The sequence below is a fragment of the Vicia villosa genome, unplaced genomic scaffold (assembly GCF_029867415.1).
Source record: "Vicia villosa cultivar HV-30 ecotype Madison, WI unplaced genomic scaffold, Vvil1.0 ctg.002496F_1_1, whole genome shotgun sequence".
In the NCBI taxonomy this organism is placed as follows: Eukaryota; Viridiplantae; Streptophyta; class Magnoliopsida; order Fabales; family Fabaceae; genus Vicia; species Vicia villosa.
The window spans coordinates 4,400-76,488 of NW_026705948.1; the positions used below are offsets into that span (position 1 = coordinate 4,400).

The following is a 72,089-nucleotide window of genomic DNA, read 5'->3' on the forward strand; positions in this document are numbered from 1 at the left end:
CAGATATTTATCTTTGAAGTTAGTGATCTGACGGTTCAGTTTTATCTTTGACATACACGCAGTTTATATGGGTGCTGGAAATTAAAATGCGGAAATGTAAAGTGCAGAAAGTAAATCTACGCTATTACATCGATTGTGCGGGAAATGTAAACTAGCCTATTTACATGAATTTGACATCCTATACATTTATCTAGGAATTTTAAATTGCAAGAAATAAAAGGCATATTTTTGTATTTTTGTGATTTATTTTAAATATTATTAATGCATTATTAATTAATTTAAAATAAAGAAAAGATGGAAATATGATTAAACCTAGCAAATAAGTTTAAAAATATGTACAAAAGGTTTGTTAATTGATTTTAGAACAAAACTAATTTTTTTGGAATTTTTGAAATTTGTTTTTGGATATTTTAAGTTAATCAAAACATAATTATGCAAATAATTACACAAATAATTAAAACTTAAAGAGAAAATTATCCTAAATATGTACAAAATTAGTTTATGATATATAAACAATATTTAACACAAAGAACAATTTTTTTTATGATTTTTTTTGACTAATTAAAATAATTAATAAGCAAATATACAAATACATACTAATTAATTATGAAAAATATTGAAATTTTGAAGAAAAATAAAATATTTTTGTTTCATAAAATAATATATTATTTTAGAAGTTTAAAATATTTTTTGTGGAATTTTTGGAAGTTTTTAACTATTTTTAATTAATTTATCAAAGAAACTAAAATAAAAATAGAAAATAAAATTAAAAATATAAGGATACTGATCTGGTGTGGCAATTAATGAAGGAGCATGGTGAGCTTGCATGTGTGAGGCGTTGGATTGGCTTTGAGATTGATCCAAGGGCACAGATTTGTAGGTGCATGGTATGATGGTGTACACTGAATCCAAGGGGATTCAAAGTCTTTGCAGGGGCCCACGCTGGATTGACCAGCGAATAAGATTTGAGGGAAGGGCCACCTTGGCGCGCTGAAAAGTCAGACGAACCACGCTTGGACGCGTGGTCGTCTTCAACCTCCAGAAGTGAGGTTTTCAGCTTCAAATAGCGGGGGTTTTTAACCTCCCCTATTTGGACGTTAAAATTCCAGTTTTTTTACAACCTATGAACCTGCAAAAAATACGAGTTAGCAATAGAAACAAGTGACCCAGATCCACTAATTAGAGTGTCCTGAATCCAAATATGTCATTTGTTTTAAGGTTTGAAGCTCCTAGCTATGGATACGAAGAAGATGAAGCTTAAACACTCATGGACTCGTTTTAATGGTGGAGCCTGATCCTCACGTTGGAACACTCATGCTAAGGCCCAGATCACACATATAGGTCCCCATAAGGATGTTAGGGTGGTTAGTTTGCAGTGAAATTAGTTGCATATACAAAAACGAAAATAAAGCTCATATGTACATGAAGAGCTTTAAGTGCTTTATACGACTCTCATATGTCTATATTTAGAGCTCAATCTTACTCTATAATGTTTGAGGAGATGATTAGAAGTGTTTATTGGTATTGATATTGATTGGAAATTTGAATTTGAAAATTACAAAGTATATGCAAATTTTGAGAATTTTTGTGATATTTCTTGCTATACTCTTGCCCTATTTCGTGTGTCCCCCTTTTGCTGAAGTATGATGCTTCTTTTATAGCCCAAAGTTGCTTGGAACTCAAGCTAAGAAGCTTTGTTGTCTTTGTTGAAAGTTTGATTTTTAAAATATTAAAAATCTTTGAATTGTTGACCAAGCTTGACTCCATTCAATGCTCTTGTCTTGCTCTTCAATTCTTGCAGAAAAAATGAAGATTCCTTGAAGTGAGTCATACTTGGAGGCCAAGCAACCATTATCCATGCATTTTCCTTTTAATTTTAATCTTAAAGTAAGATAAAATTATGCAAAAAATGGCCAATAAAGATGTGGGCTTTGTCTTGGTCGTGGGAGGCCCATAGTAACATGGCAAAGATGTTTGGACCATAAAAACTTGGACTCATTTGGAAAAAAAACATTTTTGAGCAATGTTGATTTCATGCATTTTCCCAAAATTTAGCCAACTTCAACAAGGTGTAAATCCTTCAATTTTTGTCATATGAAGGAGATCTTGCACTTTTTGGAAACCTCAAAGAGTCCTCTAACCAATGTCTTTGGTCTCATATCAAAATGATTTTTGGTTCTCCTTGTGTGTCCATTTGAAAAAAGTGTCTTTTTGTTGACTTTGAAAATGACCTGTAATGTCTTTGGCCATATTTTTCAAATGGTGAATGCTATGACCATGGGATCAATTGCATTTGAAAGATAATTGAATTTCCTTCAAAATGAGCTTTGGTTGACATTTTTTGGATGAAGGATGAGAGAGTTATGATCAGTCAAAGTTGAGTTGACTTTTCAGGCAAAAACCCTAATTTTGAATCTTAGGGTTTTGTTGATTTTTGATCTTTCCTTGATGAATTGTGATCATCCAATGATCAAATGTTGAATCCTTTGACAAAATATGGACTTTGACAAAAAATTTCATTTTTGACTGTCAGTTGACTTTTTTGGTCAAACGGGTCGTCTGTTGACTGTTTGAGCTGCTGACGGTGCGTCTAAGTGAATTGAAGTTTGAAAATTTGTATGATGGTACTTTGAGATGTATGGATGTATATGAAATCCATTTGAGCTCTCAAAACTTGTTGCTCCTGTTAAAACAAGAAAAACCCTGATTAGGGACTGTCTGTATAGGAGGCAGTTAAGCGTACCTGATTTTTGTGCAGTGTTGAGTTTCTGCTAATCATGTGATATTCAGAAGACTTCTAACACAAAAATCTTGGAAATTTGAATTGTGAATGATTGATTTGATTGATTGTACAAATCACTGTGAATTGTACTGTCTGCAGTTTGTCTGTCAACCGACTGTTCGTGTACTGAAGCAGCAGTTAAAGTGAAAAATCAGCCGTCAAAGTTAATTTTCTTTTTTTTTTTTTTTTTTGTTGTTATTTTTGTTTTTGTTTGGTGTGAAGCATGAAAATTTATTTACATGACTTGTTAGAAAACAGAAACATAATAAATAACTGATATTTACGGTATGCGGGCAAAATTACCGATAATAACCTGAAAATTATTTAATGCACAGAAATAGAAATATTTGACTGGCAGAAAATACACAAAATATTATCTTAGTAATTAAGCAATATTATGACAACTAGTACAACATTTAATACTGACAGTATAAATATTACATACTATATTGAACAGTACGACGAATAAACGGTACATTTAAGAAATAAGAAATACGGCAAATTTTAAGAATGACGATTGATGACCCATGCTATGAACAATAGCATGTAGATGATTGGGAGCATAACCATTGCAGGTCCACACTCCTCAGGACTGTGCAGGCAGAAGAAAGTCATGATCACCGTAGCAATGGTGATGACTGTAAGAGACAGTGTCTCTATCCATTTTGCCATTTTTGTTAGGGAAGAAGAGAAAATGGATTATGAAGTGGAAATTTGAGAAATGAATTAGAATTTGATGTGAGATTTTATGGAAGAATGAGAAGTATTTATAGAATGGAAAGAAGGAAAGAGACGTTGGGGAATGATGTGATTCCGTACAAAAGGAAATTTGAGTGGTAGTGAGATTTGTAAGGTATTGTTGGGAAAAGAGAGATGGATAGAATAAAGTTGAGATTTGAATTTGAAAGGATAGATTTGAAAAGATTTTGAAAATAATGGAATATAGCACAAAAGTTAGTGGGAAAACAAAAACAATTGTTACCAGTACAGTGTGAGTTTCCTGCTTTTGCGCCTGCAAAAAGATTTAACCCTGCATGAACTGTGTTAGTACTATTTATCTGTAAAATAAATAAATAGTATTTGTGAAGTAAGGAACAGTATTTGGCGTTTGCGTAAGAATAAATTCCACTGTAAGCCAAGTTACTGTGTAAGAAAAATTCTGAAAACCAAGTTCTTCATATGTCAGGATATTTTGAAAAAATCCATGTTTATATGAGACTCTTAATTTTCATATTGAAACTTTCCTGAAAAAAGAAGTGGGCAAATTTTGGGGTATAACAGCACGCATCAAAATGATCAGTGTGTCACAAAGTTCAATAAATATATTTAATTATATTCAAAATCACAAATAAAAATGTCCAAATAAACAAGCTATGACTGCAAAAAAAAAAAGTGACTGCAAACATAATCAAAAAATAAAATGAACACACTGATACTAACCACGAGCAACACTGATTCGTAAAATAGTCAGATAAAAACTAAAAGTGAAAAGATTTTGCCCAGTAGCGACCAGATGAGTTCCAGGAGCGACCAGAGGGGGATAGTGAGCTGTCATGTTTATGATAACTGTCGTGATGATATTTTTTAATGTCAATCTGCTTTTATTTTTGTTAGTTGTCCCCAGTTTAGAATGAGTAGTTCCACAGCATAATGAAAAGCTCAAGCAAGACAATGAGAATACCAACAATTGAGCAACATGCATGAAAGTGGTAGTGAGTGAAAATTTTTGAAAAATTAATTTTTCCCTTTCTTTTTCAATAAAAGTGACAAGGCAGGTATGAATTTTAAAACTTAAACTCTTAGTGTGTGCATGAAACGTAGGTTGTTAGTAAATACTAATAGAAGTTCTTTATGGTACACAATTTTTGTTGGATCGGCTTAGCCTTAACCATTATGAGAAAAGCTTTCCATTGTTTACTATATGCAGGAGACCATCGATTATTTTGACATGTTTGTATTTTGCTAAACCAGTTGTTGCATCGTTTTGTGGAAATCTTTGAAAATGACTTAGGCATTTGTTTGAATCTGAGAGTTTCTTTGAGCCTACTCCATCTTAAAAGTTATTCTTTTTGTGAGAGTGTGATCCTTTGCTAACCATTCTTTGAGACTGAGATCAAGAAAAAGATCATAAAATACACCGAGAAAAACACCTGGTGAGTTTTGATCTCAATAAAAACTTTTGTTTTGGACCATCAACCATAAAATTTGGTGATATGTTTTCTCTTTTACCTTTATAGAAAGTAGGGGAGCATTCATAGAATCTAGATACAGGTTGATTTCCAAGTTGGGGAGATTCTTAATCAAAAGAAGAGTAAGTACAGGTGGTGATTTGCAAAGAACAAAAATAAATGCGTAGCTTGAAAAAAAAAGAAACAAAAGAAAAGAAAAGAAAAGAAACATCGAGCTACGGATGAAAAGATGAACGGGTGAGAAAGCTAATGTTATAGAGAAGAAGGAATGAGTTGTGATTCAGATGCTTCCCTAATAGGAACAACCCTTGAATATATTCCTTTCTTTGAATCTAAACCACATTAAAACCCTATAAAGACCTTCTGATTCTCAGATTCCACAGGACTTGATGCTAACAATACGGTGAACGTATGATATGGATATTTGTTGATTTAATTGTTTGGATAAGTGTTTAACCCCTCTTTTATTCATCATACTTTTTGATGAGAGTGATTAGTGCTGATTCAACTGTGGTTGTGTAGTGTTTTGAACTTCTGAAGGTAATTACCTTTCAAAATATGTTTCATGTGCATATTCTGAGTTTGCAGGGAGATGAAGAGTATCTGATTGGATCACTGAATTGAGCCACTTGAAAAACTTTTTGAAAACCTTGTTGCATGATTGTTGGTGTGTGTTGTTGTATTTACTGAGGTAAGTAATTTTGTTTAGGGACAAACAAAACTCTAAGTTGGGGAGAGTTTGTTAGGAGTGAATTAGTAGTATTTTCATGTGTTAAAATAACTACCTTTTGATCTGAAGTTGAACATATCTTATTATTTTTAAGGATTTTATGGTTAGAATTGAAATATAGAGGTTCGATGCTAATTGTAGAGTAAATTGTATCACTTCGGGTGTTATTTGTGCAGGTATTAAGGTTGAAAAGTAGGAACGAGGAAGCGCGAAGGCGTAAAGACTCTGGAGAAGAGAAATCACAAAGAAGTGGGATGAAGCAAAGGCCGAGCCGCAGCAATAATGGGCGAGACGCGCCTTAACTTCTGACTTTGGTTGCGCCTCGCCAATCTGTGCCGAGCCGCGGCTTCTTCGTAAAAAGAGAAATTGTTATAAATAGAAGCTCTAATCCTCATAAGTGAGAGGTCTTTTGATGAGCGAAATTCAGAGAGAATTCCTATTCAAGAGCAGAAAACAACATCCGACGCAGAATTCAACATCAATTGAAGACATTCCCTTGATTGAGATGAATCCCTCTATGATGTTTTGTGTGTTCTTCATGTCTATGGAGAGCTAAACCCCATTGTGTTGAGTTTAAGGTAGTAGTTAACCTATGAAGATGCAATTACTTTGATTAATTCCTGTGAACAATTGTTTGAGTTTTATTATCAATAAAGAACCTTGCTTTTATTTTATATCATTGTTGAACTATCAATCGAGAGATAGGGTTTATACTTTTGCCCTAGGTTCTTATATTAACTTGTTGATTAATCCTCAGAGATGAGATTTTGAAGAAGTTTTCATAAATCATCGTGTTTAATTCCCTTTATCTTTATAGTTATTCTGAGAGATCGAATATCATACTGATAGAGGTGGTTCTAAATTGACCTTAGACATAATATCAGTTTTGAGGATGAATGAAGATAATAACTTATACAATGGTTCACTTATGGATTAACTAATTATTGCATATGAATAGGTTGATGAACCTTAGAACTCAACATATTCATCACCATAATTATTCATTCTTTAAGCTTTTAGTTATTTAATTCTTATTCTCTTATATGCACTTTTGGATTAAAACAATCAAAACCAATACTTTTCACTACTCATCATAATTTGACTATAGAACGGCAGCAATATTAACTCTGTCTCTGTGGATACGATATATTAGAAAATATTTACCTAAAATACTTTCAACACTGGGGGAGCTTCAGAGATCTTTATCTGTTGGAGCTTCACCCTGAGGTCTTCAGTGGCCTCGCTAGTTTTCTCCTTAAGATCTTCAGTGATTTCTGTCTCGAAGGATTCTTCAACATCAGTATTGAAGATTACATTGTCATTTAGGCCCTCAATAGCCTGCTTTTAGGTTGAAATCATCTCCCATTCAGTAATGTCAGCTTCAGACACATCCACCATATTGATGTCAACTGGTTCAGCGTAGTTAGTGTCAGCGACATTTAGGGGGTCTGCATCGACCTTCATGTGATTCTTTGCCTTATCAACAAACTTCAAACGTCCATCCTTGATAGCATTCTGAATTAGATCCCTGAAAAGAAAGCATTGTGAGGTTTTATGGCCTAAAAAACCATGATATTTACAAAAGCCTCATTTCTTCCGTTGCTCCAATGGAGGAACTTTGGAATTGGGAGGCACTATCATCTGGCTATCTTTTACTAGTAAATAAAATATTTCGTCACATTTAGTGACATCAAAAGTGTAAGTTTTCTTTGGAAATTTATCACTTTTGTCATTCTCGATTGGATTTTTCCCATTCGAAGGGGTGAGCAATTTACAAGAGTAAGGTGGTGCTTCTTTTAATTCGGCTAAGTCTATTTCGACCTCTTCAAAACTGTACGAATCTTCAAAGGCTTCGCCTTCAACGTCTTCAGCCTCAATATATGCCACTTTCTCCTTCTTATAATTTTTGTTTGCTCTAGCCTTTTCAGCTTTCAATCGTTCGACTTGTCGAACTCTATCTGCCAGTTGGGCCATATCCCTCAAATATTGAGTATCCAACTTCTTTCTAATTGAATAGTCTAGACCTCCTGCAGCCATTTCGACTAATTCGTGTTCCGGAACAACTGTGAAGCATCTTGATTTCAGCAAACAGAACCTATTCAAATAATCATCTATGGGTTCCGTGAATTTCCTCTTAATGCTAGCCAACTCTTTCAAACTTATCTTGATTTGGCCCATATAAAATTGTTCATGGAACAATCTCTCCAAGTGTGCCCACACATCTATGGAATTTGGGGGTAAGGTGGTAAACCATGTGAAAGCATTTTTTGTTAGAGAACTAGGGAAATATTTAATTATCAGGCTTTCGTTGCCTGCTAAATCACCAACCTCTGTCAAGTATCGGGCTATGTGTTCCATAGTCGATTCACTAGTATCCCCTGAAAATTTCGTAAATTTAGGTACTTTGGTTCCTCTTGGTAATTTCGTTTGCATAATATACTCCGCTACACGGGAAGTGTAATTTGGACGTCGAAGTCCAGTATTAAGGCCATTATTGGCCATAATTCTTTCTATCATGGCGGTTAGGTTATTTTCTGTTTCCATGTTGTCTCTCCTAACCCTGTGTAATACTTCGTCTAGATGTTCGTCCCTGCCTACTACAACTAGCCTAGGCTGTTCCTAGGGAACTTCTTGTTGGCCAGTATTGGTCCCTCGATTCAGATTTTCTAAATCTATCACTTGATTTCTTTCGACGGGTACCTGCCTAGAGGGCTGAACTACATCTTGAACCCGTTCTAAGACTGGGTTACCTTCTCGATAGGTAGACAGGTTATTTCTTCGCCTAGTTTGAGGGACTCCTAAGAAATCTGCCATACGACCTATTTGTGAAGATATTTTCTGGTATGTTTCTACATTATCCTGGTTAGTCTTGGTAATGTTTGCTACTAAGGGAGTAAAGCTCGATCCCATTTCTCGAGCAAGAATACCCACCATATCGTAGTTACTTGCATCCATCTCATGCCTAAATACTGCTTGACTGCTGGTCGTTAATGGAGGCATTTGGCCTGATGGGCCTATATTCTATGCGCTTCGACCTACTGAACCTGCGTTAGGCGAAAATGTCGTCGCATTAGGTTGAGTATATGTAGGTCCTGCACCATGTAATCCTGTCATATATTAAAAGGGCATTCCATATGGGTTTCCAAGTCTCCAACCCTCGAATGATGATGACGATGGTCTTAGGGTTTGTTGTTGATTTGCGAAATTTGCCGCAAAATGTGGTATTTCTGTCGTGCCTGTGAAGTGAGGCATGGTGGTCGAACTGGAAACTGGGACTGTTCCTATTGGCCCTGATTTATTTTCGGGCATGGCTTGGGAACTAACTATAGCCGCAGACCCTGTCGAAGCGGGTATCTCCTGCGCTTATGACATAGAAGTCGAAACATTGGTAGTACTTGCTGCCACTGTTCCTGACCCTTGTGGGGGATCTTGATTTCCCATTCCACTGGTCGAATTGACCATTTTCTTGTTGTACCTTTGTTTAGGAATCAGTTGTGCACTGTTGGTTAATTTACTGTTCCTAAGGTTCATACAAGGTCTTGATATATTCTAGACAAAAACAAAACAACAAATTAATGACAATCTGTTTGACACCGTCCCACCGGGTGTGCCAGTTTGTTTACGGTGATTTCCGATAAACAACCGCTAGTCCTCCAAACTATAAATATACTTTGGTTACTCGCGAGATCGACTAGATTGATCCTAAGACATAGTCAAATAGTTGTCTTTCGAGATAATTCGGTTCATGTTTGTTGGTCCTTTTGCTTCGAAACTCGGTTATAGTATGAACATGTAAGTAACTTTCGAAATAAACTAACATAGAATGTATACAACTGAAAACATAAACTGGTTATAAATGTAAGAAAAAGACTTTGACGAAATGATAAAGGAATCTAACTTTCAGAAACGTAAAGTACAGAAATGTAAAGTGCAATAATTGTAAAGTGCAGAAATGTAAAGATTAATCGAAGAACGTAAGGAAACTTAAACTACAAGAAAAACTAGGCGAAACATTAAAGGAAATTTAAAGATACTTTGATTCTGTAAGTAGAAATACAAACATATTAAATATGTGGTGTCATACGTACATTTCTCAGCGAACTCTTTCTCTTAACACTTGATACTTGAGTGATTTGTGAGTGATTTGTACAAAATGAACACACTGGATCCTGATACTAAGACCCTTATTTATACTAATTCGACCCTAATGGTCCTACACTAACAAAATGCCACGTTGCTCACATGCATACGCTTCGAATCCCTGGGGCGCCATCTGTCCTTGTTCGGTTATGCAGAATGTTTCGAAATTCAAATCCTCCCGCCTAAATTCTTTTTCGATATATGGCAACGTGATCTTTAGTGAGAATGCCACGAAATACGCTAAGCTTCAGTACTCTTTGTATTTCGAAAAACACTTAAGTCTCAAAGATAATCTATCTCGATTCAGCTTCGATTTCAATCATCTTCATCATAAATAACATCCTCAGAAATGGCCTTAAAAACCATTTATTCTCAAGAATGGCTGTCGAAAGCCATCTTCTTCTTCAAACTCTAATTCTTCAAGAAGCATATCCCTCAATCGAAATCTCCAGCTAACAAGGGAGTGGTATCAAAGAAAGGGTTAGCTTCCATCATCTTTCACTCAAACCTTCAAAACTCCCTAGTTGAGTCCCACCTAGGTTAGTCTCCGTCAATAAAAACCAATTCCCCAGTAAGTTGAAACCTGGGTCTTTCCCTGCTTAACAAAAGCACACTGGTAGATCTTCCCCCCTATTTAAGAGTCAGCCTCAACCTTGGGCTTTGTACAAGGCAGATACTCCCCTTAGAGTCAAAACTTTACTCATAGGTATTCCCCTATTCAGTGTCAGCCTCAACCTTGTGCTTTGTACAAGGCAGATAATAGAGTCTCCACAGTGAGTCCTTCCCCATCAATTAGCCACAATCTTGGGCTTTGTACAAGGCAGATAAATATCATTTCCATGTGTCAAGAGATTCCTAACCTTCAGGATCTTTTCCCTAGAGAGTCAGCCACAACCTTGGTCTTTGTACAAGGCACACAAAATAGAGTCATCCATACTAAGTTTCCTCAAACAGTCAGCCACAACCTTGGGCTTTGTACAAGGCATAAAAAATAGAGTCTCCCTAGGTAGAGTCAGCCACAATTCTGGGCTTTGTACAGAACACTAAAATAAATCCTTCAATCCATTAAATAAACACTCTCCAACTAGAGTCAACCTCAATTCTGGGCTTTGTACAGAACACAAATTTCCTAAGTCAAAATTAAATTCTAGTGGGGTTGTCTCCCAGAGTCAATCAAAAAGCCTCAAGCTTGGGCCTCATACAAGCCAGCTAAAATCAAATATTTTATACAATAAATAGATATTACTTATCTCTATAGAGAGATGTTTCTCTTATTTCACCACATTCAAACAAACAAACAAACATTTCAATTTTAATTTTAAACATTCTCCCATTTAGGACTTTGAAAGACATGCTCTGGCAAGTTAACCCAGGCTTGTGTAACTTTCCCTAATTTGGTTGAGAATCTTTCTTTCATTCAAGAGACATTTGACTGGTATACTTGCACATACACAAGTAAGGTCCCTCTCTTAATGAAATGAACTCAGTTTTTTTTCCTTTTCTGTCACTTTTAATGTTTGTGGTGGAATAGTAGAAATACCTCTCTGTAAAGATGACTTCATGTCTCTTTACTGTAAACAGAGATTTAATTCAAGCTTCAACCTTGAGCTTCAAGCAAGGCACCAAAAATATTAATTTCCCTAATTAGTTCCCCGAACTACAAAAAGCTCTGACTTCCATTAGGGATATGTAGGCATGAGGTTCACAAGGAATCTCAGCGAGCTAATCAAAAACCAAAAATAGTATCTCTGTCTGTCTTTCTTTCAATTCAATTCCTTCTCCTATTACAAAGGAGAAACTTTTCCAATCAATTAGCAACAACACAAACACATAGACACAGAGAAGGTTCCCGTAGAGTACTACGGATATGTAGGGTGCTTAAAACCTTCCCTGTGTATAACCGACCTCCCGGACTCCAGAATTTCTAGTCTAGGTGAATCCCCACACTTAGAAAACACCTAGGGTTTATTTGAGATCTTTTTCCCCTTCCTCCTCGTAGGATAATTAAAAAGTTCGTGTGCAATCGTAGGAAGAACTGAAACAAAATTCATCCCACAAGGGCGCTTCTCTCCTTCCAAATTTCGCGTGAAGGGTCTAGCATGCCGTCCTCCCAAGTGAAACGGGGTGGTAAAAAAAACGACACCACACACACGACCCCGCATGTTAACCCAAAAATCTTAAACCTCGGCTCTGATACCAAAATTGTAACGATCAGCCCCCAAGTTGGCCACCCTTGGGGCCGGAGCCGTTAATAGTTTGATTCTCAAAGTAGTTTCCCAAAAATACATAATTAATTTCTCAAATAAATAATTCAATAATAATAATAACATGTCATTCATAAGGTTTTTATCCCAACAAAATGATAGTTAAACATTTTCCAATCCGAGGTCTAAGTAATTTGAAATAACAATATTTAGAATTTACATTAATTGTTCAAGGACTTCAAAAATATTTTATACAATGACAAGTTCCAAAATATGACAACAGAAAAAATAGTCAACTGTGAGGCGCCTGTTAGTTCATCTCACCGAGAAATCTTCCCTTTCAAGTCGTCCCCAAAAACTTCCCATTTATCCGTCTACTTTCCTGCATAATCATAAAAAGAAAACAACAGGGGTGCAAGGGTCAGCGCAGACGCTGGTGAATACTATAACACACCATAAGTAACCCAAACAATATATACTTTCGAGATGATGCCGCTCACCAAACCCCCTTCTAAGGTCATATAATATCAGGTATAATATTTCCCGTAATATAGCTTATTCGCTCAAAATATAGAGACTTATCTACCCTCGGGTCATATCTAAAATTTTCCCAAAATATAGGGGACTAACTCCTAAAAGGTATCCCAAAGTGATAGTGAAATGATGCAAAAAGAATGAGCTAAAAAGTAGTTAAAACGAAACGGGAAAATGAAAAATACTAAAGACAAATAGGTACCCATCGTTGGGGATTTTCAGTGGAAACTCCAACGAAAATCCCTAACGATGAAAAGAAGGAAAACATCCAGAGGGTTCTTCGTTGGGGATTTTCAGAGAAAAACTCCAACGAAAATCCCTAACGGTGGAACACGAGAAAATGATCAAAATGTAAGATTTTGGCCTATACCCGGTCTATAAACATACCATTTAAATGTAGCTCATCCTATAAAATTTATTATCCAATAAAGATCGAAAAGAGCATCATCCTCAAAGTGTACTCGATTATCCATAAGATTTAAACAAGTCCAAAGTAAGCTAAAACATACACAACAACCTTTATAACACCAACACCACTTCATTAATAACAAGGCAACACACACACAAGAGAGACGCTATTCCGGCCCTCTATTGGCCCAACCCGGTCTACCAATAAAGTCTATTCCTACTTCTCCCAATGGCCCTAAGACCAAAGGGGCAACCAAAATCTCCTCCTGTACGAGGCATTCACAATCACAAGAGCATAATGCCCAAGTCGTCAGAAGGGTCTTACAGGAAATATATATCCTCTCGTATTGGGTCCCAAACACCAATAACCACCAATAAACCGGAATAGGTCTCAAATCACATATGCACACAAAACAATCAACGCAACAATCAAGCAACAATTTAAACAACCATATCATTCAAAGGTGCATATATGCTCATTATTTGACATTCCATAAGATAGCTCAATATCACCAAACATCATTCATGGCCATTGGCCAACCAAGATTCCCATAAACCACCCGAGCTACCAACAAGCCTCGGGGTAAAACAACATATCATCTCAACAACATATCTCATTCATACATCATTAATATCATGAAAAATATTACTAGCTAGCACAGCTCAACATAAGGATGTCATATATATTACTTATAAGACATGTGCATATACTATCAATCTCATAAATGCTAATATACTACATATGTGTCCTCTTACACATCAACTAGCAACTATATTTTGTAAGGTTTACAAATAGTGAGTTAAGTACTCACCTCGAAGCGTTAGCAACAGAAGGCTTTATCGACCAAGCTTTTCCTTTCCCCTTATCCCATCCTAATAACAATACTTTGGGTATTTAGATTGAGGCCCGACCCTAACATATATATTTATATACAAACCTCCCTTTTCTAATACAAAATTTCATATAACTTTCTTTATCAAAAATTTCTTTTTTTCAAAAACACTAACCATAGGTCATATATTTTTCAAAGCACTAAAGTAGTTCATATATGTTCCAAATATACTATAACCAATACTTTATAAATCATATTATTATCAAAATACCATTTTATCATAAAAGCCCCAGAATTCCAAATCTCATAATTTAATTTATACATTTATTTTGCTTAGAATTGTGTAGTATTTCATAATCATATATAATATACTTAAAACATTTACTACACTAAAATATATAAATCATAAAATCTTAAAAATTCCATAAAACCTAGAATTCTAAAATAGATAATGAATGATTAAAGAAAATTAAAAGACATCAAGATATACCTTTATAGCAAATATATGTTGAGACTTTGCTAATGGAAGTGCTAGAGATGGAAGATTGAACTTGGGTAGAGATTTTTGAAAGTGAAGAATGAAGAAGATAAGAATAGCAATTGTTTCTTGAAATGGAAAGTGAAGATCTTTCAAAGATAGGAAGGAGTAGATATTTATGGATCAAAGTGGGAAATTACCCTTTTGCCCTTCACCTTTAATAAAGCAAATCATATCTTAATCATCTTTCTCAATTTTGTTTAGACTTTAAATTTTTCACCAAATCCATAAGCATAAAAATAATTCGAAATAAAACATAATATTTTGAAATAATAATTATTAAATCCTTTATTAATTAATAAAATAATATTTAATTAAATTATTTGGGTCAGGTTATTTCACAATTACTAAGTGAACACCATGTTCTAGTAATTACATTCACTGAACCAGTAAATGAATTGGTACACAATTATCTCAATGGGCATAAAATGAAGAAACCAATTCTCATTGATTTCCAACACCAAGGAGTGTCCCTGACTTCACCCCCATGGAAGTCAGGACCTGGGACTAGTATAAATCTCCCGAGAAATTTAAGACACCTTGGTTTTGAAAGTTATTCATCTTAGGAATGTCCATGACTTCACCCCCATGGAAGTCAGGACTCGGGACGAGTATAAGTCTCCCGGGGAACATAAAACACCCGAAGAAATTTGAAGAGGGTAACTGGAATGTTTACAAAGATACCATACAAGAGGGGCAATCTTTGTAAAGGGGGAAAATGGATGATATATCATGCACGAGCAATAAACAAACGGGAATGAGAAATAAGAGAAGTGATAAAAGATGAGATATATTAAATTTAAAAGTAAAATTACAAGTGCGTGTCCATAAAAATAAAGAAATATAAAGATAAGGAAAAATAAAAAGGAAAAGAAGAAGGAAGGGAGTGAAGAAGAATGCTACCTTTAGTTGGAAGTGGGAGCCGGAGTTATGGATCTCGGAGGGAGTCATCTCGAGAGAACCAAGGAAATCTTGTCTACGCATAAATTTTTTGAAGAGATTAGAGGCAAGGGGATCAAGGAAGGATGACTTGCTATCTTCGGTCACAACTACCCCGGAGGGCAACTCAAAAGGAACATCTACAAAATGTTTATCCACGGGGAAGACCGGCCCCTTATCAGAAGAAGAACCCTCCGAGGGAATAGCTTGTCGTTTAGATTTCTTCCGGGGGGATTTGGAACGGTAGGAGGAGGAGAAGAAGTAGGAGGAGACGGTGCCGGGGAATCTCTGATGTCATAAATAGGCGCAGCAGCAAGCCTTGCGTGAGAGGAGCCGAGGGATTGAGACTTTAAGCGGGGCCTCTTGGCAGTGGAATAGACTACGGGCTCCACTTGAGTAACAGCAGGGGCAACTTTAGGTGCCGGAGTAGACCTTGCTCGGGATATTAACCCGAACCGGTCTATGATTTCTTTGAAAGTGATGTAGTGAGGAAGTCGGCAGCCTTGCGTCTGCTTCTGTTTCAAAAAGTCCACTAAGACGAGGAAAAGAAAAAATAGAACGGAGGTTAGAAATATATATAAAAAAAGAATGAAAACTAAAGGAAGGATTAAAAGAATACTTACAAAGGCGGACATCCTTAAAGTCATCGGTCCCGGGAGCCAAGCCCGCTTTCACCAAGACTTCCCGATCACAATAAATCTCGTGAGGAATGGGTGATGGGAAAGCCTTCTGCAAAAGCCTTAGGTTGTGCTCGATCTTCTTGGAGGCCTCTTCATAAAAGTATGAGGCCGATTCAGACCAAATTCGGGGCACATCACTCCGGAAGCCCCCAGTCACCAAGATCCAGAGGGGATGCCATCGATTGGGCTCCACCTTATCGATGTTTTTGGAAAGTAAAAATCTCATTAAGGGATGAGATCGGAAGAAGGCTGGAGTACCAGAATGATGGACTTTGTACATCATATGAAAGAGGGCCAAGAAGGCTCCACTCCTACAGCTGAACAAGCTACCTGAAAGGATATTAAAATCAGCCAAGAAAAGGGATGGATTTCAGCGGGTTCTCGGTCCATGACCACTAGGAGTTCTCCCACCAGAGGAGGAGCGGGGAGCTGCAGCCCATAGTTCAAGCACTCTAGGTAAATTGCTTGGGTTCCTAAAGAACTAGAACGACGGTCTTGAATTGGAGCATCAATTACTTCATCTAGTAAAGGGGTCCTAATAAGTAGGTCCTCGGGGATCTCATAAAAACCCCGGATCATATGCAAGTGATTCTTCTTCACCCGACATTTACCTGACTTGCTCCTTATTACCTCTAGAGACTGAGAGGAAGAGGTACCTTGGGTCTTGGCTGGGGTCTTCTTTTTCTGCGGAAGGGGGGCTGGAGTCGACTGAGTAGGGGCACCCGCATCTTGACTCCCCGCTCCCTCAGAGGCCGGGATATAGCCCGAGAACCAATGGATATTGGTACCCTTGGAGGTCGGACAGCTTCCCTCCTGGAGGTTCCCGTCGATTGGGAGCCGGGGGCCCTCGGGATATCAAGCTGAGCAAGGGCAGCTGCCTCTTCCTCATCTAGAGGATTGACTGCTATAACAGCATCAAACCATGAGGGATATTCGGTCTGGGATTTGGGAGGGCTTGACGAGGAGTTTGCCTGCGAAGGATCTGGCTGGTTAAAATGTTAAGGATCTTGACGAGAGGAGTCGCCAAGCTGAGTCACGAAAAAAGTGCGTTTAAAGGCGGTGGTTTTAGCACTCGCAAAAGGAGAAATGACAAATCCATAGCCGATGGCTACACCGCCGACTTGGGCTACCCTACGGCCAACTTGAATAAATTGACATACCTCTCGCATGCGATGGCGGTCGACACAAGGAATGCAGATGCGTTCGGTGTCCTTATCCATGCTCGGAGGAGGGTTGTTGTTGAAAAGGGGAAAGTCGCTGTTAAAGAGAGAAGACACGGGGAGGAAACGACAAAAGGAAAGATGAAAATGAGGAGGCATATGACGAATGAGAAGTAAAAAAAGGAAAACTTACCATTTTATAGTGCCGTATGGGGTTCCTTCAGTATTCCCAGGCCATAAATGTGGAAACAAGTGGCAGGTTAGAGCATTGAATTCTTCATATCCCGTGAAATTTCAAAAGTTGGCGCCTGGTATTTAAAAGAATTCAAGGGGCAATTGATAAGTCCAAGTCTGGTACATGCCCATGGGCTAAACCAAGGTTTATTGGGTAAGCCCAATAAACGGCCTAAAGGCTAAATCCAGACACCTACTAACATGATGGTGACAAGTGTCATCATCTTAGGAGGTTGAATGGAAAGGCATTCTATGTAAATAGGAGCCAGTCAAAACCTTTTAGAGGTAATGCTAAAACTTTTACTATAGCCTTAAACTCCCTAAATAAATCACTGACTTTATCATCGGAGTGGCTACGATCGACTTCGGTCGTGATCTAGGTACCCGGAGCTTACAACCACACATCCATATGGAGCACGGAGATAGCCATCTACATAAGGAGAGGAATCCGAGGTCCCGAGATCTTCCCCTAGTGAAGGGAAGAAGGACCACGGTTTATAAGAGAACAGACTCCCGAGCTCTGAGCCCCCGATGGGACAACCCGGGCAAAGGAACTCGGGGAACATCTAAGCAAGCAACCCGTACACACCCCCCGCAACGTATTGTAACATAACGAAATGAGGAAGAAAGTCGCACTGATTAAGAAAAACAAGCCAGTTCATTGCCCGAGCTGGGAAAAAGCCAAGATCTTCTGGGACAAAATTCCCTCCAAAAGCGACCTCATCATATACCACTGGTGGATCTAGGGTAGTAATAATACTATAAAATTAGGATTGGATAAGTACCCTACATATATAGTTTTGGTTTTGAGTGTGATTAGTTTATATTAGGCTTATTGGCCTCGTTGCCTTTTTTGATTTATTAAGGCTGAAGAGTTCTTCCTAAAAGATTTGGTATCGAAAAATCCGTTGTAAGATGTTATAATATACTAGTTAGAGACTCGTGCTGTCGTCCGGGTACATTACTTGTGGTGTAGTATTTTTTGAACGATATGAAAAATGTGAAGTAAAGAAGTTTGACCAAATTGCATATTAAAATAGAAATTAACCATTTAAAAAAAGTTTTACTAATTAGATATTAGTAGTATACAAATTAGGTTCTAAGTTAAAATAATTATCCATAAAAAAAGTTTAAGATAGATCAGAACACAATAGCAATAAATTAAGATAAGGATTGATTAAAAAAAATTAGATATTATATTGATACTATTTTACATTGCTATAAGCATAGAGAATGATTATCATGAACTAAGATTTTGTGTGCATAAAACATAATCTCATCTTTTGTCCTTTAGCCATTGCCTTAATATCAAATCAATGACAAAAACAAGTTCATTTAATTTGTTATAGCCTATTATGGATGAAAATACTTTGGCAATATTCGGAAAAAAAATCATATTTAGGAGTACTATCGATATGTCATTCTTCTTTATTGCAAGGGAACACTACCACATGATTAAGAAGCTTAAAAAAACTACAAGATTTGCCAATTTACAATAGAACAAGAACTCTTGGACCACTATGTCTTTAGACATGCGTAAACATTATAGTAGTACCTTGAATATTTTGTCTAGAGATGTGGCACAATGGGATAAATTAGAGAAAAAAAATATATTACATTTGTCCACTAAACTCCAAAGGAAACTTGAAGAGAGAAGTTTAGGGCTCAAGAATCCTACGCCTATGACTTGCTCCTCTACAACCCAAACCTCACATCACTTTTCTCGCTTTTCATTTTAATTATAGACAACTACTAGTTAGAGCTCCGTGCTGTCTCCCAAGTACATTATTTGTGATGTAGTATTTTTGGAACGATATGAAAAATGTGAAGTAAAGAAATTTGATCAAATTGTATATTAAAATAGAAATTAACTATTTAAAAAAAGTTTTACTAATTAGATATTAGTAGTATGAAAATTAGGTTCTAAGTTAAAATAATTATCCATAAAAAAAGTTTAAGATAGATCAAAACACTATAGCAATAAGTTAAAATAATGATTGATTAAATTAAAATAGATATTATATTAATAGTTGTCCGTGAAATAAATAAATAAAATTATATAAATGAAAAAATAAAGTATATTATCATGCAATTGATTTTTTTAGAGAGTAGATTGCTATCACAATATTATATTATACTAGTACTTAGACCCGTGCGAGGCACGGGTTAAATATTTTTTAAGTAAAAAACTATTTTAAAAATACTTATAATATACAAATTTTACTTGTAGTAAGATTATTGTTGTACAGATAAAATGTTATTGTTATTAATGGTATACATAAAAAAGTTTATTTAACTAATTTTTTTGTAAATTATAAAATAATTTTGACATTTCTAATTTATTAATCAAAATACCAAAAAGGGAAAGGGGTGCTTAGGGTTCTAAAATGTTTGATTATTATTTTTTTAAAAGAAAAACAAAAGACCAAATCCAAAGCTATTATGATTTATTTATTAATTAATAATTAAAATTTATTAACAAAATTAAATTAAATGAATAACATATAAATAAAATAAAATAAAATAGAAACTATCCTACAAAAGGGGAAGGAGAGTCCCATTCCTTCATATCTTTTTTTTAAAAAATTTTTTTAACTAAATTTGTTTATAATTTTATTTAATAAAAACAACAAATAATCTAAAAATAATTTAATTTTTATTTTAAAATACAACATAAAATCTTGATTTGTGTTTAGTTTATAACTTAAATTCATTTGCACTTTTTAGGTCTTTTATAAATAATATATTTATTTTATAATAAAATAGCACAATTTAAAAAAATATACTCTATTTTATTTGATTTGCATATGCCTAAAATTAAAATAAAATATATCGTAAATATTAAATAATTTATTTTAATTTTTTACAAATAAGGCAATTAATTCTAATAGAGATAAAATATACACCCTCTTATCTTATAATAATTATCCATAATATTTTCACATATTTTTTTATATTTTGTTTGCAGTGTTTAAGTCTTATACCAATTATAATATATTATTTTATAATCAACAATATAATGATTTATTAAAAATATATTTTTGGATGGAGTCCGACTCTTCTGTGGTGGTAAAAGCCTTCTCTCCGGAGAACTTTGATCATGTTCCTTGGCAGCTCAGAAATAGATGGCTCAACTGCATTAAGTTCGTTTTAGATTCTAACTTTATTATTTCTCACATCTGTAGGGAAGGTAATAGCTGTGTGAATTTTTTTTGCTAATTTAGGCCGCACATCTAATTCCTTCACTCTTTTTGACTCCTTACTCGTTGATATTAGAAATGACTATGTAAAAAATAGGTTTGGTTTGCCTATTTACAAGTTTTAATACTTTTGAGTGGGTTTTGGCCTAGTCCCCCACCTTTTTGTGTATCATTATTTTTTTTTAAATATATTGCCCTTTTATCTTAAAAAAAAAAAATTTATTAAAGAATATAATTTGTTAATTTTTTTTTTAAGTTACCCAAAAAAATCATTTAGTCTTTAAATATATAATATAAATTAAGAAATTAAAACGAAAATCTTTTTTAAAGTTGCTCGACATGAAATAAATAAATAAATGAATAAATAAGATCTCATTTTAAAGGTCACCTTCATTTATGAGAAACAATCTATATGAAATTAATTTTTTAATTTAGAAAACTTATATATTTACAAATTTTTGTGAATAAAATGATTAAGATTAGAATCCAATCAAAGATACTATAGAAATTAAAAGTTTAAATATTTATAGTATGTTATAAGTATAAATAATTAAACTGATTCATACAAATAAAAATTATCATTACTAATATTGATAGTTTTGGACTATTAATGATCAAAATTTGGTATAAAAATATTGAGTTAATTTTATTATTATTATGGTATAAATTTTAGAGTCAATTTAATTATTAATATAATATAAAATTGTTGTACAATGCACGTGTATCAATAAAATATATTGAAGTAGATTTAACATAAACTATTGAAATTCATTCTCGAAATATTTAAATTGAAATTTTATAAAAATTTATTAGTTTATCGAATATTTAGAAGGATGACCATATTTTTTATACATAATCATTATTTAAATATCTATTATCCTGTGTATAGTTATATAAAAAAATGGAAAAAAAATTATGAATCATACTAATCTTATAGTTTAATTAAAAGAAACATTTCTTTGTTAATGTATATGTTTTTCAATTAAACTATTTATGAATTATTATATTTTTAATAAATTTGAGATGATATATATTTTATGATAGCCACTAATTTTAAAATTGCATTTTTTAGGCACCACCATTTTTGTGAAATATATTTCTTATTAATAGATTTAATTTATTTTTAAATTGAAAAACATCATTATTAAATATATTTATATTCAAATGATAATTTAATAATAATAATATCATACAATCAGACACATGGATTACACCTTAAATATTATTTAATATACATTAAAAAATGTCAATATTTTATAATTAACTGTATTGTAAACAAACAAAAAAAATCTGATTTATTTGACATTATAAACAATATCAAATTTTGGCCAAACAATATGATTATTCATTTATAGTCGACCAATACTTAAGTTAAGCACAGTCTGAAACTTTCACACCCTTCAATTTGATACCTTATGCTATATATATATATATATATATATATATATATATATATATATATATATATATATATATATATATATATATATATATATATTCATGTTTGTCCACATACTGCTTCTATTAAACTACTTCCAATAACTTTCAAATGTATCTTCATATTTTAAAAAGCCAAATTTATAAAGAAACAAAACACAAGCAGCGCTATCAAAGTGTAAAATTTATGCTATTAAGCGAAGATATACACATTACTCCTTATGCTAAATGAACCACCAACAACAGCTTTTAAGTCTAATAAAAGATAACTGGCAAATACTGGAACAATATCATGACATAAATTAACCAATTATTAGATGTTAATTTAGATTAACAATAAGGCACATATTGTAGCCTAAAAGCTATGAATCATCAAACTCAATGAAGAAAATTCCATGTCAATATATAAATATTCTGAAAATTCCTTAGAGAGAACACTTGTAAGTTGTAATAGCTAAGATAATATCTTTCTTTTCATCGATAAGAACTCCAGCTAAGATATTATCCTGTCATATAAGAGCATTCCCATATTTGTTTCCATCAATTTCAGTTTAGAGAAATGTATCACTCTTTCAACCAAACAATATCTTCCATTATCCAAAGCATGTCCATTTGCCAGAATATACGCGTTTGCAACATCCTTCACATTGATCCATCCAAAAGCAACATTCATAAATGTTTCTCAACCTGCATAACACAATTGAATCAAAGAGTTTAAAGTGAAGCAATGCAACTTCACTCATTGGTAGAAATCTCTAAAGATCATGTGACCAACAAATACATAATAGTAAAGTTGCAACACAAACTATCTATATAGATGTGATATTACCTCTCCACCAAAAAATAGTAGTGTCATATGATAAGGATCCAAATATTTCTTCCCTTTGCACTATCCAACAAAAATGAAAAGGGAAATTAAAAATTCAGTAGAAAAATTAAAAATTCAGCAGCAACAATAATGATAGAAAAACCAAAACAGAGTAACTAATAAAGGGATTGGAAAAACGAAAGAAAAGCGAAAAGGTTACAGAAATAAAATCGAAGAAATTAAGGTTAATGTGTTTAGTGTTTAGATAGATAACAACACTAATAGAGTAGAAATTTAGAGTAGCAGACATTGTAAATATAACATAGATGAACAAATGAAAAGCAGTGTGAACTGGGAGAAGAAATTTGTCATATTTATATAATTGAAATCAGCAGAAATCAACAAAAAGAATTGTTCATATTTATAGACTGACACAAAAATCAGGAAGAAACAATATTGATTAAGCAATGCTTAGGAATTGGGAGATGAATAATTACCATTAAAGGGATTGAATTGTGAAACCCATAGAAGCAGAAGCGTTAAAGAACATTGGGCGGAATGAATGGACGGTTGAAAGTATTGAGAAAGATACATTGAATAAGCGGAAGGAATTGATGAAGAAAAATAGGGTTTGCCGTAGGCGGCCAATGTTTTGGAAAAAGCTAATGGGTATTGTGTGGTCATAAACCAACTAAAAGAAAAATTGAAAAATAATGTGTTATCCAAGAGTATAGAGAATCAATAATAATTTAAAAAATAAAATTGAATTATTATTGAATAAATTAACAATAATGATTTGGGACAGGCTAATGGGTAATTGTGTGGTCATAAACCAATTAAAAGTGAAATTGAAAAATAACGTGTTATCCAAGAATATAGGGAATGAATAATAATTTGAAAAATAAAATTGAATTATTTAATTAATAAATTAACAATAATAGTAACATTTCTTTAAGTAGAAACAATTAAAATAGTAAGGAGTCTAGAAATGTGCCACTTGTCAAATTTGCCAATAAACTCATTTTGCTTTATTATTATGTATGATCAATACTATATAAATCAATATATTTATGTTTATATTGGTTGTAAAAAAATATTTATAATTTATTCAAAATTCTAATATTTTGAATCAACCAATTCAAATATAGACTTTGTTTAGGACACTTATTTATTTTGTAAGATACATTACTAAGCCTATCCCATGATCATGACACATATCCAAAGAGTGAGAAAGAAATTAGAATAAATTGAATTATTCACTTTTTATATTTGATAAATATACATTTGCATTTTGTTAATCACCAAAGTCAGATAAATCCTTAAAGGTTGAGAAATATACATTTCCAATTTAAAGGTTGAGCAGTCATCCACGTGACAGTTAACTTCTATTGACACTAATAAATTACAGTGTAACATACAGTAGAATAGCTCAAAAAGAAAAATACTATTTTTTACGAAGGAACAAATAGAAGAATGGCAAGAATTACACTAAACCCACCCCATGTTTCCGTATAACGCCACGTTTATATTTTTTCTAACTAAACATTTTGCCTTCGTGTGTTTCGTTTCGTACCCAGTAGAATAGCTCAATTGGGAAAAATACTATTTGACACCCATAGTGACTAAATTGGCCAATAATGACCAATTTGAAAGAAACAATATATCTATATTCAACTCAAATAAATAGAAACAGAAACTGCATCCAATAAATTTCTCTATATCAGGGTCCTCGGGCGTATTTTTCAACTTTCTAACCTAAGACATTTTTTTAACAATGTTTTCTTTGTTACACTTGCATCTCATTAGGGCATCTCGCCAGGTTAAAAGAAGCAATACATATTTCTGTTTCTTTATCAAAATTAACTCAAGTAAATTGATACATTGATATTACGAAGATGCCTGTTGTAATCAAATGTTCATATGGCCACAATTGTAGCGTTAATTTTATTAGGACCCCCACTTTAATCAAGCACTACAAAAGTACCAGCGCCTTCTCCTTTGGCTAATCTCCCCGGATTGACAGCAATGCATTTCCCGCTTCTGCTCTCTTCATTTCCGTTATTAAGAATGTAACACCCCAAATCTACCCCTCAATTAATAAGAGCAAACAGAGTATAAAACATCGAAACAAGCAAAAAATTTGAGGCATCACATATTCGACTTAAACAAAACTACAAATTCATGCTCAAAGTACATGGATACATAACACTTATATCGAAGGAAACTCATAATTCATCGAACATTTAAATCCAAACAACTTCATCATATTGTATTGGAATCCAAATAACAACACAATATCTAAATCTTATATTCTTGTCAACATGGCACAATAGGTCCAAAACGTTTCCACAAGACATAACATAAAAGTTCAAGAAAAGATAATCAACATAAAACAAGACACAAGCAAGTATCGCAAACATCCCCCCCGAGTGCTACGTATCAGAGCATTGACACACCGACTCGAGCTATAAGGTACACGGCTACTCCACGTCGTTACCTGCACGTTACCAACGGAGAGTAACAATCAAACATAAGGGGTGAGATATCATTCATTATAAAGAAACGTATGATAATATTCTAAGCAAGAGAAAAGATCATACATTTGTCACCACTTCTCATCCCAATACTCAATACAACGATTTCACATCACATAATCAAGTCACTACGTCTTAACAATCATATCTTCATCAAGTCACAATATCATAATCAAATAAGACTCAAATACAATTCACATGTGACTCGACTTATGCAAATGCTTGTGGTACCATTTGGAGTAAAGCTCCCACGTCTCAAGATTTGCCATTGGGCACACCGTCGCTAATTGCCATTAAGGCCACCGTCACTTTTTACCATTAAGGCCACCGTCTCTTTATGCAATGGATGTGACTCACTAAATGCAACATCCATACAAACACGATATTCACAAATACATCATAAATACCGACTAAACATCATTACTTTTATAGTAATTCACCACTTCCCAATCACGTCGCTAAGTTGCATCATCATACAACAACACACCACTTCACCACACAAATCATAACATCAAACAAATACATTTAAAGAAGGATTGAAAAAGGTTTATAAGCATTTCTAAATCATATTCATTAGAAAGGTCTCAATTATAGCTTCGCATAGGTTCAAACGGCACTTAAAAAGGAGTTACGGTTCAAAAGTTACATCATTTCAAATTTTAGGAAAAGTTCTGCAAAACAGGGTTCGCGGGGCGAACTGAACGAATAAAAAATTCCTAACTTTCTGCCAAGCAGTTCGCGGCGCTAACAAGGGTTCGCGGCGCGAACTGAGCAAATCCAATTTTCTCAAGTTTCTGCCAAGAGGTTCGCGACGCCAACAAGGTTCGTGGTGCGAACTGGTGATTTTCAGAAAACCTCAAACACAGAAAACAGCATACGAAACCCATCTCAAAACCCCTAAACTCAACCCAATCAAGTTGGAAAACACCAAGCATCACGAATATCAATAGAATACATGTTATAGACACAATTATAACACCTGTTATGGGTCTTCTAACATCATAACATCTTCAATCATGCTTAGATTCACAATTTCATAGAAGTCTAATATAAACTCTAACAATCTCTATTCAATTTCTACACAATCATGGATAACAACATATAATCAAAACCCCACCTAAAACATCATCATACATCCCTTTAGCATGAACTTCTAATTTCTATTTCCTCTAAAACCCTTGTTTTAGTTAAACCCTTACTATCTTAAATTACTAATGGGCTCTAACTAACACCCATCACTTACTAATACCAACTTAGGCCCAATAATCAACAATACTTACTATCTTATATTATATACTAATAATTCTCAAATAAAACAACATAAGATCAATTAAGCATACAATTAACACATAGTTCACAATTAATTCACATAAATCACATAAATAAGGAATTAAAGAAAAATGGTCGTTACAAAGAACCTGCCCAGTGAATAATTTTCAACGGCGGTGACGGTATCGTGAGTCTTATCTCGGCTTGCTTTAGACAGCTACTGAACAATCCATAAAGAAACAACGACAAAAACATAAAGCCTGAGTGCAGCAGTTATTTCTAAGACCTTCAAAGTAATATCAATGCAGTATTTGACCTGATCAACAAAAACATAGACAGAGAACTGTATCAAAAATCACTATCCTAATTTTTCACAAGTGTCATACCCCAAAATTTACCCGGTGCAATCCCTGTTTTAATTTATTAAGGGTGTTAAAAACTAGGAGCCATAGGGTTTAATATACCTATTATTAAACTCGCTCTCCTGTAAAATTCCCTTATAAATTTGTGTAAAATAAGATGAGGTGTGGATAGCAAAAAAAATTAAGATCCAATTGGTCTTAGGCCCATTTGTTTCACTTAATCATTTTTGTTATTTTTATTTTATTTTATTTTTTCTTTTTGTTTTATCAAATATCATTACTTGTTAACTATAAAGTTATTGTTAAAATTATTAGTCTATTGGGGTTGCTTAAGTAATTTAATTATTATTAATACTTTGGATATTATTAGTATTATCTTAAGTATTATTATTAATTAATATTATTATTAAGCTTTATTAACGAATTAGTTTAATTAGTTTATTGTTAGTGAAGTTATTGGGTTCTTTTTTCGTTTTTGGGCCACAGAGCAACATAAAAAAAAATGGTTATTGGACTTGGTACTGGTCCAGACGTGGGTCACATGATGGACCGGGTCAGAACCGACCCGGGTCCACTGTTCACTTTCTCCCACAAACGAAAAACCCTAGCGCCACCTCCATGGCCGCCGCTACAACAACCACCCAAACCCTAATTCAATCTTCGCCCAGGCCCACGAATTGGATCAGATTCACACTCAATCTAATCAAATCTTCAGTGAACAAATTTGAATCATGATGAACATAATCAAAACTTAACATAATAATACTTTCATTAAAAAATCTGAATCAAGGAATTTACAACAATCAAATCTCAGAATCGTAAAATACAAATCAAATCTAAAACTAAACCTAATTGAATCTAAGATTTCCTAATCAAAATCAAACCCTAGGCTATAAAAGAAAAAGGAGAAATCAGATGGGATTGGTTTGCTGGGAAAAAAGGAGAGGCGCCGCTCGAACCCAGCACTAGAAGCTTCGTCTTCACACCTGCAAACGAAAGAAGGAGTAGGGGATTAGAAGAAGATTCGGAGCATACACGATCCTGAAAGCAAGAACCAAAGGTAACGAGATCAATCCACTTAGGTTACGATCCCGGATTTACATGTTTGATTGTTGTGTATTGTTTGTTGTTCTGGAAATTTTGGTTTAGATAGGTTAGGGTTCTTCAAATAGGGTTAGGGTTCATGGGTTTTGTGAAGGGTTTCTGGGTTTTCTGGGTTGGGATATGAAGATGGGGGCCGAGGGAGATGAAGATCATGGTGATCTTCATCGAAAACTGGGTGTGGACGGTGGTGAGAGGTGGTTTCAATGGTGGTTTACGGTGGGGCTGAGGGTTGTTTTCTGGGTGCATTCATAGGAAAGGAGAGAGCGTCTAGAGAGAGAAGGAGAGAAGAGAGAGAAAAAAAGGAAGAAAAAGAAAGGGAAACGGAGAAGGGTGTTATTTTATATTACCAGACGCGCCGTTGGATGACGACAAGTGGCCCTCCCATGGCCACTTGTCTGCAACACTAAACATGATTCAGAGTGCCATCCCTTCCTACGCGCCCTCATCATAAACACATGCAGGCCCTCTGATTTGTTTAGATCTAGATCCAACGCTCCAAACCTGAGCACACATCATAGCGCCATACACACGCACACACCAAACCAACGGATCCTTAAAATTAGATGGGCTCAGCCCAGTAGCTTTTAACACCACCCCAATTTGCTACCCTTCAATAAACCACACCCCCTGCGCCTAATAAAAATAATTAATTTCTATATGATAATTTTAATAATTGATTAATTGTTTTTTTGGATGATTCAATATAATTTTCTCCCCAAACCAACCATACTTATTGGTCGCATTAGGCGAGAAATAATTTGGATCAAAGTTAATTTAATTTACTTATTAATAATGATTTAATTAATATGTTTGTTAATAATTCTATTAATTCTAAATCAATTCTCTCCTCGACCCGACTGAAGCTATCAGTCTCTGTAGACGAGAGATAAAAATACACAAACTAAAACACTTTCAATTTGCTGCCCGCGATGATCAATCTATCGATCTGAGTAATCAGCATTGCCTATTAATCTGTTAGCTATACTGATCAAATCTATTGATCACTGCATCTAACGGTGACATATCAAACCAGGGTTGTACGCCCAAACACTTAAAACACATCCAACCACAAATCGGAGATTTTCATCTCTTCGATACTGCGAAACTACGAAGGTAATTCAAAATACCTTTTCAAAACTGCGAAACGGTAATTCAAAATACCGTCAACACATTCATATCAAATTCAAAGGCGTACAATCCTGTGCTCGAACTACGTTGACTCTGATTCTCCATAAGGAGATACGTAGGCACTTGGATAACCAAGGCGAGTCCCCCTCCCTAAAATCTCAATTTTCCCCCTATTCACTTTCTTAGCTATTAAACCTCAATATTTTAGCCATAAAATTGTTACCTTAGATTCAAAGCCATAGGAAAGGGTTGAGGGTACCTAACACCTTCCCTCGACCTGATTATAATAACTTACCCCGATCTCTAAACTGCGTAGGGTTTCCTATTCGCCCTTCAGAATAGGTGGCGACTCTAAAAAGTCTAAATTTTTAGGGCAGGTTGCTACAGCTGGCGACTCTGAAAGTTTATTTTTAGGGCAGGTTGCTACAGCTGGCGACTCTGCTGGGGAAATACACTATAGGTGAATTATTATGCTCCTAAGGCTTGAGAGGGTTTAGGTTTAGGTTTGTGGCAAACGGTTTAGGTTTTTTGGCAAAATTTTTAGGGTTTGGCTAATTCGCCATTTTAGGGTTTATGGTTTATTGTAAATATTTAAATTTTATTTAATTATTTATTTACTAGCAATTTCAATTATTTACGACAATTACATTTATTTACAGTAATTTAATTAAATATTTGTTTACGTGAATATTTGCTATTTTACTGCACTTTTTGGGTTATATATAAATTGCGTTAAACCTAAGCGTGGGAATTATAATAATGACCAGAGGGGAATTACATCGCCTACGAGTCTTATTATAATTCCACTCAGAGTGGGTTAAATATTCGAAAAGGTCTGATACGAGGCTCGACCTTGTTGAGGGCCGGACTGGGTATTTAGCTGATCTCTCTGGGAACCAACCCCTAAAATTCGAACCTCATGGACCAATGAGTTGTTCCAAAATCCAAAGAGACAAAAAGCCTCGGCGGCTACGAACAATCCCATGAGACCTTCTAGAACATTCCCATGGGAAGGGTAGGCTCCTGAGCCGTTATGTCGAACCTATGAACCTAGGGCTTATGTGCTTATGTGTTTAACTATTTTTTATATATCTATATAATTGTGGAATTCATCATGCATCATGTGCATTCTTGCATCATGTCTTATCCAAAAAAAAATATAATGGAAAAAGAAGGAGTTATTATATTTAATCAATGGATGTGGATAAGGCATGAACCCGAATAAAGCATATCATTCATGGCATGCATATCATTTTCATGGCATTGAAAGAAGATTTCTCTTTTACCTTCAGAGCAAGAAACCATTGGGAAGGATAATCTAACATCCCGACCGTCTTATCAGACAAGATTTCAACAAAAGAAATCAATGGAGCAGCTAGAACAGAATCAAGCCGCCCTCCGTGGGGAGGTGGATCAGCTAAAGGTTAGTATGGAAGAGGTTAAAGGAGGTATGACTCAGATGCTAGGATTCATGAAGGCCCTCCTAGATAAACAAGAAAAGGCAATAGAGGTTCAGTCTGAGGATACCCTGGTTCAGGATGAGATCCCCAACGACGGAAACCCGCTACTAGGATTTGTGACAGGCTTTGGCCCTGCTAAGGAAAGACCCCAAGTCCGATCTGTTAGAAGATCTATCCAGTTCCAAGAGAAAGGAGAGACCTCTCAAGAGGGATTTGTCCCCACTCCACAGACTAAAGGGACAACCCGCAGAGTTCGCATTCCTGCTAACAATGTCCTTAAGGATAATGATTACCTGGATCTACAATACGGAGTACAAGAGGTGGACAACACAGACCAAGCACCTCAGACACAGCAGTTCATTCCTAACTCTAGGGAAGACTCCAAGGACAATGAACAAATCAAGGCACTAGAGGAGATACTAAAAGTAGTAGAAGGGTACGATGCTTTTGAGGTGGATGCTTTCGAAATGAGTTTGGTCTCAGACTTGACTATCCCACACAAATTCAAGATTCCTGACTTCGAGAAATACAAAGGACTCACATGTCCGAGGAACCACTTGCGCATGTATGTGCGAAAAATGGCTGCCTATGCTCACGATCAAAAGCTAATGATACACTTCTTCCAAGATAGCTTAAGCGGGGCATCTGTTGACTGGTACATGCAATTGGAGAAATCCTATATCCGAAGCTGGAATGATCTTGCTAACACATTCTTGAAGCAATATAAGTACAACCTGGACATGGCACCCAACCGGATGCAATTACAAAACATGTCACAGAAGAAGGATGAATCATTCAAGGAGTATGCCCAAAGGTGGAGGGAAATGGCTTCTCGAGTCCAACCTCCCTTGATGGAAAAAGAACTGGTGGACATATTTATGAGTACTTTGCAAGGGCCATACTATGATAAGATGGTCGGAAGCATATCTTCAGGGTTCTCGGACTTGGTAGTCATTGGTGAAAGGATTGAAACTGGGATAAAAAATGGGAAGATACAAGGGGCACCCTCAGGTTCCTATCAAGCAAAGAAATCATATGATGGAAAAAAGGAACCCAACACTGTGGGGGCAATCCTGGTTAATCAGACCCCGACATTACAACAGAGGGATCAGCAAAAGCAATAGGGTGGCCAACGCCCCTGGAGGTCCAAGCCAAAACGATCATTTACTCCATTGCACATGCCACTGTCTCAAGCTTTGCAACACTTGCTCGGTCAGAATTTGATAACTCTGCTACCTCCATACTCAGCTCCAGCTAACCCCGCTCCTGGGTACAAGAATCATGCTAGGTGCGCTTATCATTCAGATAGTCCTGGTCATGATACAGAGGATTGTGGGCCGTTGAAGCACAAGATCCAAGATTTAATTGAAGAAGGGCTCATTGAGTTCGAAGAGCCTCGCAAGTCTAATGCTATAAGTGGCTAGAAGGAGGATTTCTTAGATCATTAGTTTTTGTTTTCATTTTGCAATTTCCTTTCAGTTTGTTTAAACATTGGTTTGCGGTATACGCTATGTACTTTACAATAATCATTAATGCATTGCTTATGTTTGTATTGGTTTATTCCTAGTGTTTTCACTATATTCAAAACTGTGTTTTACTTGGTTTTATTATTTGTGATATTCAACTTTTGTTCAAAGATGTGTACCTTTAGAGGGAGAATGACGAAAACGATACCACAATCTCATACAGTACGCTTTCGAACAGACCGTGTTGATGATGTACAGGCATTGTTTCAATTCTAATACAGTGGAGATATAAGGATGTTAATCCCTCGTCAACCCCTTCGAGCCTAAGAAGTGGGAGTTTTCCTTCACGTACAAAATAAAAACCCTCAAAATATAACCTGGGGTAGGGTAGCTGTTCAGTTAACTTAATTATCCCAAATTGTTCCTTTGAACATAATCACTGATGGTTCTCCGTCATAATTAAGCCTGGCAGTCAATGTCCACAAAAAAAAACAATACAAGGCCTGCTAAGTCAAAACCTATTAAGGAGACTTAGGCAAAATTGGGGCATCCCGCTGGCTGTAGTTGTAAATAAACAGTGCAGGCAAAATTAGGGATAATAAAGTAAAAAAAGAGGTCACTACATATCCTCGACAAAGGAAAATATTACAAAAGGAGGATGACTGTCTTTGCTGATAAACCTTTGGTTTTTGAACCATCATAAATGTCAATGTCATAATTCCCAAAGTCTTTTGGAGCCTAAATGCATAGTTAACTGAGCGTAGGACTGGAGAACGTCACGAAGATTAGGGTGGGTACAAATAAACTTTGAGCCATTATCCTTTGTTTCTTAAAACCATGAACCAGGCCACGTTACAACCCTTAAAAGTCCTAACTGAAACATAGTTAGTTCGAAAGCATACCGTTACAAAAGGAATCCCGCATCCTTAAGGTCTACTATAACTCTTGAGTTGATATCACTTTCTTACAAAAAAAAACTTTATTTTACTCAAAAAAAATGTTTTTTAAGCTTTCAAGACAGACATATGCGTTCGCATCTTATGAATTTCATCGTAAAGCACATTGGTCTATATAGATTCAAATGTTTTAACATCAGGGAGAAGTTGCATGGGGCATGGCTAATGACTAAAAATCCTACCAAGAGGCGAAATAGCTTTAAAAAGCATATCAAAGAAGAAATATCTCTTACGCCTGACTCGGATGGCTACTGTATACCCGGGGCATAGCCCGTTGTTATCCTATTTCATCTGGGGCAATCTAATCAAGATCCATGAGGTCTCTCAAGGACTCTGAATAGCCCATGGGGCAAGTCCATTAATAGGGGGCACGTTGCAAAAGGTCACTCAGTATCAAATGTTGTCAATACCACTCTCACGTCCTTTCCAGGAACTTTTATAAAACATCTCTCAATCTGTCCATGTGGTCTTCTTTAAGACATGTTCAAATATCTATTATCCTTTCTTGGAGCCCCTTTTCAAATAGTCTTCTTTAAGACACATCCCACAAACCTTTCCAGGTGTCTCTCGTCATTTTCAGAAATCTTTTCAGATAGTCTTCTCTAAGACATATTCCTTTCTAAAAACCTTTTCTAGGTAGTCTTCTGTAAGACGTCTCTTAACTTTTTCAGTCTTCTTTAAGATATTCCTTTTCAGGCAGTATTCTCTAAAAAAATCCGGTGTCCTTTCCAGGAACCTTTCTAGGTAATCTTCTCAAAGACACCCGTCAATCTTTTCAGACATGTTCAAATTTCTCCGATAAACCGTGTCAAACTTTGTTTAAGGAACAGTCTTCTTTAGGACGGTCTCCTATCCTTTCTAGGGTAATCTTTTTCAAAATGTCTTTCCCTGAGTTTTGTTAAAAGCACCATATTCCTCAAAATAGTCTTTATCCTCTCAGGGATTCTTTGACCCTATTTGCAAACGTGCCTCCCCGAGCTTTGTTTAAGGCACAATCTTGTTCAAGACAATCTCATATCCATTCCAGGAACCTCTTCAGGTAATCTCATAGAAGACATCATCTCATTCTGAGTATTCAGCGAATCTCTGTCCATCGGACACGACCAAGACGCATGACTAATTCTGAATAGCATCCGCTTCACAGTCGAATCAATATCTAGAATCAGGGAGATTGGGTTAATCAAAGGCGATCATTGATAATAAAGATCCCTGAACCGGGAGAACCACATCTAGGGGGTTCTCCTAAACAGGGGCAAAATAGCGAGGATTATGGGGGCATACAATCAAGGATCCTATTGACTGGGGCATATCTTTCAAGAATTCAAATACTGGGGCAGTACATATCAGGTTTGTGGCATGACAGGGTAATATTCGAGTGCCCTCTAAGGATATTTCCTTCAAGTCAAATGGTGCGTCTTTCAAAGTTCTGATATTGAGGAAATCACGCTTGTATCGCACAGGGAGCATTGCAGCGTAATTGGCCTTCTTACGCCTGTATTATTTACGACCTACAGTGGGGGTCGTCGTACATACATAATTCTCATTTATTTTGAGAATCTCATTACATGACACATGCATCATAACATTGCATAAATTCAACATTCGCCTTTTCAGGTCACTCCGGAGTCAAAAGGATATCCTCATCCAAATACGGTGCAAAAACGATCGTTTCAACGATTTAATCTTAACAATTTCGATGCTTCATTCCGGGCCTCTCTTCAAAGGCAATTCAGAAACAATCCAAGGATTTCTTACCTTTTAAGGTAGTCTTCTCCAAGACGCTTATCGACCTTTCTTATCCTCTCTAGGAGTCTTTCTATGTCAATCTTGTTCAAGGCATATCTAGGTTAACCTTGTAGTCTTGTTTAAGACATTTCATATCCTTTCAAGGAACCTCTCCAGGTTAGTCTTGTTTAAGACATGTCATCTCCCGTCTAAGAGCCTTTCCAGGTCAGTCTTGTTTAAGACGTTTCGTATCTTTTCGAGGAACCTCTCTAGGCAATCTTGTTTAAGACGTTTCATATCTTTTTAGAAGCCTCTCTAGGCAATCTTGTTTAAGACGTTTCATATCTTTTTAGAAGCCTCTCTAGGTAATCTTGTTTAAGATGTTGCATATCTTTTTAGGAGCCTTTCTAGGTAATCTTGTTTAGAACATATCTCAATTTCTTTAGGTAAGATTCTTCCAATCTTTTCTAAAAAGACATATCTTGCTCTTTCAAAGAGTTTCCTCAGTCAGTCTTCTCTAAGACAATTCCTCCCGAGCTTTGTTTGAAGCCTAATCTCCGTCACATCTGTCAATGAACTACCCTGTTCAGGAAACCTTTTCAGGTAGTCTTATGTAAGGCATTATTTCATCTCTCCTCAAATACAATCCGGACCAGGATTCACAAGCATCTCAAAAAGGTTAAACAAAGTCAATGGGTGATAAGGAGATAAGGCGTGGGAGTTATCATACATACATACTCATTTGTATACACGCAACATTTCCACGTGTAAACACTCATACACATATATCACACAAACAACCGGGGCATATGCATACGCATAATGCATACGCATGATGCATACGCATGATGCATACGCATGATGCATATGCATTTGCAAAACAAACTTCTACGCAGGAGAACTTACCCGAACTAGGGTGAGCAATCCAAATGGTGCAGGTGAGTTTGCTACAACCCTAGCAAACGATCCTATTGGTACAGGTAAGCTTGTTAAAGCTATAACAATGGATCTCTACTACGAATCCTCGCTATGTAAGACTCAGGCTTTAGCAGGACGTTTCCTTTCTCTCACACTCTAGTACGAGGTAAATTTAGGGGTCTTCCATTATTTAATAACTCTTCGATTCGAAAAGCGTGAGACCTGCGTATTCTCACGCCGTTCAATCCAAGGTAATTAAATAGGGGCAGCTGTCATACCCCAAAATTTACCCGGTGCAATCCCCGTTTTAATTTATTAAGGGTGTTAAAAATTAGGAGCCATAGGATTTAATATACCTATTATTAAACTCGCTCTCCTGTAAAATTCCCTTATAAATTTGTGTAAAATAAGATGAGGTGTGGATAGCAAAAAAAATTAAGATCCAATTGGTCTTAGGCCCATTTGTTTCACTTAATCATTTTTGTTATTTTTATTTTATTTTATTTTGTCTTTTTGTTTTATCAAATATCATTACTTGTTAACTATAAAGTTATTGTTAAAATTATTAGTCTATTGGGGTTGCTTAAGTAATTTAATTATTATTAATACTTTGGATATTATTAGTATTATCTTAAGTATTGTTATTAATTAATATTATTATTAAGCGTTATTAACGAATTAGTTTAATTAGTTTATTGTTAGTGAAGTTATTGGGTTCTTTTTCGTTTTTGGGCCACAGAGCAACATCAAAAAAAATGGTTATTGGACTTGGTACTGGTCCAGACGTGGGTCACATGATGGACCGGGTCAGAACCGACCCGGGTCCACTATTCACTTTCTCCCACAAACGAAAACCCTAGCGCCACCTCCATGGCCGCCGCTACAACAACCACCCAAACCCTAATTCAATCTTCGCCCAGGCCCACGAATTGGATCAAATTCACACTCAATCTAATCAAATCTTCAGTGAACAAATTTGAATCAATGATGAACATAATCAAAACTTAACATAATAATACTTTCATTAAAAAATCTGAATCAAGGAATTTACAACAATCAAATCTCAGAATTGTAAAATACAAATCAAATCTAAAACTAAACCTAATTGAATCTAAGATTTCCTAATCAAAATCAAACCCTAGGCTATAAAAGAAAAAGGAGAAATCAGATGAAGGGGATTGGTTTGCTGGGAAAATAGTGGAGGCGCCGCTCGAACCCAGCACTAGAAGCTTCGTCTTCACACCTGCAAACGAAAGAAGGAGAAGGGGATTATAAGAAGATTCGGAGCATACACGATCCTGAAAGCAAGAACCAAAGGTAACGAGATCAATCCACTTAGCTTACGATCCCGGATTTACATGTTTGATTGTTGTGTATTGTTTGTTGTTCTGGAAATTTTGGTTTAGATAGGTTAGGGTTCTTCAAATAGGGTTAGGGTTCATGGGTTTCGTGAAGGGTTTCTGGGTTTTCTGGGTTGGGATATGAAGATGGGGGCCGAGGGAGATGAAGATCATGGTGATCTTCATCGAAAACTGGGTGAGGACGGTGGTGAGAGGTGGTTCCAATGGTGGTTTACGGTGGGGCTGAGGGTTGTTTTCTGGGTGCATTCATAGGAAAGGAGAGAGCGTCTAGAGAGAGAAGGAGAGAAGAGAGAGAAAAAAAGGAAGAAAAAGAAAGGGAATCGGAGAAGGGTGTTATTTTATATTACCAGACGCGCCGTTGGATGACGACAAGTGGCCCTCCCATGGCCACTTGTCTGCAACACTAAACATGATTCAGTGTGCCATCCCTTCCTACGCGCCCTCATCATAAACACATGCAGGCCCTCTGATTTGTTTAGATCTAGATCCAACGCTCCAAACCTGAGCACACATCATAGCGCCATACACACGCACACACCAAACCAACGGATCCTTAAAATTAGATGGGCTCAGCCCAGTAGCTTTTAACACCACCCCAATTTGCTACCCTTCAATAAACCACACCCCCTGCGCCTAATAAAAATAATTAATTTCTATATGATAATTTTAATAATTGATTAATTGTTTTTTTGGATGATTCAATATAATTTTCTCCCCGAACCAACCATACTTATTGGTCGCATTAGGCGAGAAATAATTTGGATCAAAGTTAATTTAATTTACTTATTAATAATGATTTAATTAATATGTTTGTTAATAATTCTATTAATTCAAAATCAATTCTCTCCTCGACCCGACTGAAGCTATCAGTCTCTGTAGACGAGAGATAAAAATACACAAACTAAAACACTTTCAATTTGCTGCCCGCGATGATCAATCTATCGATCTGAGTAATCAGCAATGCCCATTAATCTGTTAGCTATACTGATCAAATCTATTGATCACTGCGTCTAACAGTGACATATCAAACCAGGGTTGTACGCCCAAACACTTAAAACACATCCAACCACAAATCGGAGATTTTCATCTCTTCGATACTGCGAAACTACGAAGGTAATTCAAAATACCTTTTCAAAACTGCGAAACGGTAATTCAAAATACCGTCAACACATTCATATCAAATTCAAAGGCGTACAATCCTGTGCCCGAACTACGTTGACTCTGATTCTCCATAAGGAGATACGTAGGCACTTGGATAACCAAGGCGAGTCCCCCTCCCTAAAATCTCAATTTTCCCCCTATTCACTTTCTTAGCTATTAAACCTCAATATTTTAGCCATAAAATTGTTACCTTAGATTCAAAGCCATAGGAAAGGGTTGAGGGTGCCTAACACCTTCCCTCGACCTGATTATAATAACTTACCCCGATCTCTAAACTGCGTAGGGTTTCCTATTCGCCCTTCAGAATAGGTGGCGACTCTAAAAAGTCTAAATTTTTAGGGCAGGTCGCTACAGCTGGCGACTCTGAAAGTCTATTTTTAGGGCAGGTTGCTACAACAAGAATTAGCACAAGAATCCTAGTAGCTTCTGAACAATCTGCAAGATTAGCACAAGAATCCTAAGAATCCCATCAACAAACAAAAAAGACATCATGCTTAGCAATATATCATTACATAGAGTCTAATAGTAACCACCTTGGGGTATAAATATATGCATATGACCAATGTGATGCCATGACCACTTCCAAACATATATAACTTTAGTATTCTAACACATTGACTATTCTAAGCCTTATTAATGCATCCACCACATTACAGTTGTTGTTTAAACAATATGAGAAGGTTGGATCAACATGGCATGAAAGAGAACTAAAAGAAGATTTTGAAACTATCAATAGTAGCCCAATTTTAAAAACACAATCTCCTTTAGAAAAGCAAGCTGCAAGTCTTAATACCAGAAAGATATTCATGAAATTCCAAGAGTTGTTAGTAGAGACAATGGATCATGCAACAAAAATTGATGATCTAGTAACTCTCGCCATTTACCTGGTTGCTAAATTTGGGGAAAACCAAACATCTCATATCGTTACTTTTAATTCTTCTGAGATGAAAGATAGTTGCAGTTGTCAGATATTTGAATATGCAAGAATCATTTACAGGTAAATATTGGAAGTCTTCAGAGCTAAAAATATTCTTACACCTAATCCTTATTATGTGTTGAAACGCCAGACAAGGAATGCAAATACTGGTGCGTAGTTAGATGAACATGCATCTGAACTGCCTAGTAGTTCCCGTGACTCTACGATAGTACGCTATAACAATATGCGTTAAGAAGCAATCAAGTATTTGGAAGAAGGTGCTAAATCAGTCCAAACATATCATCATGTTGCAATGAAAGCTTTGTTAGAAGATACTAAGAAGGTTTGTATTCTAAGAAAAGAGAGCACTGGAACTGCAGATGGACCTACAATAGAGAGCAGATGGATCATATATGTCATAAAGTTAAAACAAATTATAAATTACAGCCTATATAATTTTTTTTTTTCTCTATGCTATTCATAGAGTCATTTTACCAAATTCTCAAAGTAGTTTCTAGTCACACTGCAAAACAAATGGATTAGAAATCAAACCAAACAATTTGGGCACGATCATTATTCATTAGTGATGTCATTAATATAGTATTCATTATATAACTGCATACTGTAACAAAATTGTCACACCAACAGAACCAATAGATGGAAAACATTCCAAAACATGAAAAGAAAATGCAAACAAAACAACATACCAATAATAAGGAAACTTATCAAGAAACAAATGTACAAAGTATATCTCTTTTATCAGGAAACTTAAGGAAAATGTATCAAATTACTCCAACCAGAACAAAAGGTATTAATAAGTAATAGTTTTAATATGAGTGAGTCACACTAATAAATAATGATGTGGAATTGGTCTGTGGCCCAGACGAGCTATATGTAAATTCATTTATTATATCGGCCTTTGCAACTCAATTTCATGATTTCGATCATTTGAGCTAGACAACAAAACTTTTGCCTAGACAATAAGGTTTTATTGAAAGAAAAAGTGAACAGGACGAGTACAAACTTCATTCATTTATTACAAACATTTCTTGCAACTCAATTTCATGATTTCGGTCATTTGAGCTAGACAACAAAACTTTTGCCTAGACAATAAGGTTTTATTGAAAGAAGAAGGGAACAGGACGAGTACAAACTTAATTCATTTATTACAAACATTTCTTGTAGGTGGACACAGTTTAGAAACCATCATGAGCAATTTGGAAGGCAAGAGCCATGCCGTCGGGCATTTTGGTGGTATGGAACTTAAGCCCCTCCACAGATGGTGCCGTCTTACCCCCTCCTCCGAAAATGAGGTCGATCAAGACACCACTAACCGCAACAAACAACAGACCTGCCACAGTGCCAGCCACAAACCCTGCCAATGATACAATGAACACAGCTCCATCCAAATCTACGACTGCCTCTGTCACTGCCGCTTCAACTGCCACTTGAACAGCAAAGGCGCCAATCTCTGATAATGTCGATAACGAGTTGGACAGCACAGCCTCGATCTTGTGTTCTGCAGTAAATATGTCCCATACCATCAATCCAGCGCTCACCACCAACACTGCAATCCCAAGTCCTGCACTTGCCAATTCAAGTTTTGGGATTGATGCTCTTCCAGATTCCTCGATGATACTATTATACACCTGTGATTAGTTGGATAAATTATATAAATCCTTGTGTTACTTTACTGTGTAAATCATAACGTTAATATATAAATAGTGCAAAAGTCATATTTTAAGATCGGAAAATATGTACTATATATTGTACACCTGTTACTTTGTGAATGCATACCTCGAGCTTTTGTGCATCTTCCAGGAACTCAAATTCACCTTCATAACCAAGCTGGTTCTTATGTCTGTAGGCAATCAACAATAAAATTGTTGCTTGTTATCCTTGGTGACCAAAATAATGACAATCATAATCATGTAGCCTTATTGATCCTAAATATTATTTTGAACATAATTTCCCTAGAATTAGTGAATATAAGCCAAGGAGAACAGAGCCTTACTTCTCCACAAGGTCGGGAAATTTGATGCCTTCTTGCTTGATCAGCATGGAGTAAGCTTTAGAGAGAGCTCGAGCTGAGCCACTCTTACACTTGTTTGTGTACTCCCACATACATTGCTTGTACATGGACACTTCCTTAGCCAAAAGTCGTTTCTTAGATATGTTGTCAGGGTCGAGCTCCGCAAGTTCAGTAACCAAGGAGTCGAAGTGAGTCTTAATTTTGTCGATACAAGTCACTCGTAAGCTACAGTTCCTAATCGCTTGCATACTCATATTGATCCCATATTTAATATAATCGACGGTTTCCTTGGCAATGTCCGCCTTCTTCTCGTCTCCCTCAAACTTCTTATTAAAATTTTCACCATCCTGAAGCAGGCTTACGACTTTATCATGAGCTCCATTGCATTCTTTCAGGTATTTGACACGTTCAGGCTCTGACTTAATTTTTTCCATGAGTCGCTCTTCTTGATGCAAAAGTAACGCAGCAAGCTTGCTCAGTTGCGCATTCTCCAACAACATCACAACATCATCGTCTCTTAAAGCCATTATTGAGCTGAGTTAGCCTGTCTCATTTCAAAATATGTACTTTTCAGTTGTCATTAACATAATTTTTCATAATACTTACATTATTTCGTACCACCACCAAAAGGCTTTACCAACTAAAGTAGATGACATACACTTATTTTTAAGTGGGAAATCTTACATATAAAGGATCCACTTGCCCTTATCATACATACTAATACTATATATACAGTTATCAGTAGGGCTATAAACAAGCCGAATAATAATACTGAATATTGCAAGGCTCAGCTCGCTTCGGTAAAATCACGAGCCAAGCTTTTTCGAGCCGAATATTGACCGAACATAAAAAATTAAGGCTCAGCATCGGCTCCGCTCGGTTGGATCTCGAGCCGAATATTCCGAATATCTCGAGCCACATCAAGCTTTCAGGTAAAAAAAATAAATGAGTAAGCTTTCAGTTTTGCGGGTGGTCGGATGGTTTGTATCGGTTTTAGTTTAAAAAACTGATTACAAAAACCTCAATGAATTTATGAATCTAAGACATGAAAACTAAAAAAAATTGAAGGTAGAATTTAATACAGAAGAAGAAATTGTAGTAAATTTATAAACATCAGAAGAAGAAACTGTAGCTAAGAAAATGGATGGAATTTAAAGATTGTGAAGACAATATATTAAAGGAAAAAAAAACAAAGAAATAAAAACAAAATTGAAAAAAATTATAAAAAGTTAAGATAAGTTGAAGAGGATAGATTGTTGGTTGAGTTAAGTAATCCAAGCTTAAGATAACAAAATACATATACTAGTAACTTACAAGTTATGTCAAGGAAACTGTTATGTTTTAAGGACGGGTGGATTGAAATTTGAAATACGAGTAATAAGCTTTGAGGATAACTGCTGTTTATATAGAAAAAAAAATGGAGTACTGTAGTCGGTAGATAGCATTTATCACGTGCTTTAAAACTGTGGTCGGTATACAAGGATAGCATTTAACAAATTATTATCTATTTTATTTTAGGAAAATGATTAATTGTGCGAAATTTTTTTATACGAAAACCAACGAATTATGTGGCATTTTTACTCAATTGTGTTATTGTTACCGTCACTAACTTCGGTCAAATCAACAAGTTACAATTCCGTAAATTCAAAATAAAACTCTAAATGCATAATAAATTGTTAGAAAATGATTAATAGCTGTTCTCCTTTCTCACAGCTTATCCCATTCCACTTTCTTGAAATAAAGCCTTTTAAAATCACAATAAACATGACTTTTATTTCCAGATTTAGATCCATATCATTTATGTGATGAAGATATGGTATTTTCAAAAGAGAAAACTTCACTGGTATCATTGAAACTAACCACTTCATGGTGGTTGAAAACCACGCCGCCCCGACGCCGGAGTATGATTGAATGTGCTGGTTTGAATAATGATTGAATGTGGTTATATGTGTTATTTGGGCTCCCATAGGCCATACATGTTAGGGGTGTTCGTGGTTCATGAACTGCACTGAATTGAACCACATAAATGGTTCAATTCAGTTTTTAATAACCACATTAATAACAATTCAGTTAATTGTTAAAAAAGTTTTAATTCAGTTATAAATTGGTTTAAACCGATTTGTATATATAAACCGGTTTAAAACCAATTTGTAGTTATAAAACCAATTTTATATTAAAAATTGTTTTAAATTAATCTATTTTGAAAATTTATTTTAAAAAATACTATATATATATATATATATATATATATATATATATATATATATATATATATATATAATGAAAATTATTAATCTAATTGATTAATCAAAATAAAAGAAATAATTTATTCATATGTTCAATCAAACAAATTAATTATTTTAAGTGGACACAAAACTTAAATTACAATTGCATATTTACAATTTGACAAAGAAAAAACTGACACCATATACTAAATGAAAAATCATAAATAGTTCGAGTTTATTTTCGTAAAAAGGATGCGAATGATTTCTACTGATATATTAAGAGGCACCGAAGACAATTTTTGAATCAGCAACCGTCATGCCATCGTCAAATACAACTTTGATTTATAATTTTTATTATTTTACTTGTAACATTTTTATCTCTTCAAATTTTTCATTTCAAAATAAATTGTTATCTTACAATTATCCATTTGAAAGTAAAGAGCATACAAGTGCAATAAAACTACTTTCTTGAAATTTCGTGAGAATATTGTTCGCACCATATAGCATCCCTCATGATAAATATAGTATAAATTATGTTATATTTAAACTTCATAGATCATATAATATAACCAGTTTTTTTTTTTTTTTTGAAAATTTTTAGGAAAAATTTAATTTTTCAGATTTTGTTTTATTTTCAAGAAAAAATATTTTTTTACTTTCAGATTTTTTTTCAAAGTTTTTTATTTATTATTTTTTTTTAATTTTCGGAATTTTTTTCTTTTAAAATTTCTTGGAAAAAAATGATTTTTTAATTTTAGAATTTTTATTTTTTATAAAAAATTAATTTATATAATTAAACCAGTTTATAAAAGAAAACTGGTTTTGAACTGAATTTAAATTGTTTAAATTAAATGGTTCAGTTCATTAACCATTTAAATGGTTCAATTTTTTATAGTGCAATTCAGTTCAGTTTAAACATTCAATTCAATTAACTATATTTTTGAACATCCCTGATACATGTCACACACTTTTAATATCAAATATAGCTTCCAATTGGTGTGACTAGGGGTGTGCATGGATCAATAACCAAACTAAATTGAACTATATATATGGTTTGGTTTGGATCTTAAAACTATTTTATTAAAACCGGTTTATTTTTTTAAAACCGGTTTATATATGATTTGGTTCGGTTCTAAACTGGTTTTTTACAAAAACCAGTTTTAGCAAAAAACCGGTTTTAAACCGGTTCTCTCAAAACCAGTTTTTATTTTCTTTTAAAAAACCAGTTTTATAAAATAACCAGTTTAAAATCAGTTTTTAGAAAAAACCAATTTTAAAACAAGATTTATATAAAAAAAATGTTTTTATATTTTTTTAACCATCCTTTTTTATTTTACTTAAACAAACAACTGTCCAATATAAGACAGTGCCTACACCAACACAGAACAAACAGCCAAAACCAAATAGGCCTAGATACCGAATGTAACACCCCACTTTTCCCAATTATAAATTACGGTAAAATAGTAATAATATTATCAGAGTAATTCAACACAAGTGGAATGTCACACTTTTCCAATAAAACAGAAACTAAAGTTTAAATACTTTATTTATTCGTTTCTCACAAAAATCAATAATACAGCGGAAATAGTTTTTATTTAAACCAAATCACGGCACACTTGCCACTAACAAACAAATCCACCTTAACTTGTGGTTCTCCAAAAATTAGAATTTAAAAGCGATACGTAACAAAATTCCATAAAAAAAACATTTGAAATAAATTCCCAAAAATTCCCGTGTTACGTATCAGAGCGACTCCTAAGACTCGATCAAGCAACACGTACTCCACGCACATATTAGGTACCTGAGTTACCTGTACTTCCGAAGAAGCACAGACACAGCAAACAAGAAGGAAAGGGGTGAGAACTACATTCAATAAATAACGGTGAATAATACATGCTAACGAGTAGTACTCACACCTATCACACAATATCACATAATCACAATTTAACAATCAATTACAATAATGCAATATGACTCCATGTCTTGACACAAATGCATGTGGTACCAAACTCGGTTCATTCAATTGAACCCGATTCACTACGGAATCCGGATAATTCGCATACACTCCACTGAGCAACGAATTATCTCCACAACGACTCCACAAGTGAGTCCGGACCTACTAGGCATCTACCAAAGATCTTCACCTAGCAGTCTCCATGCGATGATATGCAATGCACCAAAAACAATATACATATTGAAATATACACAATATGCATATTACACGATCCGCCCGATCCACGATCCCCTTGATCACTCGTAAGCAACGCTTACCGTAATTCACATCGGAATTACAATCGCTGTCCAAATACAACACACTTGCACATAATAATATCAATACTGATGAAAACCTGTTAACTGTCAATTCTGATCTATACTACTAACCGACAACTGTTAGTTCACTTCCAGATTTTATTATAATTCTATCATCAAAATATGTTCTGGTACTCAAACATTTTCCAGAACTGCTACTGCCAACCATTCACATTAATTCTGCAGTTCACTAATTATACCACCACTTAATTATACTACCACTTAATTAAACCAATTAATTATGTATAAATATTATTTTTAATTAAAGGTAAGTATATGGTGTGCATCTAATTAAAGTCATATTCCTATTATTAATTTCCTATTGTAAATGATATATTGATTTAGCATAATGCCTTACTGTAACTTAATCCAAGCAAATATATATATATATATATATATATATATATATATATATATATATATATATATATATATATATATATATATATATATATATATATATATATATATATATATATATATATATATATATATATATATATATGTGTGTGTGTGTGTGTGTGTGAAACAAGCATGGGGCGGCCATCCCATTTATGGGGCCCCCATCCCCAATGCATTATACTTCCCAATAATTAATCTCCTAAGGTTACACTATATATATATTAACATGATGCACTTACAGTAACTGAATTAAAATGAAAACGCAATAAACTAAGTGTGGGGCGGCCATCCCATTTATGGGGCCCCCATCCCCAATTAATTTTGTTTCTATGAAAAACAATTTCATGTGGTTAAGCATAATGCTACTTTTACAGTAATTAAATTAAAAAAAATAATAGTGAAATAAGTGTGGGGCGCCCACCCCTTGATAAGGGCCCTCATCCCCAATTCACACTTTATTTCCCTAATTCTTATCAGTATCAATTGTCAACATATGATTCCCAGCAATAGCATAATATTTTCACAGACACCCTATCATTGACACACAACATTTCCAGAGCACGATTCACAGCAACAACATCAAACAGTATGACCGCAAGAAGAATACAGATTTCACACAAATTCAATTCTTCGATTATACAAAAATATTCAATTCTAATTAAACAGTCACACCAGACAAAATTAACATATGAAATTCCTACGAGGGCAAGGACCCCTCACTACCCCCTCATGATTAAATCACCTATAATGAACCGATTCTCCCCCCTTACCTCGATTCTGGAAAGCTTGACTCAACAATGGTGAAACCCTCTTGCTTGGCCTCCTTGCTCCTCTCCTCTCAATGTTACGGTTCTTGATTCTAAATGAAAACTAACTTCTCATATCTACCACTAAACCCTTATACTCTTATTACTAAAATACCACTTCTACCCTTAACCACTAATGACTTAGTTTCTCCATTATATTAATAATAATAATATTAATAATAATAGTACTAATAATATTAATAACAGTAATAATAATAATGGCGATATTATTAATACTCTCACTAATAATTAATCTATCCAAGTCTAATATTACTAAATTAATATTATATCGACATTTCTGAATTATCCGTTCCGGTAAGGGTACTTCGCCTACGCGCTCGATCACACACCCAAAACAAGGACAAGCAATTAAAATATAACCTACTGACTAAATAATTTAAAATGGGGTGTTACACCGAACACGCAGCAGACTAAAAAATCAACCTTTGCAAACAACTCTCACCTCACAAACCTAAAACAAGTACACTATTAATTTAAACGAATACAATTTAGAGTTTAGACTAGGGTGTGCATGGTTAACCAAATTGTTATGATCCAAATATAAGCAAAGCCCAATCATCAAAGTTTAATAAACAATTGGTTAGAGAAAAGAGACATGTGTCACTTGACCCAACAATTAAGGGATAATTCTAACATGAAAATATCCTCTTAACCCTCTATAAAAGGAAGAAAAGATTAGCAAAAAAGGGGTCTAGAAAAATGATTGGAATCACTCTCTTCTCTCTATGAGCTTATGCTCTTCTGGTTGCTATTAGTCTTGTACTTAGGCTATAGCATTGTTATCCTTCTTTATCTTTCCTTTATCATTCTAACAATTATCTTCATTGTACTGTTTTTTTCTGAAGTTTATTGAATATAGTTTGAGTATTTCATTTCTGCATCTGTGTTGGATTACTGAGTTATTACATTGGTGCTTTCATTGTCACCATGGCATGGGCTACATCAGTAGGAGCTCATTGGGAAAAAATAGAAGCCGAGTATAATGCTGAATGGGCAAAATTGGCGTATCTGGACGGTCCGGGATATACTGCATGGGACCGAATTGAAGCCAAATTTGACCTGCGACGCAAATACTATTCTGGAAGCTCTTCCCATGGTGTTCAGAACTCAATTGAAAAAGCTCCGACATAGTCATGTTCATCTCACTTCATATCTTCAATGACTGAATCGAATCGAGAACACAATTCGCTTATGGCTGAAACTGCACGCGAAATCTGAGAGTCGTGTGCAAGAATTCTCAAGTTGTTGCAAGAGGAGATGGAAGCTACCAAATCAACGAGCGATGCGGTTCCGACTTCGGATGGAATTCTTCTGTCAATTGAAGGAATTGATGAACATTCAGTCACTGATGAATCTGTCCAGGTGAAGAATTTAATCATGACTTCAGCTTCTCCTTCAATTGATTTCAACGGTGGAATAGTAGATCTACCAGAGGAAACAACATAGAAGCTTAGAAAGACGCCGAAATCATGTGTTGGTAAACTCGATGTCAAAATTACTTTTTCAAACTCGTATATTTATGAGCATCTGGTCGTCGATTCCGATGTTGAAATTGATTGTTATAACACAAAGGTGACACCGCTCGATATGGATAGAAAGCAAATGAACTCTCCAGTTGTAATCAACCAAGGGGTTTTCAATCTTTCTAATCACCTATCAGATCCACCGGACTTAGTTCCAGTTCCGCCACCGCCGCTTGCACCACCATGGCTACAACACTTGGTTTACCTAAGACAGCTCGACTCACCACCACTCACCATTGAAAGCAACAACTCCTTCTGACTTGATCAAGAGGTATTAACTAGAATCCCGTCTCAAACTGATAACTCAATCGCTCATCAAGTGATTAACATGTTGAGGAAAATTTCTATTAGTGATACAAGCGTTATTAGTAATGCGTTTCTTCTCTCATTGTATGCTTGTCCTATTGTAAGGGGATTCTCTAGTTTTGGACCAAGTGTATCTTACACCTACCATTTGTTTGTAGAAAGGCCTCTAAAAATTACTTTCTTTTGGAACATTGTTCTCTTTCAGTACATGATTACAAATTCTGCAAGGCTTCAAATTTCAGTTCCACAGCAAATTAAGCTCTTCATAGACAATGTTCTACTATCTTGTGCTACTTTTGAAAGCTTGCTATTGGGCACACAAGGCCTTTCATATGTGGTACAACTCTGCGATGCAATCTTATTGAAATGCAAGAAATTTGCTTTTGGCTATTGCATTGGCTATGCATTTAAACTTTATGTTTTTACTCTTTGCTTGGCTAAAATTGTTGGCAATGAATTGTTGATTGGTAAGCAAACCATGGTGAGAATTGTGAGATTTCTTTCACAACTCTGTAGAAGCTCTATATTTATCCATAATAAACAGTTTCATTTCACAATCAAGGATGGGCTTCAAGAATTGGGTACTCTAGAGATTGGGGATATTGAATTGGTATATTGTACCCTTTATCAATCTTTGGTGAGAAAATTTGAAGCTGATATGCTTGCCCTCTTGGAGGATGGTGGTTACTTGCTTGTTTATCATAGGGTCTTTCCACAACTTTCTCCATTAGCAAGACATTCTATAGAAGTATTTAACATGTTTGAAATTTGGCCATGGGAATTAAGTGATTATGCATTGTATGCTCCTATTGTTTTCTCACCTGAGCCTATGGAATCATTACAAGGAGTTGACGGACAAGAAAGAAAGTTCATGTCCATAATAGAGAATGCAGAGTTGGGTCATTGGGTAATATGTGCATTGCTTAATCTAGCTGTTATTGGACTTGTTTATGAAGTATTCACTGCTTCTAGAAAAGGTGGTAAATCTAGATTGTCTCAAGATGATCATACTCCATATGATTTCCATGAAATCATTTTTACAACAATTCAGCCACATCATTCCAACAACTCCACAAATGATAATCTTCTAGTATCATTCACATTAGTTTATGATATTCAAATTGATGTTCAGAAAATGTTAATGTTTGTAGTACTCTTTCAATTACAACAAAGGAAATGTGCTATTATTCTATGCTTGGCCAATATCCTTCTAGCTGATACACCAAAAGTGGAAGCAATGGATTCATGTGTCTTGACCTCTTATCATTTTGCTCTCCCTTTCAATATTCACAACATGATATCTACAAGCTTGACTTTAGAATACATGAAGATGACAATGAAAGGAAAACGCTCCATGAAATTTGATTCTGGTGGAAGTGGATATTTTTTCCTTCCCACAAAGACTTTACTATTCCAGCAATGGGATTCAGGTGGCTGGTCTAGTTCATTGGGAAGTTCTATACTACTTGACTCTTGTTTTGGAGGCCTCTTGGAGAATTGCTCCTATCACCCAACACCAATGTTTTGTTAACTTCAACCTTGAGGACAAGGTTGATTTTAATGGGGGGAGTAATGTTATGATCCAAATATAAGCAAAGCCCAATCATCAAAGTTTAATAAACAATTGGTTAGAGAAAAGGGACATGTGTCACTTGATCCAACAATTAAGGGATAATTCTAACATGAAAATATCCTCTTAACCTTTTATAAAAGGAAGAAAAGATTAGCAAGAAAGGGGTCTAGAAAAATGATTGGAACCACTCTCTTCTCTCTATGAGCTTATGCTCTTCTGGTTGCTATTAGTCTTGTACTTAGGCTATAGCATTGTTATCCTTCTTTATCTTTCCTTTATCATTCTAACAATTATCTTCATTGTACTATTTTTTTCTAAAGTTTATTGAATATAATTTGAGTATTTCATTTCTGCATCTGTGTTGGATTACTGAGTTGTTACACAAATCATGTGAACCAACCCTATTTTATGGTTTTAGTTTATAAACCAAACCACTTGTTGTAAAAACCACTTTAATAATTGATAGTGGTTCAAAATCGGTTCAAAACCAGTTTAAAACTAGTTTTAATTATAACCCAGTTTTTCAAAAGATTTTTCATTTATTTTTATTTTTATAGGAAATAGTTTTTTTAGTTTAATTGTAGGTTGATTCAATAAAAAACGAATATTTTATAAGCTACAGATATTTAAAATAAACTTTTTAATCTAAAAATTGCTTATTTTGGAATTGAAGAAAAAATACTGTATATTATTTTGATGAATCCTTAATAAATATTTAAGCTGACACCTATATTTTAATATTTTTTTTAATAATCACTGCTCCATTTTATATATATATATATATATATATATATATATATATATATATATATATATATATATATATATATATATATATATATATATATATATATATATATATATATATATATATATATATATATATATATATATATATATATATATATATATATATATAGAGAGAGAGAGAGAGAGAGAGAGAGAGAGAGAGAGAGAGAGAGAGAGAGAGAGAGAGAGAGAGAGAGAGAGAGGAAGGTTATATTGACTCCAAGAGTAAGTTATAATAACTTACTCCACATCTTGACCATTAAATTTTTTCAATTTAATGGTTAAAAATAACAAGGAATAGTTTTCTCTTTCCACATTTAATGACTTATTATTTTTAACCATTAGATTGAAAAGAATTAATGGTCAAGATGTGGAGTAAGTTATTATAACTTACTCTTGGAGTCAATATAACCCTCCTCCTCATATATATATATATATATATATATATATATATATATATATATATATATGATCTTACCGAGCAGATCAGATGGCCAGCAACAATGAAGGCTTGAAGTTCGGGATGATGAATATGGGAAAAAAGGGTTGTACCTGCAAGGCACTCCGATGCCAAAGTAAGTATGTATTCCACAAGGTACAACAAAGTAATATGGTTTTTAGGTAAGAAAATATTACCTTGCCCTCAGTTTGTAGAGGGCTATTTATACGGTGTTTTTGAGCGGGTTGGACTCCTCCTTCTGGGGCGGATATTTAGGAGATGCGTGGATTGTTTGCCGAGCACGAGGGGTCCTCGTGGTCGAGTGTTTGGCAAGTTTTCCCGGTCCTCGTGATCCGACGCGTATTGGGCCGAAGGCAGGAATGGCCCAATTGACTGGATTGGGCCGGTCCAGAACAGGAGCCCCCCAAGTCGTTGCTTCCGGTCAGAGGAGTAACAACTTATAAGAAGTTGATCCGGGGGTCCGAGCATAAGATATCCGAGGAAGGTAGGTCGTGCGTTTCCGGGTAGAAGAAGGGTCAGGCCGGGAGTAGGGAAGCGTGTCGTTTCAGAAAAGTTGATAGGGGGGCGTGTCGCATTTAATGCGAAATGATGGCTACTCTATTCCCTAGGCTATAGGGTTAATGACCGCCATTCCTCTGAATAGTACAGCACGTGCGGCGCGCGTGGTGCCTTAGGCGTCTTATAAATAGCAAAACCCCTCATCTTATGTGATGAAGATATGGTATTTTCAAAAGAGAAAACTTCATTGGCATCATTGAAACTAACCACTTCTTGGTGGTTGAAAACCACGCCGCCCCGACCACGGAGTATGATTGAATGTATTGGTTTCTCTATTCTTTTTTTTATCATTTAAAATCTCTGCTTTTTCTATCACTTAAAAATCTGTTTTAAAACTGTCCAGAGATAGATTGGAGTAACTCCCACTTGGAGTAATAGGTTTTTTATAAAACAAATTGTTGAAGTAATAATATTGTAATAAAAAATGTCAGTTTTATATATTTTTTAAAAGAAAATATATGATTATTTTTCAATAATAAATTAAACATTAATATTTATGTAAAAATTATTATAAATTTAAATTTACTTAGTATTCTTGTAAATAGTAAAATACGTACAGTTTTTATTTTTTTATTTATATATTTTTCTTTTTATAGAATTAAATTTAAATTTGATAAAATAAATTTGTAAGTTTATACGGTGGTGGTGGTGGTACTGTACGGTTTGAAATATACAAATAAAAAAAGGTAATGATAATGAAACAAGGCCTAGACACTAAAATTGAGTTTGTAAAATATGGACTTTTTGGGTTGTACCGATTTTGAAAACTGGATACCCATATAATTGAGTTTGTAAAATATGGACTTTTTGGGTTGTACCGGTTTTGAAAGCTGGATACCCATATACTGCTTTAATATGAAAAGTGGTAATGGTTCAGTTTTTTAAAAAACAATTTGGATTATTCAAAATTGGTTTCCGGTTTTTATTAAATGGTTCTTATGAACCGGGTTTTTTGCACAGCCCTAGGTGTGACATAACTATTAAATTTTGGATTCTGTTGGTGTGACATTAGTTTTAAAACTGACTTATGAATTGCAATTTTTTTATGCAGATATGATATTGTAACAGGGATTAAGAAGAGGTTGATACCAACTGTAATTCTGTTTCATAGACTCTTTTTTGGTTCTATAGTTCTCAATTACATAAAGGAATTATATTACATTGAAACAAGTAATTAAGAAGGCTGCACTTAAAAGAAATTAAATTGACATAATAAGGTTATTGAACTTGCTGCTAGCAATGGTTCCAAACATGTCTAATGGAGTTTAGGAATTGATGTCAAAAATTAAAAGATATGGAATGTAGATGGGTGCTCTTTTGACTTGTAATTGTATTGATGTCAAAAATTATACCATGTTTTGAATGCAACAAAACTTAAACCTCTCAGACTAGAAAAACACAGTAGATGGAAAATGACATAACAGAACAAAACCTCAACCAAGAGAAGAAAGAAAACACAGTATATCATAAAAAGTACAAAAACTTAAAAAGTAATTATTCACTTCCAACGACAAAGATGGTTCTTCATTCATTTGATGTTGTACCTACAAAAAATTACAAAGATTTTGAATGAAGGATTTTATATTAAAAATTTAATATATTGAAACAAAATAAACAATTAATACCTGTGAAAGTTCAAAATATGGGCCATTTTTTTAGAATGGTATGAAACCTAAAACAGATTTATATTAAATAAGTTGTTTCTATATCATAAATGTTCAAGTAAGAGTAAAGAGTAATAAATTAAATTTTGATATCTGATTTATTTCATCAAGATGTTTTTTATTTAGACAAATAGGAGCTAAATTAGTCATAGTACTGTAACTATTCATCCATTTTGTATACTCAGTATTTCCTTGAATGCTTTCCTGTGTTCCAATTCCATCACCAAGTTGAGATGTGAAAAATACTTCAGGTTCTTTATCATGTATTCTGGATGTGGATATGCCCTACAATAAAAAAACTCTTAAATTTGACATATCAACTATTACTATTATATCAGTAAACATTATAAATTTCATGCTCACCTCTTCTTGATCTTTATTTTTTTGGCTGCATTTTTTAGTTTTTTTTGGTGCAAGCTTCTTCTTCACAATTTGATCAACTTTAGAAGTTTTTCTTTTTAAGGAGGACGCCCTTTACTTCGAGTCACTGTTGGATCAAGAATAATAGTCTGGTTTTGAGTTGGAGTATCTTTTTCTACAGTTCTAGGAGATGATTCTTTACACGCTATCTCAATTTTCAATTCTTTAATCCAATTCATCACTTTCAATAAATCATCTTCACTATTTATCTTTCTTGAAGCAACTTCGTAAAAGGCATCACAAGCTTTATCAACACGCTGCAATTCAGATTTTCTAGACATATTATCTAAACCGCATTTAATAAGTGTATGTCTGCGATTTACATCCTTCCTCCATCGTGCCAAAATATAATTGTTAGGGATAGAATCTGTTTTTCCTCTGAGCTTAAGCACACAAAGGATGTGCTTGCATACAATGCCTTTAAATTCAAACAAGCAACATGTGCATTGAAACAAGAAGCTTTTTTCATTGAAGAATACCATGAACCCAATGTCTTTCATCTGGTCGTGCACTTTCTTACTCTCTGTAACGCAAAATATGGAATCTAATCCCTCCAATTTATCAAAACATGCATGGCAATACATCATCGAAGCAATTTCGAATTGGAATTCTTTGAACTTTGAATTGGTAAATGCTTTTTGGAATTGAACCTGAAAGCCAAAGTGACTTACACAAGCAATAATTGTATTAAATGACCCAAAATCAGCCATGCTCTCCTTTTCAATTTTATCCTTCAATGCATTATCGTATTGTTCAACAAATTGCTTCAATGTTGTCTTTGAGTTTACATATCCATAAAAAAATGAGTTCATACTTTCACTTCGTTGTGTAGTTGACATTCCAACCCAAAATGTGTCCCTAACATATATAGGAACCCACCGATGCCGCTCATCAAATAACGCTTTCAACCATTCATTATCGTGTAGTTCATAATACACACCCATATGTTTCCACCTCATCATAAAATCACTTTTGCTTATAGAATCATATACAATATCATGCAAAAGTGTTTTAATTGACTCATAATTGGAATATCTAGCAAACTTTTCTGGAATTTTTTTCATTAAATGCCATAAGCACCATTTGTGTCGAGCCGTTGGAAATACAGTCTCAATTGCATTCTTCATTGCTCTATCTTGATCAGTAATTATGGCATTTGGAAAACACGTGGCTCAAAATTAGCGACGTATATTAGCGACGTGGAAAACACGAGGCTCAAAATTTCCTGTAGCGACGTGAAAATCACTTTGCGAGGTGTTTTTAAATATTAAATAACTTTATAGCCATAAAGTAATCAGAAGTCATGCATTGGATTATATGAAAAAAGGTTGCGACGTGGGATACACGTCGCTACATTAAATTTATAAATTAATTCATTAAAAGCCATAACGTTTACATGGGGGGAATATTCAAATTTTTAAAAATTTGGTTGTGACGTTAAAACACGTCGTAACATTTAGAAACCAAACACAACATTCCACTGAAGTGACATATTGACAACTTTGCAGGCAGAGACATTAATTAATGTTACCGTTGCCATGTTGCGACATGTTTCTCACGTGGCAAATAGCGATGTGATTCTCACGTCGCTACATTGTGTAGTTATGTACCCAATTCAATTTACTCCACCACCATACAAGAACACATTCATTTTCGTTTTCCTCTGCAAAACCAAACCCAGAACCACAACCTTCTCTCCCAAATCCAACCCTTCTCTCCCAAAATCCAATTGAAATACCAATTCAATCCCAAATATTTTTTTTATATCAAAGGTAATTAAGGTTACATCATTATTTTCTTATAATTTCATTCTATATTCTGTTTTTAATTTTTGATTTTTTTTTGTATAGATTTAGTAGATTGAAGAAGGTGGAGTAGATTGAAAAAGGAGGAGTAGATTGAAAATTAAAAGAGGTAAGTTATTTTTTTTCTAATGTAGTATATTTTTAATAGATTTATTAGGTTATTTTTGTATAGATTTTAAAGAGATAAGTTTTTAATAGATTTATTAGGTTATATTAAAATAAAATTAGATATGTCTGTTGTACTAATAAGTTATAATGTGGAATCGTTGAAAATAAAATTTGTAACGTTTGCTGTACTGAGTATGAATTATGGGTTATGAATTAAAGTAGGTGTTAGAAACATATCTAATAGAGTATAAACATATCTAATAGATTATATTAGAACTATTATTAAAATTATTATTTATTAAAATATTATTAAAACAAATTTTTTGTTTAATATTTTATAATATATAAAATAGATTATTATAAGTATTAATATAATTTTAAAACGAATATAATAGTTATATATATTATAAAGTTTTCATTTTTAAGAATATAGTATAGATATATATTATAAAGTTCTCGCTTTAAAAAATAGATTATTATAACTTAAACAAATTTAATATATTCAAAACTAATATAATAATTATATATATTATAAAGTTTTCATTTTTTAATTTTTATTATATATATTATTTATTATAATGAGTAATATTATACTATATTTAAAAAAACAGAATATATATTATATTTATATATTTTAAAAAGAATTTGTATATATATATATATATATATATATATATATATATATATATATATATATATATATATATATAATGAAAACAAAATATGTATATGTATATGATATATTTAATAAAAACAGTTTTTATTATGTAATAAAAACATAATATGTATGTGTTTGTATATTTCCAAACATAATAGTAATATTTCTTATTTCTTATTTTTATTACTATATATGTAACAAAAACATAATAGTAGTATTTTTCATTAAATAATATTTCCAATATATGTAGTTTAAAATGTGTAGTTAAAAAAATAATATCTTTATGGTTAACATATGTTCAATATAACATGTGTAGTTAAAAATATTAGTAGTATTGTTATTAAATAATATTTTTAAGAATAGTAAATATTAACTAGTATACGTTTAAGAATAATATTAAGTTGATTAATATTATTAACTCAAAATGACAATGATTGTATAAATATGCAGTATGGAATATTATCGGTATTATCGTAGTTGGATATAAGATAGAACATTTCCAGGAAGAATGAGACTTAAACCCAATTTTATAGTAGGAGTTTAAGGGTTTATCAGTTGGGCGTTTGCTCAGGAATTATGTCGAAGCGAAGGAGGAGTTGGGTGTCCCTGTCTTAAATGTGAATGTAGACCAATAATTAGTGACCCACAGGAAATAACATCTCATTTGCATAGAAGGGGTTTCATTGCAAATTATTGGGTTTGGACGTTTAACGGTGAAGAACTTCCTAGTAACGTACCAGAGACTAGCAACGCGCATGCTTCAAGTAGTCGACCGCCTATGGAATATGAGGAATACTTCAATCTGATTGGTGACATGGTTGAGGATGCTTTTGGTGTGAACGTGACCTATGATCAACCTGAAGATTTTGGTGGGGAAGAGTTGTCGAATGAGGAAGCGCGGAAATTTTATCAGTTGTTGAATGAGATGAATACGCCGTTGTTTGATGGATCATCTGTCTCAAAGTTATCAATGTGTGTGAGATTATTGGCCGCCAAGTCAAATTGGAATGTTCCTGATCAGTGTTTGGAATTCTTCGTAAAAATGATGTTAGACTCAACTGCAATGAAAGACAACTTGCCTACAACATTTTATGAAGCAAAAAAGTTGGTGTCGAAGTTGGGCTTAAGAGTAAGAAAGATTGATTGTTTCATTAATGGTTGTATGTTGTTTTACGACAATGAGTTTGGTACTCAAGATGGATTGTTGGAGGAATGTAAGTTTTGTATGAGTCCAAAATATAAAGTTTGCAGTAGAGTCGTTAACACTAATCAAGGTCGTGTAGCAGAAAAGTCCATGTTTTATCTTTCAATAATACCAAGGTTAAAAAGAATGTTTGCTTCAATGCACAGGACAAGTCAAATGACATGGCATCGCACAAATAAAACAAGTCCAGGCACTATGTGGCATTCATCTGATGGCGAGGCATGGAAGCACTTTGATCGAATACATCCTGATTTTGCCGCAGAACCTAGAAATGTCAGGCTTGGATTATGCTCAGATGGTTTTACTCCTTATGTTCAAGCGTCGGGAAGTATGTATTCTTGTTTGCCAGTTATTGTAACCCTTTACAACCTCCCTCCTGAGATGTGCATGACAAAACCATACATGTTTTTGACGTGCGTCATTCCAGGACCTTCGAGTCCAAAATCAAGAATTGATGTGTATTTACAACCTTTAATTGATGATTTGAAGAGATTGTGGATTGGAGAATGGACTTATGATGTATCACGTAAACAAAACTTTACAATATGAGCTTCCTTGACGTGGACCATCAACGACTTTCCAGCATATGGCATGTTTTCTGGTTGGGGTATGCATGGCAAAATGGGTTGTCTGCATTGCATGGGAAACAACCAAGGGTTCACGTTGGCTAAAGGTGGGAAAAGCTCGTGGTTTGACTGTAACCGCAGATTCCTACCACGAAATCACTCCTATAGAAGAAACATGACAAACTTTAAAAAAGATGTACGAGTGAAAGATTTGCCTCCGCCTCGATTGCCACCATGGGCTATATGGGAACAGATACTGGCAAAGTATGTCGAATTGAAGGATACGGAATCACGCACAATTGGACAAAAAGAAGTATATTTTGGGACCTCCCATATTGGAAAGATAACTTGTTGCGCCATAATCTAGATGTTATGCATATTGAGAAGAATTTTTTTGATAATGTATTTAACACAATGATGGATGTGAAAGGCAAAACAAAAGATACTTAGAAGGTCAAACAAGACATGGAACAATGGTGTAACAGAAGAGAGCTGGAGTTGAAGCCTCTATCGAATGGAAAGTTATTAAAACCCAAGGCTTGTTTCACTTTGACTTCCTAAGAAGCTAAAGCTGTTTGTCGATGGCTAAAAGATTTGAGAATGCCCGATGGGTATTCATCGAATTTATCAAGGTGTGCTGACCCTAACACTAGGAAGTTGCATGGAACGAAAAGTCACGATTGTCACATTTTTATGGAACAATTGCTATCAACTGCATTTGGCTCGCTACCTAAACATGTTTTTGATCCACTAACTGAAATTAGTCAGTTTTTTAGAGATATTTGTGTGTCAGCTTTAAAAGTGGAAGACATCATGAAGTTGGACCAAAACATTGCAATCACTCTTTGTAAGTTGGAACAAGTATTTCCGCCTGGTTTCTTTGACTCCATGGAACATTTACCTGTGCATCTTGCATATGAAGCTTTTCTTGATGGACCAGTTCAATATAGGTGGATGTATCCGTTTGAAAGGTTCATGGGTGGTTCAAAGCGATCAGTGAAGAATAAAGCAAGAGTTGAAGGTTCTATATGTGCACATTACTTGCATCGAGAAACATCACATTTTTGCAGTCATTATTTCAATCACTTGATGTTAACTCCTAGAACCATACGGAATCCGGTAAGTGTCAACCAGAGGAGTCAATTCACCTTATCAGTATTCAGTCTTCCAGGTCGACCTTCTGTAAAGAAGAGTGTGCATTGGTTGACCCAGAAAGAAATGCAATCCGCACATGTCTGTAGCGGGGAAAATCTGAGATCGAAGCCATTAGATTGACTCGACTCAATATTTCAGTGAAAGTCGCCACCACGCTTTATTATTTCCAAAGGAAAAGGGAAAAGAACGAAAAAACCCAAACTTTGTTTTTTAAAACCAAAAGAAGAGATCTTAGGTACGGGTGTTGCTTATACAAGGGGAAGGTTTTAAGCACCTCTCATATCTGTGGTACTCCACAGGAACCTTTTTGAAAATCTGTGTCGTGTGTGTGCGAAAAAAGAGTTTGTTTTATTTTTAAAATAAGCTCGGCAAAGCGTTAAGCTTTGTGCCTACATACCTCCTCGGTGCAATGGAGAAGTCAGAGCTAATGTAGTTCCGCTTAAAAGGGAAAACATTTTTAAAAAAACGAATAAACACTTTATCGTCGTCGGAGAGAAATACTCAGCCATTGATCTTGAGCATGAGAACAAATGAGTTCTTTGCATCGCCAAATGAAAGAAGGGCTCCAACTCGGATAAAATCAACGAGTATGCCACTAGCTCTCTCATGCGGAAAAGATCCCATTATATCAATCAATTTCAAAACCGTGGGGTATAACCACTCGTTTCAACAATTAACTGTGTCTAAACTTTTTTGAAGAAAAGCCACTAAGGGAAAAAGATATTTTTGAAGAAAGGTTTTGAAAAGGTTGCAAACATAAGAAGGTTTTGTAAAAAGAAAGAAGATTTTGAAAATTAAAGAAGGAGAGGAGATGAAGAGGCTATCCTATTGCGCAAAATAAAAACTAAGGAAAAGAACGGTCTAACCGAAAAAAGAAGCCAACACTTGACATTATCAGTCAAGGTAGATTTCCCATCCTTTGGAATATAAATACTAAACCAACATTATCACTTGGGGATCCAGATGAACTTATTATCTTTAGCACCACTTTGCATTAAGCACATTAAAATTCTGACGAAAATCGGGCAGAGTAACGACTATTTTTGGGTAAAATCCTAATATCAATGCCTTGGAATTAGCCATCAAGGACTTTCAAGGAAATACCTGCATGTACAAACAGACAACAATCCAATGCCAGACAGACAGAATAACAACAGAGTAAATAAGGGTCCAGAGCTACTAAGTCCATAAGTCCGAATCTCCAAAATGCTCAGGATAGTAACCGATAGTCCAAGAAAGAGCCTTAAACGTTTTTTAGATTTTTGTTGTTTATTACTGTTTTAGCATAAAAGTAAAGTATGGTCCAAGTGGAAAAAAAGAAAATAGCAGAAACATAAACATAGTGTCCAAATGGACAAAGTGAAAATAGCGGAATATAAACGTCCAAATGGACAAAGAGAAAATAGCGGAATGTAAATATGATGAAATGATAAAATAAAGCGATAAAGCGAGAAATATAAAGAGCAATATAATAAATTGAAGAAATTAAAGTTAGTTGTTAGATGTTAAAGATAACCATCTTGAAACTTGTCAAGTATGTTATCAAAGTTAGTAATAAAGATCGATGGTGAGTGAAGGATGTTCTCGGATTTAAATTCAATGGAAATTTATCAGAAGCTTGATAAAATCATAGCGACTACACGATAAACCTCCATAAGTCTTAAATCAACCGCATACAATTCTCTTCCATATTTGATCTTTTTTTATTCGGGACACGAAATATTGCGCTATGTTAAGCAGATCGCCAAGTGATTTATGTAGAAATCACCCTACAACGAGGCCGGTCAAAACTTTACGTGCTAATGCATGCGAGAGAAGCGATATGTAGATCACTCTCCGAAAGCAATACCGCACGAAAAGAAAATAGGTAACGATCTAGTCTCTACCAAGAATCCATAAGAATTCTCAAGGTATTAAGACTTTCATCGATCAAAAGAAAAAAAGAAGGAGAAGAAGAATAAAATGCATAAAAGATAATCAACTCACACTATCATTAATATCATTCATCTAATATTATGGATTTGGTCATTTCAAACCTATCAACATCCTAGATCCAATGATATTAATGAAGTGGAGGAAGAAGGAAGCCAGAACAAGCATAAAAAAGGCAAAAAACACATTCTGTCCTAGGGGAAATCGATTTGCCTAAGGAGGAAATCGATTTCCTTAGTGCAGGTTTTCAAATCTGGCGCAGAAACGGAATGGAAATCGATTTCCCTGAGGAAATCGATTTCCTCAGTGCAGTTTTCAAAAAATCAGCATTAAGAAGCATAAAACTTGACTTAAGCAAACATACAAACACCTTATGATCACATATCAATTGGAGCACGAATTTTCCACCAATTCACCATCAAATAGGACCAATATAGCATCAAAGATGCATTAAACACAAGCAACAAAGATCTACATCTTAGAGTTTAGGAATTTACCAATTCTTGAATCAAATGTTGAAATAGCTTCAAGAACAAGCACAAAGTATGTAGATCCTTCAAAATTGGAGATGAACAAACGAAGAAAAGAGTGAAATGTAGGAGGTTTAGTTCAAAACTAGTGAGATTCGATGTAAATCTCACTAATTCTATGAGAATGAACTTTGGGTGAGGGTTTTGGAAAGGGTGAGAAATGAATTTGCAAGCACTTTTTTGGCTCTCCAAGCTTGAGAAATGAATTTGCAAGAACTTTTTTATCTATCAAAAGCTTGAGAAATGAGAGAGTAGAGACCTCTATTTATAGGATAGGAGCAAGAGTAGTGGCAGTTTGGTCTTTTTGCTTTTGGTTAATTAACTTGTGTTTAATTGGTGTTTAAATGGTATTTAAATGGTAAAATGGGGTTAAAAAAGGTTTAATGAAGGGAATTAATTTTGATGAGGTGGAAAATTGGTAAAATGATCAAATAAAAAAAGGTGCCAAAATGATGTCAAGCTTCCCTCCTTATATTTTTTTGAATTTCGCCACAGGGAAATCAATTTCCCTCATGGGTAAATCGATTTCCATAGTGAAATCTTCAAAAATCTGTTTTCTTGCACTGTTTTGATTTCTGCCCGATCTTTTACCTGTAAAATATGAACAAAAGAGACAAAATACATATTTTTGGATTTTGGTTAGTATAAAACAAATAAAAGGCTAAAAGGGCTTGATGATTCCCCTCAAAGGAAAAATGATACCTCAAGATTGTGATCTTGATTGATGATTGAAATGCAAATGATATATGATATTAGGGTCAAAAATTGGGGTATGACAGATGCCCCTATTTAAGTTTCTTCAATCAGGAGATGTGAGGGTTAAAATCCTCAGCTCGACATGATTAAAGAGACTTAAATATAACACACACAATTTTTGAACCTAAGGTATAATGTGATGCTAATGGATGCATCAAGTATGATTATGGAATAGAGAGAAATATAACACCACTGGGGGGATAAGAAAGGATTCCACTGGGGAAAAGGCATGTGTTATCCAAGAATGGCACTGGACTTCATGGGAGAAAGAGACAATAAACAGAAGCTCCCAAGAGTAAAGCATGACTGAATTTGGAAAGGACATCCAGGAAAGGCACTGGATAGAAAGGATCACGATATTCAAGAATAGTAGTGAATAAAGTGAAGATCACGACATCCGAGAATAACATTGAATGAAGTGAGAAAACAATATCCAAAAATGGCATTGGATAAAGGATCACTATATTCAAGAATAGCAGTGAATAAAGTGAAGATCACGACATCCGAGAATAGCATTGAATGAAGTGAGAAAATGATATCCAGGAATGGCACCAGATAAAAGGATCACGATATTCAAGAATAGCAGTGAATAAAGTGAAGATCACAACATCCGAGAATAGCATTGAATGAAGTGAGAAAACGATATCCAGGAATGGCACCAGATAAAGTGATCTGAATGGTCCTTCAGAAATGGCACTGAAAGAAGTAAAAGAGGGTCAACAACATTTAGGAACGACACTGAATGAGGTGAGAAAATCACGATATCCAGGAATGGCATTGAATAAGGTGAGAAACATCTTTCAAGAATGGCACTGAAAGAAAGAAGAATCACAACTCTCAGGAATGGCACTGAACGAGGTAAGAAATCACAATGTCCAGGAATGGCACTGAATAAAGTGAGAAACATCTTTCAGGAATGGCACTGAACGAGGTAAGAAATCACAATGTCCAGGAATGGCACTGAATAAAGTGAGAAACATCTTTCAGGAATGGCACTGAAAGAAAGGAGAATCACAACACTCAGGAATGGCACTGAATGAGGTAAGAAATCACAATATCCAGGAATGGCATTGAATAAAGTGAGAAACATCTTTCAGGAATGGCACTGAAAGAAAAAAGAGACATCTAGGAGTAGAACTAGATGGAGGAGACAAACAAGTAACTGTTTTTGGTAGGTGCCAAGTGAGTTGGACTTTGATCTCAAGGTAAGATGTTGATAACAACAGGACCTTAGAAAATGCAAATGAGTATGAAATTTGTTTCCATGCATGATGTTGAATCTTTCTATGCATGATATATGCTTAATGCAATGCGATAATTTGTGACGATTTGAGGTAGACTCTTTTGTGAGGCACGATAGGAACTCTGATTCCTTAACGTGGGAGCTCTGCCAACTCTGCTTATGAAGAAGATGCTTGGACACACTTCTTTTCATATTGGTAATTGTATCAAAATGATGATCCTTTTGGGAAGGACTAATAAACTGTGCTTGGGGATTGCTGAAGAAGATTTCCCCTGATTCATTAATTGTTGCAAGTTAACTGATCATGGCTTCAGCTGAACTATATTGGGGATGAACTGATCATGGCTTCAATTCTTGGAATGCATGTTGGGATGGCTTGCCCCAGTATAAGTCTTGAAAGGATATTCTGATCAACAAATCTTGACTGAACATCTGAATAATAGGATCTTGAAATAATGTGCCCCTGATAGGATCACTGATCAAGTTTCTCGACTGTTTGAACTTCCTGAAAGATGAGTGCTTACTTGCAAATAAAATGTTCATTCAAGAATGGTAATTTTAATGCAATGCTCAAAGCATATTTTTGAAATCAAAATCATTATTGGAATGATGTTATTGATGTAAAGCAAATGGAATCACTGGTCAAAACATGAGGGTTAAGACGTTTAAAGTGAAAGATAAAACAAGGATATGGTATCAAAACAAATGATTGGTAAATCTCATGGGAGTCAGCTTACGCAACCTTGTTGTAGTATGCTTTCAAACAAACCTTGCTTCAATTAGGTCTTTTAAAGGTTGTAACGTGGTCAGGTTCATGGTTTTTAGAAACAAAGGATATAAGGCTAAAAAATTTTGCAACCCACCCCATCTTCGTGATGATCTCCATTCCTAAAACTCAGTTAATTCAACTCATGTATTCAGGTTCCAAGAGGCTTCTGGAATTGCACATTTGATAATGATGATAGTTCATAAGCAAAGAGAACTTTTGAGATGGCAGTCACTTCTTCCTTTTGTTGTCACAACATTGTGTTGCTTGAGGATTTATTGACTTCTCTTTTTTCATCTTTTCTTTTTATATATCCCTAACTTTTGCCTGAATTGTTTATTTTTGAACTTACAGTCAGCGGGGTGCCTTGATTTTTACCTAAGTCGTTTTTGGTGTTGACTTAGCAGGCTTTTCTTTGTATATATCTTTTTTATGCATTTTTTTAAAGATATTGACTGCCTTGCTTAATGATTAAGAATAACCATCGTCAGCTTTTGATTGACATCTCTAACACTTCTTTGATGTGTGCGGAGGAACTCTTGTGATTGAAACCTTTGTTGAAAGGTGTACTGAATGATTCTTTTGAAATAGAATGCACAGCCAAATTAACTGATAACTACCCTGCCCCAGGTTTAAAATGCGGGTTTTTTCGTACAGAAAGAAACTCCTACTTCGAAGGCTCAAAGGGGTTGACAAGGGATTAACTTCCTTATTTCTCCAGTGTTTGGGAATTGAAACAATGCATGTACATCATCAGCAGAGTTTTATTTGAAAGCATACAGTTCAACAACTTGGGTATTTCGTTGTTATCATCCTCCCTCCAATCTTTGCATAAAACACAAATTTGATAGAGAAAGAAAATGGAAGAAAAAGTTTTGTAAAAGAAGGCATAAGCATAAACATAGTGGATGTGAATGAATTCAAAATATGCAATGCTCATTTCATTAAAATCACCATTAAGAAACAAACAAAGTCTAAAAGTAAACAACACAATTAAGGAAATGCAAACAGTACAGAAACAAGGCCTAGTGACTAATCAGCAACAAATATGAGCTATCTCGTCTGAAACACTTGGCTTTAGGAAAATCGGGCCTTGACTTGTCTTCAGCCACTCTGATCTGGCAAAGGATTAGTGACAACATTAGGACCCATATCCTTGAAAGAGAGCATCTTTGATCTCACCAACTCTTAAACTCTAGTCTTCAAATCATAACAACCTTCTAAATCATGGCCAGCACCACCCTGATGGAATTCGCAATGAAGATCAGCTCGGAATCTTTTTGAGGGAGGGTTTCGAGGAGGCGGCATGGCTCTTGTTGTAATCAACCCTTTATGGACCAAAGCAGGATACAGTTTAGTATAAGTCATAGGAATAGGATCAAAGTGAGTCATATCGCGATTCTGATTCTGATAAGCATTTTGAACTTGCACAGGAGCAACAGCAGCTACATAAGGTTGATCATCATTTTGAGGTCTACGACGAGATCCCCTTTTGTCATCTGACACAGCATTGGTCTCATTCTCCTTCTTCTTGTGGAAGTTTCCATAAGGTTTCTTCAATCCACCAGAAGATTCAGCAACATGAGTAACTTTCCCATTCTTGATTCCCTCTTCAAGTCTCTGACCAATGGTTACCAGGTCTGTGAAGTTGGAAGATACACTGCCAATCATCTTCTCCCAAAATAAAGGTGAGAGAGTGTCCATAAACATGCCAGTCAGCTCCTTTTCAGCTAAAGGTGGCTCCACTTGAGAAGCTAGCTCTCTCCAGCGTTGAGCGTACTCCTTGAAAGATTCTTTCTCTTTTTGAGACATGTTTTGTAGTTGTTGGCGATCAGGTGCCATGTCCATATTATACTTATATTGTTTCATGAAAGCATCAGTCAGATCTTGGAAGCAATGAATGTTACTCTTCTCAAGTCCCATATACCATTTCAGCGAAGCTCCACTCAAACTATCTTGAAAGCAATGGATAAGCAATTTGTCATTCTGGGTATAAGCAGCCATCTTGCGATAGTACATGGTCAAATGGCTTATTGGGCAAGTGTTCCCTTTATATTTCTCAAACTCAGGAGTCTTGAATTTTGCAGGCATGACAAAGTCGGAAACCAAACACATGTTTTCAGCAGTAATTCCAAAGTAATCATTTCCTTCCATGGCTCTCAGGCGCTTTTCTAAAGTATGATACTACTCTTTGACATCTTCAATATCTCCAGCATCACCTTGACTTCCATTCTGGGAACGACCAGCTTGATATTCAAATAGAGGATTCACATAAGTAGGTTGAGCAACAGTGTGCATGATAGGCTGAGCAACAGTGTGCATGATAGGCTGAGATTCAGTGAAGACAAGAGCATGAAACACTGGATTTGAAGCTTGACCAATCACAAGTTGTGGAGATTGACCAATACCTGGAGTCTTCTCATAGGGAGGAGTGTAACCAGGTGGCAAACCAAACTCAGGCCATGTAGAAGGTGGTTGTTGAGTAGGTTGAGGGTCAACATCAGCACTTGAGACTTCAACAATGACAGTTTTCTGAGGCGGTTCTCCTCTAGCAATCAAAACTTGCAACATTTCAGTTAGCTTGGTCATGCCTGACTTCAACTCATCCATTTCCATCCTGACCTCTGCATTATGTTGCTCTTGGTATTCCATTCTCAATCTGACGTTGGCTCTAGTTCCGTACTTGTGTGGAGGAATCAGCTTGACGGTAGACAGACAAACTCTGAAGATGGAGACAGACAAGGATAAGTTTTCTGGACAACCTGGATGTATGTATGCAGATGATGCAATTGTTGTTGTCTCTTTTTATTTTATTTGATTTTCAAGGAATTCAAGTTATTAATTTGTAAACATCAAAACATGAAAGAGGTAAATCCTATACTAGATCAAAGCTTTGATCAAGTTTTCATCAAGATCAATCATCCATTTTGGTGGATTAGAGTTTTCACCCCATCAACACCCAAGATCCATTGAGTTTGATGAAACTTATGATGTTTACAAAGAAAGACCTATGAGTTCCTTGGAAATCAAATGAATGCATGGATGTATGGTTTATGCATCAATCACAATCAAGATCACACATGGTCGCAGAAACAGGGTTCAAAGGTTCGACGTCACGAGCATGGAGTCAAAGTTAAGAACCACCCACAAATGTATGTACTAGGGAATTTTGTACCTGCCGAACGGGTTCTACAAAGGTTCCCAGAGTTTTCAATCTTCTATCGGATACTACCGGCACGCACAATTGCTCATGGGCGCCAATAATATGCCTAAAAAGACCTCGTTTGAGCGTAGCATCGCATGACAACAAGCTCAAATTGATACTTGATATTGTTTCTGCACTACATCCTAAAAAGGCTTGGATGGGTTAAAAGGGTTCTAGGTCATTCAGCTTCTACGGACACTCCCTATTGAAAGTAATAGCGTGCTTACGATGGTTCGTAACAACATCTACTACCTTCCATGAGGCCTCCACTGATTGGGGTTCCACCATATGATGCTCATGTTAAGGATTTCTCCTGACATGCAACTATTGGTCTTACCACCTCCTATCTCAAGTTACTCTCAAAAGTCCGGGTTAGGACTCTATCTCATCACAGAGGAACCATCGAGCACCAAAAAGAAAAAAACAAACAAAGCACACAATAATATATACAGATAAAAAACACACAGATAAACAAAAATAGGCTTAACACACTTAAAATTGGGTCCCCAGCAGAGTCGCCATTTTTTCTGTAGCGGGGAAAATCTGAGATCGAAGCCATTAGATTGACTCGACTCAATATTTCAGTGAAAGTCGCCACCGCGCTTTATTATTTCCAAAGGAAAAGGGAAAAGAACGAAAAAACCCAAACTCTGTTTATTAAAACAAAAAGATGAGATCTTAGGTACGGGTGTTGCTTATACAAGGGGAAGGTTTTAAGCACCCCTCATATCTGTGGTACTCCACAGGAACCTTTTTGAAAATCTGTGTCGTGTGTGTGCGAAAAAAGAGTTTGTTTTATTTTTAAAATAAGCTCGGCAAAGCGTTAAGCTTTGTGCCTACATACCTCCTCGGTGCAATGGAGAAGTCAGAGCTAATGTAGTTCTGCTTAAAAGGGAAAACATTTTTAAAAAAACGAATAAACACTTTATCATCGTCGGAGAGAAATACTCAGCCATTAATCTTGAGCATGAGAACAAATGAGTTATTTGCATCGCAAAATGAAAGAAGGGCTCCAACTCGGATAAAAACAACGAGTATGCCACTAGCTCTCTCACGCGGAAAAGATCCCATTATATCAGTCAATTTCAAAATCGTGGGGTATAACCACTCGTTTCAACAATTAACCGTGTCTAAACTTTTTTGAAGAAAAGCCACTAAGGGAAAAAGATAGTTTTGAAAAGGTTGCAAACATAAGAAGGTTTTGTAAAAAGAAAGAAGATTTTGAAAATTAAAGAAGGGGAGGAGATGAAGAGGCTATCCTATTGCGCAAAATAAAAGCTAAGGAAAAGAACGGTCTGGCCGAAATAAGAAGCCAACACTTAACATTATCAGTCAAGTTAGATTTCCCATCCTTTGGAATATCAATACTAAACCAACATTATCACTTGGAGATCCAGATGAACTTATTATCTTTAGCACCACTTTGCATTAAGCACATTAAAATTCTGACGAAAATCGGGCAGAGTAACGGCTGTTTTTGGGTAAAATCCTTATATCAATGCCTTGGATTTAGCCATCAAGGACTTTCAAGGAAATACCTGCATGTACAAACAGACAACAATCCAATGCCAGACAAACAGAATAACAGCAGAGTAAATAAGGGTCCAGAGCTACTAAGTCCATAAGTCCGAATCTCCAAAATGCTCAGGATAGTAACCGATAGTCCAAGAAAGAGCCTTAAACGTTTTTTAGATTTTTGTTGTTTATTAGTGTTTTAGCATAAAAGTAAAGTATGGTCCAAGTGGACAAAAAGAAAATAGCGGAAACATAAACATAGTGTCCAAATGGACAAATTGAAAATAGTGGAATATAAACGTCCAAATGGACAAAGAGAAAATAGCGGAATGTAAATATGATGAAATGATAAAATAAAGCGATAAAGCGAAAAATATAAAGAGCAATATAATAAATTGCGGAAATTAAAGTTAGTTGTTAGATGTTAAAGATAACCATCTTGAAACTTGTCAAGTATGTTATCAAAGTTAGTAATAAAGATCGATGGTGAGTGGAGGATGTTCTCGGATTTAAATTCAATGGAAATTTATCAGAAGCTTGATAAAATCATAGCGACTACACGATAAACCTCCATAAGTCTTAAATCAACCGCATACAATTCTCTTCCATATTTGATCTTTTTTTATTCGGGACACGAAATATTGCGCTATGTTAAGCAGATCGCCAAGTGATTTATGTAGAAATCACCCTACAACGAGGCCGGTCAAAACTTTATGTGCTAATGCATGCGAGAGAAGCGATATGTGGATCACTCTCCGAAAGCAATACCGCACGAAAAGAAAATAGGTAACGATCTAGTCTTTACCAAGAATCCATAAGAATTCTCAAGGTATTAAGACTTTCATCGATCAAAAGAAAAAAAGAAGGAGAAGAAGAATAAAATGCATAAAAGATAATCAACTCACACTATTGTCATACCCTAATTTTTGACCCCCCTGAGATGACATATCTTTAGGATTTTCATCAGGTCAAAGCAAGTACCCAGAGCAGTCACTTCTTCATCTGGCATTTAATCGAGGATGCTCAAAAACAAGAAAACTCAGGCAAAGGATCAATCAATAGAAGGATTAGTCTCTAATACAATAATAAGACTCAAGAGTTTCATTATTTCACCTATGATTGATTAGACACCCAGTCATCTGAGTACAGGTTTACTCAGGTCACCAGACTAGGTCTTTTTTAGCCTATTGTCATACCCCAATTTTTGACCCTAAGATCCTATATCATTCATATCCCAATCACTAATCAAGAGCTTCACTTGGAAGTTTGTTTATGGTGTTGCACTCACCTCATCAATGAGAGGGACCATCAAGCACCAATGATTGTTTATCTTGTATGCATGTTATACTAACCCAAATACCAAAAATATTGCTTTGTTTCTTTGTAGGCTTTTGTTTTGTAGGTACCAAGCCAAGACATGCAATAAACAAGGCATTTTTCACTTTTCTGACTGATGAAATCGATTTCCCTACTGGGTAAATCGATTTCCCTGCAGCAATCTTCACTAAAATCACATTCTGGACAGCATGAAATCGATTTCCCTCCTGGGTAAATCGATTTCCCTAGTGTATTTTGCGCCAATTTCTCTTCTGGAACAGAGTGAAATCGATTTCCCTCCTGGGTAAATCGATTTCCTTCAGGCAAAATTCAAAAAATATAAGGAGGGAAGCTTGACATCATTTTGGCACCTTTTTCTTTGATCATTTTACCAATTTTCCACCTCATCAAAATTAACCCCTTCATTAAACCCACTTAAACCTCATTTTACCTTTTCTTATCATTTAAACACCACTTTAATCATCAATTAAACACAAGCTAATTACCAAATGCCAAAAGACCAAATTACCACTACTCTTGCTCTCATCCTATAAATAGAGCCCACTACTCTCTCATTTCTCAAGCTTGGAGAGCCAACAAATCCCTTGCAATTTCTCTCCTCATCCCTACCAAATTCACCAAAGCTCTTATTCCTTTCATAAAGTTTGTGAGTCACATCTTGAACCTCACAAACTTTGAGCTAAGCCACCATCCATTTCACTCTTTTTTCTTCAATTGTTGAGAGATCAAGCTTTGTGTTGGTGATTCTTGAAGTAGATCCAAGTTTGTGCAAGATTTGGTAAATTTTCTTCATCCTTTTTGTGTATCATGATGTAGATCCTTTGTGGTTTGTGTTCAATGCATCTTTGATGCTATATTGGTGCTATTTGTTGTTGATTTGATGGAAAATTCGTGCTCCAATTGATGTGTGATCATAAGGTGTTTGTATGTTTGTTCAAGTCAAGTTTTATGCCTCTAAATGCTGTTTTTGCTGGATTTTACACTGAGGAAATCGATTTCCTTAAGGCTCAAATCGATTTCCTACTGAGCGTGACCTGTTTTTT

General features: G+C 34.9%; 1 protein-coding gene, 1 long non-coding RNA gene and 1 pseudogene across 2 annotated transcripts; all 3 read right to left on the reverse strand.

Moving 5' to 3' along the window:
- Window positions 1-12,151: 12,151 nt before the first annotated feature.
- LOC131638994 (uncharacterized) lies at window positions 12,152-14,442 on the reverse strand. Its single transcript, XR_009294824.1, has 3 exons — window positions 14,311-14,442; window positions 13,800-13,860; window positions 12,152-12,427 (listed from the first exon to the last, which is right to left on the reverse strand). It is a non-coding gene; the product is annotated as an uncharacterized LOC131638994 (long non-coding RNA).
- Window positions 14,443-40,114: 25,672 nt separating this feature from the next.
- LOC131638995 (uncharacterized) lies at window positions 40,115-42,603 on the reverse strand. The gene is made up of 4 exons (XM_058909522.1): window positions 42,523-42,603; window positions 41,191-41,752; window positions 40,974-41,037; window positions 40,115-40,825 (listed from the first exon to the last, which is right to left on the reverse strand). The coding sequence occupies exons 2-4, from the start codon at window positions 41,733-41,735 to the stop codon at window positions 40,373-40,375; spliced, it is 1,062 nt and encodes a 353-aa protein (XP_058765505.1). The 5' UTR covers window positions 41,736-41,752; window positions 42,523-42,603; the 3' UTR covers window positions 40,115-40,372.
- An 11,233-nt stretch (window positions 42,604-53,836) lies between these two features.
- On the reverse strand, window positions 53,837-66,296 carry LOC131638997 (protein FAR-RED IMPAIRED RESPONSE 1-like; annotated as a pseudogene).
- Between the last annotated feature and the right edge of the window lie 5,793 nt (window positions 66,297-72,089).

Coding starts and splice junctions, on each gene's coding strand:
- LOC131638995 (XM_058909522.1), bottom strand. CDS start 41,735: ATGGCTTTAAGAGACGATGATGTTGTGATGTTGTTGGAGAATGCGCAA. Junction 41,038..41,190: donor TTTCCCGACCTTGTGGAGAA/GTAAGGCTCTGT, acceptor GATTGCCTACAG/ACATAAGAACCAGCTTGGTT. Junction 40,826..40,973: donor AAGATGCACAAAAGCTCGAG/GTATGCATTCAC, acceptor AACTAATCACAG/GTGTATAATAGTATCATCGA.